This window comes from Hevea brasiliensis, chromosome 6 (genome assembly GCF_030052815.1).
Source record: "Hevea brasiliensis isolate MT/VB/25A 57/8 chromosome 6, ASM3005281v1, whole genome shotgun sequence".
Taxonomy (NCBI): Eukaryota; Viridiplantae; Streptophyta; class Magnoliopsida; order Malpighiales; family Euphorbiaceae; genus Hevea; species Hevea brasiliensis.
The window spans coordinates 107,519,201-107,580,676 of NC_079498.1; the positions used below are offsets into that span (position 1 = coordinate 107,519,201).

Consider the following 61,476-nt stretch of genomic DNA (forward strand, 5'->3'; position numbering starts at 1 on the left):
GGGATTACTTTGAATTTTTCTTTTTATCTTTTTAATAAAAATTTTAATTTTAAATTAAATAAAAAAATTTCAGTTAAATTTAAAATTAATTTTCATTAAAATAATTTGCCTTCAGTTTTGATTTCAACTCAGCCTTCAATTCTAAATATAATATCAAATTAAAACTAAACAAATTTTAGAATTTCAAGTTAAAAACACATAATTTAATAGATTGCTTAAAAATTGATTCATACAATATTTATTTATTTGCTATACATGAATATATAAAAAAGTAAAATATCACGACTCAACCTATGGGCCGGACCGACACTAGAATCTAGGCCAGCATAAAGCCTCCGAGGCCCGTAGTAAGCCTAATTATTCCTCAACCCAACTCTAAGGCCCACTTGGGCCCAATTTCAATAATTCAACCGAATAGAGTCTGGTCATAAAATGGACCATTTAACAGAGAGTTTTTGACTCGTCCTACCTGTAAACACAATATATAATAAATTGAGGAGTTCAGCTCACCTCCACATAATTAAAATGTCATAACTTAAATGGGAGCTCAGCTCCCTCTTCTAATCCCATCATACATACAGTTAATAATTTTACAGTTCCAACATAACTTTAATAATACAGGCCCAAAATAAAAATAAGTGTTTCTAACACATGCGGAGTCTAAAATTTAACTCAATTATACAAAATACAATAAATATTATTAATGGACTTGCGAAGAAGAAGAGCAGGTTAGCCACAACAAATAATCCTCCTATAGCCTGAAAAAATATATGAACAGGAGTGAGCGTTCGACTCATAGAGTAAAATATCAATTTTAACCATGATCTCTATAGCTATCTAAAGCTAATGCACCCTGTGGAGTGAAATGAAATATCGTCATAATTTTCATATCATAATAGTAAAAAGGCAATTTGGAGCACTCACATACCCAACACTGTCAAACAATACACATATGGAAGCTAATCCTCTATACAGCCCTCTTAATCCAATTTTTGCCAACGAGTGTCTCTCAAGCCGGATTTTCGCTTAATAAACCAAATGCGGGGTCCCAGCGAGTGTCTCTCAAGCCATGTCTACTCTGAAGAACCAGGTCCCAGTGAGTGTCTCTCAAGCCTTGTCTACCCATCCTATGCATATCCAATACCATAACACACGCACGCCACGCACACACACTGCTCCAAATTACCATAAACAACATTTATGGCATTTCAATAATTATGAATGCAATATAAAATGTGCCTAATGTTTAACTACATAGATACATATTTGTAAGTGATGCATGGGCATGCTTGAACAATAATAATATCAAAATTACAATTAAAATTAATATTTTACTCATAGACTTAACCGAAGTCACTGTGACGGTTGGGCGGAGGAGAAAGGCTGTCCCAGCTCACCTGATAATTTTATTACAATTATTTAATACATTTGACTCAATACAAACTAAGAAAAGACCAAATATATTATAAGTCGTGCCGAAAATTCGGCAGAGTCTCCCCTATATCTAGGACCTACCCAACCTGCAAAAGGGCTTAAAACGCACTTCTATTGTCATACCTTACCCCTCTGTAAGGTATAACATGATCCCGTAGAATATCTAATGAACTACCGAACTTCACCTACCGATAACTTATTAAGTACCCTACATGTGATTTTAAAATAATTTTCTTACTTTTGTTAAGTGGTGAGCGTTTTCTAATAGGTGTTTAAAACATTTAATTGAAATTAAAAACTAGTTAAAACTTTTGGCCCATTTTATTTTTTCGCAAATTTTATAAAAATTTTGACAGAGTTCCGTTTATATTTTGAGAAAACAGTTCTTCAAATACTTGTAAAAAAAACATTTCTAAAAATTTTCTCAACCACTACTTCAATTTCACAATCAATCTCAACAATTTCTCAAATCTCAAAATTCAACAGTCAACATTTCTCAATTTTCAAAATTCAATCATCAGTAAAATAATATCTATCAATCTCATTCAAATTAAAATAAAACATTTCCATTTATTAAAGACAACAATCTATATATATACATCATACCAAAATCTACAGTATGAAAATTCAAACTAAATTTTATTACAATTTTATACAAATTTTGTACAAACTGCTCAAGACCAATTTTTACATGTCCATATATTTATGTGCAATAAATACATCAAAATAAATATTTACAGGTGGGGTATAAATTATACCCGATAACTTCAAGCTGATAAATCCTTAATCCTCAGCAGCTCAGTCTGCTGCTCCTCTAGTCTCTATATTTGCGACAGCAATAAAAGCTATCGCTGAGTACTAGGACTCAGTGGTGCACAACATACTAAAATAATCTTTATGTAGAACTTAAATCACATTTATTCAAAAATTTGACTGAACATGAAAATTAAATACAAATCATGCATTATGAGATTTTAATCTCAAACAATTTCATTTTGAAGTATCAAATCACGTTTCATAAAACCCACAGTTAGTTCATGCCATTCGAAACAAATAGAATCTCAATAGCTAGAGGTTAAAGAGAAATTACATCACAAGGCTAGCTAGCTCAAATATATGGATATCCATTCACATCCTCTTCTACTGGCACACTTCAACACTTCTCTAGAGAAGGAATTAAAATTCAAAACTAATTACCCCCACTAGTCGTGCTAGTGAGGTGTTCAAATACATGGTCATGACACTGTGGTTTCAAAACTCATCTTAACAATTTGCCAAACATTGTCATTTTAAATATACACAATAACTTTCACAATTTAAATCAAAACATCATAAATAAGGTCACAATAAATTTTCAACAATTCAAAGCAAAAATAAAATGCATATTTCATTCACTTTATCAATAAGTTTTAAAGCATAGTGATGTTGTGCACAAACCTCAAGCGAGTCGCCTCTTGGCCTTGAATCGGTTCCTCGGGTTCTTTCTCGGTATTCTTTTCAACTGAAACATACAATTTTACAGTATTTCAGTACCATAACTTAGCATAAATCTAAAAATAAATTTAACTTCACTTTTACCTAGCTCTAACGTGCTAAACTCGACGTTCTTGAAATTTTGTGTTTTGGGGTTACTATTTACTATACTATTCAAGTCAAATTGTTGACTTTCTAAGGCTTAATAGGTATGAAAATTCCAACTTCACCCACCTACCACATTTTAGTCACTAAATTTGTTGGTTTTGATTGTTTATTCAAATTCTAAGTCTTTTTAGGCAAATTTGAAAATTTTCAGTTTTGGAATCTAAAGTTGCACTTTTCCATTGGTCACTTTTCTGTTAGAATTTGGCAAAACTTCCTTCATAGAAAATGTTCCCTATTGTCTTAAGTTTATTCTCCTTTTTGAATCACTCCAATTGGAGTTTTGTATCTCAAGTTATAGTCATTTGAACCATGGCTGCCGGATTGGACACAACCCAAAATTCTAGGCAATTTTTGGCTCTGGCAGTTTTAGGTCACCAACTTTGGGTGGCCAAATGACTTGGTTAATGGCATAATTTGGGTTTGTATTCTTCATAAAAGTTTTATGTCTATATCTCATCTAACTACTGGTAAAATTTCAGGTCATTTTGACCTGCTTAGCTCAAGTTATGACCAAATGAACAAATACTGTTCATTTGGTCAGTTTGTACAGAGGCAGACTGTGATTTTTCAATTTTGATTAATTTGTTCACTAGGTTTTGGTCACTTTTTGAGCATGCTTCTTAAATGAAAATTGTGTCATTTAGTATTTACTTTCATCCCCAATTGGTCCCATACCAATTGGACTTGTAAAATTTCATTTTTGATCCAAGTTATAATAAAATTTAGTTTGAATTTTCATACTGTAGATTTTGGTATGATGTATATATATAGATTGTTGTCTTTAATAAATGGAAATGTTTTATTTTAATTTGAATGAAATTGATAGATATTATTTTACTGATGATTGAATTTTGGAAATTGAGAAATGTTGACTGTTGAATTTTGAGATTTGAGAAATTGTTGAGATTGATTGTGAAATTGAAGTAGTAGTTGAGAAAATTTTTGGAAGTATTTTTTTTACAGGTATTTGAAGAATTGTTTTCTCAAAATATAGACGGAACTCTGTCAAAATTTTTATAAAATTTGTGAAAAAAAAATGGGACAAAAGTTTTAACTAGTTTTTAATTTCAATTAAATGTTTTAAACACCTATTAGAAAACGCTCACCACTTAACAAAAGTAAGAAAATTGTTTTAAAATCCCTTGTAGGGTACTTAATGAGTTATCAGTAGGTGAAGTTTGGTAGTTCATTAGGTATTCTACGGGATCATGTTATGCCTTACAGATGGGTAACGTGTGACATGTTTTAGTGGTATCAGAGCAAATTTTTTGAAGTATGTTTTAACTTATGAATTTATGTCTTTTCTTTGCTAAGCACAACTGCTTAATGTCCTTATTTGTTACATACAGTGTATTACATCATAAATATGAACTAACGGAGAGAAATCTCCATGTGTTACTTGTTTAGGAGATATCCTACTCCATATTGAAATGGAAGAAGGGGATCGCTCAGTTGAGCAATCAGTTGAAGCTGAGGCACAAGGGGAAGCCCCAGCTCTACAGAATGTCAGTGGGTCAGTGGCACCAGCCCCACAAATGCCACGATTTCTGCAAGATACCGCACAGATGGTCGTGATGTTTCAACAAATGGTCAGGTATGCTCGCCAAGCTCCACCCTGCACTCTCGTGGTGCAACCTCAAGCTTCAGTTAGATAATATGATAAGTTATTGAAGTATGGGGCTAAGGAATTCAAGGGTACAGTAGACCCTTTAGAGGCAGAGCAATGGCTTGAAAGAATGGACAAAGTGTTCAAGAAGCTGCACTGCCCAGATGAGCTGAAATTTGAATACTTTGTGTTACTACTGCAAGGGGATGCGTATGATTGGTGGAAGACCATCCCCCACAGCTTGGCTGAACTACCAGTACTGACCTAGGATGACTTCATCAGAGAGTTCAGACAGAAATACATCCCAGATGCATATGTGGATCAGAAACTACAAGAATTTCTAAGTTTGAAGCAAGGTAACAGAACAGTGACAGAATATGAGAGGGAATTCTCCCGCTTAAGCCACTATGCTGGGAGTCTCCTTTTTACTAGCAAGAAAAGGTGCAAGAGATTTGAGACGGATTTGAAGCCCAGCCTACGAATGCAAGTAGTGGGATTCAGACACAGTAACTTCTCTAAACTCATCTCTCAGGCACTTGAGTTGGAAAGAATTGAATCAGAAGCGACCCCAACAAAAGAAAAATCAGAGAAAGTTGAGAAATCAGAGAAATATAAGGGGGAAAAGTCAGTAGAGCCAAGTTCTAGTGGTACTTTTGGGAAGAGGAAGAAATTTGGTGGACCTAGCAGAGGTCGAGGTGGAAGGTTTGGAAGGGACAGATTCTCTGGATAGAGACCCCCTAGGTCTGGTCAGTAGTCGAGCAGGGGTTAACGACCTCCCCGCTCCTGTGAGACTTGTGGCAAGATTCATGGGAGAGAATGCTATTGGGCAACAGGAGCCTGTTTTAATTGTGGAGACAAGGGCCATGTAGCTAAAGACTGTACTAGTGCTCCGTCTCCGAGATATGGTCCAGCTCCAACTACTGTCGAGGGATCTATTCAGAGTCTTGCTCCCAAAGGTTCACAATCAGTTGGCAGAGGAAAAGGCAGAGGTAGAGGCACTACTTCAGGCAGTCAGGGCATAGTTGGTCAATCAGCACAAGGAAGTGCTTCAGCCAGAGTCTACACAATGAGACAATGAGAAGAGGCTGAGACTTCCGATGTGGTAGCTGGTACATTCTCTATCTCTAATCAAGAAGTATTTGTATTGTTTGATCCGGGTTCAACTCATTCATATGTTAGTGCTAGCATAGTCTGTTCACTTGCTGTTCCATGTGTGCAAATGGGTTTTGAAGTGCTAGTAACTAGTTCGTTAGGACAAGAGGTCCGGGTCAACAGAATCTATAGGGACTGTCTTTTGGTGATCCAAGGACATGTTTTCCTGTCAGACTTGATTGAAATGCCCTTCAAAGAGTATGATATCATCTTGGGCATGGATTGGTTAGCCAGGCATCATGCCATGATTGACTGTAGACTGAAGACAATCACTTTTGGTCTCCCTCTGTACGGTGATGTGGTAATACACGGGGAGAGGCATTTACTGCCATCAAACATCATTTCAGCTGCACTAGCCAGAAGGATGATCAGAAAGGGGTGTGAAGCATACTTGGCACATGTGATAGACACCCAAGTGGGGAGTCCAATACTAAGGGACATCCCTACGATATGTGACTTTCCGGATGTATTTCCTGATGAATTGCTAGGATTACCTCCAGAAAGAGAGGTGTAGTTTGAGATTGATGTTATGCCTGGTGTGGAACCAATCTCCATAACGCCATATAGAATGACACTTGCAGAATTGAAAGAGTTGAAAGTGCAATTGCAAGAATTGCTTGACAAGGGCTTTATCTGCCCTAGTGTGTCACCTTGGGGAGCACTAGTGTTGTTTGTTAAGAAGAAAGATGGCACTCTCCGTTTGTGTATTGATTATCGACTGTTGAATAAAGTGACAATAAAGAATAGATACCCATTGCCCCGCATTGATGACTTATTTGATCAGTTGAGGGGTGTAGCTGTGTTCTCCAAAATTGACCTGAGATCAGGTTATTATCAGTTGAAAGTACAAGAGCAGAGTATTCCTAAAACTGCCTTCAGAATCCGTTATGGCCATTATGAGTTCTTGGTCATGCCATTTGGGTTAACTAATGCTCTGACTGTTTTTATGGATCTGATGAACGCTATCTTCAGATCATACCTCGACCAGTTTGTTGTGGTATTCATTGATGATAAATTGGTCTGTTCGGGGAATGCAGAAGAGCATGATAGACATCTGTGGATTGTACTGCAGACTTTGAGGGAGAAACAACTATATGCCAAATTGTCGAAGTGTGAATTTTGGCTGAAGAAAATATCTTTCTTGGGGCATGTAGTATCAGAAGAGGGCATCAAGGTAGATCCAAGTAAGATTGAAGCTGTCCTTAATTGGAGGCCACCCAGAAATATCACAAAGATTCGCAGTTTTCTGGGTTTAGCTGGATGCTACCATAGATTTGTGAAGGGATTCTCCATGTTGGCATCTCCATTAACCAAGCTGCTTAGAAAAGATGTAAAATTTCAGTGGACGAATAAATGCCAATAGAGTTTTGATGAATTGAAAAAATGTTTGACTGAAGCTCCAATCCTGACTTTACCTACTCCGGGTAAAGAATATACAGTTTATAGTGATGCTTCTCACAATGGGTTAGGCTGTGTATTGATGCAAGATCGAAATGTCATTGCCTATGCATCATGCCAGCTGAAACCGCATGAGAGGAATTATCCGACACATGACTTGGAGCTTGCAGCTATTGTGTTTGCTCTTAAGATCTGGAGACACTATTTGTATGGGGAAAAGTGTTACATTTACACAGATCATAAGAGTTTGAAGTATTTGGGCACCCAGAAAGAGTTGAATTTGAGACAGAGGAGATAGTTAGAGTTAATAAAAGACTATAATTGTCTGATAGACTATCAGCCAGGAAAAGCTAATGTTGTGGCTGACGCCTTAAGTCGCAATACTATAGCAAGTTTACGGGTTACTCCTTTGTCTTTGGTACATGAGTTAAGATCTTTGCATGCTAGCTTAGAGATGAATGATGATGGGCAGACAGCAGTTGCATGGCATGTACAGCCAGTGTTGATTGATCATATTAGAATGGCTGCTCAGAATGATCAGAAGTATCAGAAGTTGATGGAAGAAGTCCGACAGGGCAAGAAACCAGAATTCTCAATAAGAGATGATGGTCTACTGCTACACCAGGGCAGAATGTGTGTTCCTAATGATGTTGATTTGAGGCAAATCATTTTGAAAAAAGCACATGAGTCTCCTTTTGCCATGCACCCTAGTGGCAGAAAAATGTATAGAGTGTTAAAGGAACATTACTGGTGGATGGGTATGAAAAGAGATGTGGCAGAATTGTTTCTAAATGCCTAACTTGTTAGCAAGTGAAGGCAGAGCATCAAGTACCCGCTGGGTTGTTACATCCACTACCAGTACCAGAATGGAAATGGGAGAGAATAACGATGGATTTTGTAATGGGACTTCCGAGGACACAGAAGAGTCATGATGCAGTTTGGGTCATTGTTGGCAGACTGACCAAGTCTACTCATTTTCTGCTAGTCCGGATAGACTACAGTTTAGAAAGATTGTGAGACTACATTGATGAGATTGTGAGACTACATGGAGTTCTAGTATCCATCGTATCAGACAGAGATCCTAGGTTCACTTCTAGATTCTGGGGTAGTCTTCAGAGAGCCCTAGGAACTAGATTGAACTTTAGTACTGCATTCCACCCACAAGCAGATGGCCAGTTTGAGAGGATAATTCAGATCTTGGAGGATATGCTACGGGCTTGTGTGATTGAGTTTGAGGGCAGTTGGGATGCACACTTGCCTTTGATTAAGTTTGCTTACAACAACAGCTACCAATCAAGCATTGGGATGCCTCCATATGAAGCTTTGTATGGCAGAAAATGTAGAACCCCATTGTGTTGGGATGACGTGGGTAAAAGAAAGATGATTGGACTCGAAATTGTTCAGCAAACTGAGGAGAAGATCAGGGTGATCAGAGAACGACTTAAGACTGCATCAGACCGTCAGAAGACCTATATTGATTTAAAGAGAAGAGATATTGAGTATGTAGTGGGTGAGAAAGCATTCCTCAAGGTTTCCCCTTGGAAGAGAATTATGAGATTCGGCAGAAAGGGGAAACTGAGTCCTCGTTTCATTGGGCCATATGAGGTTCTGGAAAGAGTGGGTCCTTTGGCATATCGGTTGGCACAACCTCCAGAGTTAGAGAAGATACAAAATGTCTTCCATGTATCCATGTTGAGGAGGTATCGATCAGACCCATCTCATGTACTACCAGTGGAAGAAATTGAAGTGAATCCATACCTCACATATGAGGAAGAACCCATAGAGATTCTGGCTTATGAGGTGAAGTAGCTATGGAATAAGCAGATACCATTGGTAAAAGTGCTGTGGAACCATCATTCGGGCCAGGAGGCTACTTGGGAACGAGAGGAGGACATGAGGAGATAGCACCCACAGCTGTTCAGAGATTAATACCAGGTAAAATTTTGAGACGAAAATTATTTTAAGGGGGGGAGAATTACAATACTCCTATTTGCATAGCCTGGTATATTTTACTGTTTCGGTGACCGGTGTTGGTTCGGATAGTTAAAGGGATTAGAACCACACTTAAGACAACTAGATAAGTCATAAACACAAATAATTAGTAATTGCCAATTAGTTAAATATAAATAAGAAAAACAGAACATAAGAAGTTAAACGAGCCGAGAGTTATAGCGATGGGTGACCTTCTCGGGAAGGACTGCGAAGTTATTTTAAACTCAAATTTTGAATCGTAAAATGTAACGCTGCGGTCCTTAGGACTATTATAAATACAGTGGAAAAGAGAAAATCACGAAAAAGAACTGTTAAGCCAATCAAATAATTAGGTCAGAGAGCCGGAAGAAATATTGAATTAATTGCAAACCGGGATGAACTGGCGAGGGGCAATTTGGTCAATTGACCCCGAGAGCTGACTCCTGACCTAACTGTCAATTAAAATAGGAGAAAAGAAAATTTCGGAATCGAGAATTAAATTAAAGAGCTAATAGAAAAATAAATAGAAAAAAAAAAGAAAATGAAAAAGTTAAAAAGGTGATGACATCATGCATGACATCATGCATGATGCCATAAAAATAATAATTAATATATTTAATTAATTAGATTTTTTGTCTTTCTAAAGACATAAAAACAAAAAGGAAAAGAAAAAAAAAAGGATCAAAAGTCTTCTTCCTCACCTTGTTGCCGCCCCATCTCTCTCTCAATTCCTTCACCATGTTCCACCATTGTTAAGTGAAAGAAAGCTTAAATTTCCCTACTCTCTTCCATAAATTCACAAAGTCCCAACATTAAAAATTCTCTTTACATGTTGAGGAAGCATTAGAGAGTAAAAAGAAGAAGAAAGACTTGAAGAAAGGGAAGCCTAAAAACCCTCTAAGCAAGGTTAGTAATGCAAATTTCAAATTTTTAGTTTAATTAGTGTGTGTATAGCATCAAGAACATAGAAATAAATTTAACATGAAATGAAACAAATTGTTGGGGGACTAAGCTGAAATTCGACCAGCATGAAGGAGAGGGTGATTTGCATGATTTGAATGGTTTGAATGGGTTTAGGAACTTTAATTAGTTGAATGGTTAGGATTAACTCCAACCATTCCAACACACTTCATTTGGTCACAAATGATCATTTTTCACTTCACATTAGGTCAAAGACATCATTTACCACTTCCTCACATTTTTTGTCTCTAAACCCTAATGTTCAAAACCCTAATTCATAAACTCATGCATTTAGCTACTTTCAAAGCCTTTAATCCTAACCATTCAACTAATTAAAGTTCCTAAACCCATTCAAACCATTCAAATCATGCAAATCACCCTCCCCTTCATGCTGGCCGAATTTCAGCTTAGTCCCCCAACAATTTGTTTCATTTCATTTTAAATTTATTTCTATGTTCTTGATGCTATACACACACTAATTAACTAAAAATTTGAAGTTTGCATTACTAACCTTACTTGGAGGGTTTTTAGGCTTCCCTTTCTTCAAGTCTTTCTTCTTCTTTTTACTCTCTAATGCTTCCTCAACATGTAAAGAGAATTTTTAATGTTGGGACTTTGTGAATTTATGGAAGAGAGTAGGGAAATTTAAGCTTTCTTTCCCTTAACAATGGTGGAACATGGTGAAGGAATGGAGAGAGAGATGGGGTGGCAACAAGGTGAGAAAGAAGACTTTTGATCCTTTTTTTTTTCTTTTCCTTTTTGTTTTTATGTCTTTAGGAAGACCAAAAATCTAATTAATTAAATATATTAATTATTATTTTTATGGCATCATACGTGATGTCATGCATGATGTCATCACCTTTTTAACTTTTTTCATTTTCATTTTTTTTCTATTTATTTTTCTATTAGCTCTTTAATTTAATTCTCGATTCCAAAATTTTCTTTTCTCTGATTTTAATTGACAGTTAGGTCAGGAGTCAGCTCTCGGGGTCAATTGACCAAATTTTCCCCCACCGGTTCATCCCGGTTTGCGATTAATTCAATATTTTTTCCGGCTCCCTGACCTAATTATTTGACTGGCTTAATAGTTCTTTTTTGTGATTTTCTCTTTTCCACTGTGTTTATAATAGTCCTAAGAATCGCAGCGCCACATTTTACGGTTCAAAATTTGAGTTTAAAATGACTTCGCAGTCCTTCCCGAGAAGGTCACCCATCGTTGTGACTCTCGGCTCGTTTAACTTTTTATATTCTGTTTTTCTTATTTATACTTAACTAATTGGCAATTACTAATTATTTGTGTTTATGGCTTATCTAGTTGTCTTAAGTGTGATTCTAATCCCCTTAACTATCCGGATCGACACTGGTCACCGGAACAGTAAAATATACCAGGCTATTCAAATAGGGGTGTTACATCTATATCCACAAACCACACACCTACAACTCAATCACATTACATAGCCCCTCCTGAGACCATCCAAATAGTCAATAATCACAATATGAAAAATTACAGTTTAATCCTTATAATTAACCCTTTTACAAAAACTACCTAAATGAGCTCTAAAAATTCTAAAACTTTGCTCCGCGGTCCTTAGCAATATTACTAAGCTAATACAAAAGGAATTATAATTTTCTAAGCTACCACGAATATTCTATGGATTTTTAATCAAATTCAAGCACTAGATAATTAAGAAAAAGTAAGGTTCGGGTTTACCTATGCCGATTCCAACCCCGGGAATGCGCTCGAGACATCTGACAACGGTGGGATAGCCAAAATTTCGACCCAATTCTAAGACTTTTTAGGTAGCCTGTCTGCCCGGCCCGAAATTTACAAACTCGGGCAAACGTTGAATTTCCATGAATTGAAGGTACCTACACGAAGCCACAATACGACGGTTAGTATATAATTTTTATGGAATTTTCTAAGCTCATTTAGCACTCGGAAAAATACTACAAAGTTTAACGGGACCCACTAAAAAACAGTGTCGAAAAATTTTGAAATTAGTATTTCCGCGAAGCTCTCGACGAGTGGAGCACTCCAGTACTCTCGATTTTCTCGTGGGGTTCACGGTTTGCTAGAAATTTAGCTCAAAAATTGAAATGGGTTAAAACTTCATGGATAAAAATTGGGCAAACCGCTCCATGGATTTTGGTGTTCTTGATGTCTATGAAAAGCTCTTGAGGTGTAGATGGGTTTTGACACAAGGCTCAGTCCGATTGGTGGGTGGATCGACCAAAATCTGTCAGGGAAGACGAAACGACGCGTGCGCGCATGGGGACTTCGCGCAACTTTTTTAGCCGCCTGAAGTGTCGGCCGGCGGCGGGGAGGTGGCTTGGAGGTGCGTCGGCGTGTGGGGGAGGCTGGGGTGGTGGTTGGCTGGTGAGGGGTGGAGGGAAGAAAGAGAAAAAGATGAGAGAAGAAGAAGAAAAGGGAAGTGGGCCGGTTCGATTCGATCGGTCTGATCGGTCCGGTTCGATTCGGCCGGTCCGATTCATGATACAAAAATTTAAATTTTTACTCTGCATTGAGATCGAAAATGAGGCCCAAAAATTCTGAAAAAATTTTAGAAAACTCAAAAAAATTTGTAGAGTTCAAATGTATTTTTAGTTTTACTACATAATCTTTAAATTAATTTTTAAAAATCATCAAAGTTTTATATTTTCAGAAAATCGAATCTGATCTCTAAAATCTGAAAATTTTCAAATAATTTTCTAAAATTTAAGTAAAATAAAATATTAATATCTATTCATAAAATAATTAATTTAGAAATTAGAGGTATTATATAAAAACTGTAATTTTATATAAATTTAATTAAACTTATATGTTAACAATTTATTATTTATATAAAAAATTAAAGTACTACAATTGTGCGAGTTTTAAATTTTTTTTTTAAATATAAAAGTTTAAATATTAATCATGAAAAAATTTATTTTATTCTTTTAATTTGCTATATATCAAAATAAATTAAATAAGGAAAACAAAAATTAATAAAAGAAGGGGACATTGCCAGCATTATTTGGGAAAGGAAAAAGAAAAGAAAAAGAAAAAGAAAGGAAGTAAAAAAAAAAAATCTACTCCGAAAATTTTTATATTAAAAATATGATATATTAACAGAGGATTATATTAATCTTATGAGTGATTTTATTGATTATGGCAGCTAGTTGATGATGGGTTATTTCTATTTTTTTCATTTTAGCATTTATCTTTTTCTGGTTTCTCTAGCGCCAGAAATTCACGATCATAAATTCACGATCGATAATTGAATCATATTGATTGTTTGAAGAATCGCTATCTGGGTAGGCGGGCTTTTGCAAAATCACCACCTACCTTTGTCACGGATTCATCAACTACGTGGCGCGAGTCCCTTGGAGAAGAAGATCTTGATTTTGATGTTATTGTTGTTGATCTTCATTGCCTTTTCCAGGTAACGTTTGGTTGCTTATAAGAAGTGTATACAAATGAAAATAAAATCATTCTATTTCTTATAGGAAACATATATCTAGATATTTTTTCTTGGCGTTATTTGGGATATTGGTTTTTTTTTTTTAATTTATTAAGTTGCAGAGGACAGGTAGTTGTGAGTTGGTTCATTGAAAGAAGCACGTTTTGATCAATTGATATGGTTTTGACTGGTTTTATGCAGTTTGAGCTTCTGGGTTCTTTAAATTCAGTGTTCTTTCAGTGGATGTGATTGGTATATTGAGCTCTAGTATCTGGTTAAGGAGTTATACATCAGCATTTCTATTTCCTAAGAAGTTGGAAGTGTACGATTGAGGTGTAATTGAGGTTTTCTAGATGAAGCGGTGGTTTAGAAGATTTAATATTTGGGTTGAGATAGGAAAGTAGGCACTGCTACAGTGCTGTTATTGATTGCTCACCAGCATGTGATCATTTTACATTTTATTGGAGCATGTTAATAACATCAGCATAGTTGTTTTATATACATGTAGTTTTGTGAGGAATTTGTTTCCTCATTGAAGCTGAAATTTTTGGGATAAGGTTTCTTAAAGAGTGGCAAATGAGTATAGCATGATGAACGGGTCTGTAAGGAGTGTTTGTAGATGGATTCTCCTGACAAGTCATTCTCTGAGCTAGTTGGTGTATTGAAATCCTGGATCCCTTGGCGTTCTGAACCACCTACTGTGTCAAGGGATTTTTGGATGCCTGATCAGAGTTGTAGGGTATGCTATGAGTGCGATTCTCAGTTCACTATAATTAACCGTAGGCACCATTGTCGACTTTGTGGCCGTGTTTTCTGTGCCAAGTGTACAGCCAATTCAGTTCCTGTCCCATCTAGTGATCCAAGGACTCCACGGGAAGAGTTGGAGAAAATTCGGGTATGTAATTATTGTTTCAAACAATGGCAGCAGGGAATAGCTACTTTTGATAATGGAACCCCGGTTCCCAACCTGGATCTTAGTAGTTCACCATCAGCGGCAAGTTTGGCCAGCACCAAATCAAGTGGTACTGCTAACAGTAGTACCTTCACTCTTGGCTCGATGCCATACTCAGTTGGGCCCTGTCAACGAGCTCAACCTATTGCAGGTCCCAGTCCACATCAAACATCTGAAATGGAAACAAATTCATCAGATAAACAAAGAGAATTAGCAGTGGGAAGGAGCAATGGCCTTGTTGCAGACATAGGCTATCAATCTCCAAACGAATATGCATTTTCTATGAACAGGTTTGATAATCATCTCATGTTAAGTACTCCTTGTGCAGTTATTATGTAGTGTATTCATCAGAAATGCATAGCAATAAAACAATCAAGTATATTTTTGTTAATTCATATAGGTTGCAGAAACAGACATACTATTTATAAGCTACTGAAAGTGTACTTTTTTAAAATGTCTCAAAAAAGTGCATTTGTTAGAGGATAGCATTTGGTTACTTTATTATCAAGCAAAATAACATCTTACAATTTCGTTACAAGCATTACTACACTTGCAATACATTTAGTAGGCCCTTGCCAAGCGCAAAAAGGAAAAGAATATGCAAGTGGTACATATATAAAGATGTTTTTGTTCATTTATAATGATTAGTTATTTGATGCTCAGTCATTGTTTGGCATCAGAAGTGATGACGATGACGATGACTATGGTGTATTTCGCTCTGATTCTGAAATGAGGCATTTTCCCCAAGTCGGCGATTATTTTCACCAAGTTGAGTTTGATGACATGAGCAATGATGAAGGATCACATAAAGCTTGTCTTGATGGAGAAAATATTGACTCAAAAAGTTTAATCAGCTCTCCATTGAACCATAGTTTTGGCTCACATGGTCTGGAGGTAATACCAGAGCCGGGGAAAAAAGATGGGTTTGGCATGGATGATGAGCGTGAGGCACCTTCCTCCATGTATCCTGGGGAAAAGAGTGATGCTGAACCTGTGGATTTTGAGAACAATGGACTGCTCTGGCTTCCGCCTGAACCAGAAGATGAAGAAGATGAGAGGGAAGCTGGTTTGTTTGATGATGACGACGACGATAGTCATGCAGTTGGAGAGTGGGGATGTTTACACACCTCAAACAGTTTTGGAAGTGGAGAATTCCGTAATAGAGATAAATCAGGTGAGGAGCACAAGAAGGGTATGAAGAATGTGGTTGATGGGCATTTCAGGGCTTTGGTATCTCAGCTATTGCAGGTTGAGAATATTCCTGTGGGTGATGAAGATGATAATGAAAGCTGGTTGGAAATCATTACATCTCTGTCGTGGGAGGCAGCTACACTATTAAAGCCAGATATGAGCAAAAGTGGAGGAATGGACCCTGGTGGATATGTGAAAGTAAAATGCATTGCTTCTGGACGTCGCTGTGAGAGGTAGTTGCCACAATGATTTACATTGTCCATGCATAACACAGCATGTTGTTGATGTAGAACACAAAAGAACACTCAAAAGGGGATGAGAGACAATTCTCAAGATTTGTATTAATTCGTATGATCAATTCTCAAATTGTTAAAAATAAAAGTCTACCAAAATACCTATAGGACATAGGTATTTATTGTAGAATTGTTAATCCTATTATTACTAGGATTAAGAATCCCAAAATAAGAAAAAACTAAGCCAACACTAACTAGGAAATTCTAGACAATAGAATTCCTAAATAATTAAAATACTTTTTCCTAACTAAATTTCCTAAATAATAGAAACATAAACTTCTTATTTTTGAAATGAAAAATTAAATCAAAATAATTTCTAAATTTAGTTTTCCTTGACTGCATCAGTTGTCTTGTTCTTCATTCTTAGATAAGACTACTCAATATGGATTTTTTCTTGTAGTAGTTGATCATTGAGCAAGGCTTTGACATTGTTTATAGAATTGTTTTTGGCATACAACTTTGGCTCAAATGTTCTGTTTGTTTGGTTGTTGGAAGTGGAAACAGGGTTCCTGAAATAAGTAGTTTCTGCATTGCAACCTGTGAAAAGAACCTAAAAATTTTTAACTAGAAAAACCATGACTCTGGTAAACATATACAGAAAACCAATTATGTGATTATAGGACCTACAACTAAATGATTCTCCCCATGGGCCAGATTAGCGAAGAATGCAACTTGATAATTTCACTATCATGGAGAAAACATAAGGAGATTAACATAGGAACTGATGCATGCAATTGCATTAAAAACTTTTTCCTTCAATATTGCTACCATTGCTTTGCTGAAACTTTAATTAGCTCCCACGTAAGGATCTTTGTTTTTCTTCTATCATGAGATATATGGAAATATCAAGTTGACATATTTTCATAGATAACCTAACTTATGCACATTAAGCTTATCCAAAACTGCATTAGAGGCTAGAACAGGTATTTACTTACCATAATGAATTTTGTTTTTACCTGGTTGTCTTGTTACACTCTTTCTAAGTTCTATTTTTCTTACTTGGCTTTTGATTGTTTCTTTTCTAGTATGGTGGTCAAAGGAGTTGTTTGTAAGAAAAATGTGGCTCACCGCCGAATGACATCAAAAATAGAGAGACCTCGACTATTGATCCTAGGAGGGGCTCTTGAGTACCAGCGTGTTTCTAACCACTTGTCAAGTTTTGATACTCTGCTACAGCAGGTTGTGATCCTTTAATAGACCACCTCCTTCTTCCAGCCCATTATGTATAACATAGCTACTTATTACTTCTGTATGTTCATTATTTTCATTCGTTGAACATTTTCCTTTCTTCTCTTCTTTCTCATGTGTTTCCTCTCACTCTAGGAAATGGACCATCTAAAGATGGCTGTGGCAAGGATAGATGCACACCAACCTGATGTTCTTTTAGTAGAGAAATCAGTTTCACGATTTGCGCAGGAGTACCTTCTGGCTAAAGACATATCACTTGTTCTCAATATCAAGAGACCACTTTTAGAGCGCATAGCCCGCTGCACAGGTGCTCAAATAGTTCCTTCAATCGATCATCTCTCTTCCTCAAGGTTGGGCTACTGTGATAAGTTTCACGTAGATAAATTTTTGGAAGATCTTGGTACTGCTGGGCAGGGTGGGAAAAAATTGGTGAAGACATTAATGTATTTTGAGGGCTGCCCAAAGCCATTGGGTTTTACTGTAAGTCCTTGAAACTTAAAATAATATAGAATTTGATGATGATTAGATATTCAGTTTCATTTTATAACAAGTAGACAAGGTAGAAAGTTTTGGCTGACGCATGATCAAGTTTGTCAATGATATTCATATAGTTTTATTTCAGTTCATGCTTTATCTCCTTTTGGAAACACTTTTTAGTTCATGAAATGGCTTGTTGTCTGAATTCTCAACAGCATGGAGCTATACAAATTGTGTAGCAATGCCATTTGTATATCATTTCATTGATCTTGTAGACTTCTTTGACAATGATCAGCTGGATCTATTTCCAAGTTGTATTTACCTCTTCTAGTTCCTTCTGTTTCAGATTTTACTTAGAGGTGCTAATGGGGATGAGTTGAAGAAAGTGAAACATGTGGTGCAATATGGAGTTTTTGCAGCATACCACTTGGCTTTGGAGACATCTTTTCTTGCCGATGAAGGAGCATCTATACCAGAACTCCCCTTGAACTCTCCAATAACAGTGGCACTCCCAGATAAACCTTCAAGCATTGAGAGATCTATATCAACTGTACCTGGTTTCAGTATTCTTGCTAATGAAAAGCCTCAGGGACTGCACACTACTAGTGAACCATTCAGATCCGACAGCGTCCCTTTTGCATATTTTGACTCAACAATCAGCAGTTCTTCTATTGACCAAGTTGAAAGGCAACCACTAATTGATGGTCCTAGCTCTCAGTCTGCTGCACTTACTTCATCTCGCATCAACTCAGCTGCATTTCTCTCTACTGTGCCTTCTACAGTGAAAGTTGTTTCAGATTCTTACTTTGGGCACAAAAATAAAATGGGAACTGGAGGTTCTCTGGTAGCAGAAACAATTCCAGTTAACAAGGTGGCTGCCATGGGTGATCATCTTACTGTTAATGGCTTTCAGCATTCAGAAGGTATTATGGCAAATCATTCCTCAAATGATCTTGGTGAAATGGTTCCCACTCAGTCACACAGTTCAGAGGTATCATCCACACAACAAGATAGTAAAAGTAACTTTGAGGAGCCAGGACCTTTAAAAGAAGAATTTCCGCCATCACCTTCAGATCATCAGAGCATTTTGGTTTCCTTATCTTCCCGTTGTGTGTGGAAGGGGACTGTCTGTGAAAGGTCTCATCTTTTTCGAATTAAATACTATGGTAGCTTTGACAAACCTTTGGGTCGGTTTTTGCGAGACCATTTATTTGATAATGTAAGTTCCTTTTTTCTTAGATTTGTTTATATCTTTGTCTAAAATATAGGCATTGCATTTTAAAACTGATGACTGGCAATTATTCCTTAAGAGTTACACATGCCGTTCTTGTGAGATGCCATCAGAAGCACATGTTCATTGTTACACTCATCGACAAGGAACCCTGACAATATCTGTTAAGAAGCTGTCAGAAATACTCTTACCGGGTGAAAAGGATGGAAAGATCTGGATGTGGCACAGATGCCTGAGGTGTCCCCGGACCAATGGTTTTCCTCCAGCTACTCGGAGAGTAGTGATGTCTGATGCTGCTTGGGGTTTATCTTTTGGGAAATTTTTGGAGCTTAGTTTTTCAAACCATGCAGCTGCAAGCAGGGTGGCAAGCTGTGGCCATTCTCTGCACAGGGATTGTCTTCGATTCTATGGGTATTTATCTTAATTTTTTTATTTTATTGTGTTGTAAATAATTATATAACTTCTTTATCATCTAAAGTAAGTTTCTTGATGCGGGAAGCATAGCAGTCATTACACATGTATGCAATCTTAATCCTAAAGATGAATTTATGGCACATTAGAGAGCCAAGATGTGTGGTGAGACCATTTAGGATGTCATCAGCTGGAACACCTCTTTTTTTGGATGATTACGTGAATGCTTTATGTTCAGTGAAACTGATTATCAAACTTGTTAGTATAATTGCATTCATTCAACATACATTGTCAAACTATATGGGCAATAGTAATGAAAACCTTTTTGTGCTTTCATTTCATTCTAATAAATCTCCTCTGTGTGTGTTTCTCACCAACTTTACATTTTCAGATTTGGGAATATGGTTGCTTGCTTTCGGTATGCATCGATTGATGTTCTCTCTGTGTACATTCCACCCCCAAAACTTGATTTCAACTTTGAGAACCAGGAATGGATACAGAAAGAAAAAGATGAGGTACAGCGGTCCCCATTTTGAACTTTTGAATATTTCATTTAAATCAGTTTGCACTTTGCATGTGGGTGATTTAAATATCTGTTTATAACAGGTTGTTGACCGGGCAGAGCTTCTATTTTCCGAAGTACTCAATGCTTTGAGTCAAATCGCAGAGAAAAGATCTAGTGCAGGACCAGCAAACAGCGCCATGAAACTACCTGAATCAAGAGGCCAAATTGGAGAACTAGAAATAATGTTAAAAAAGGAGAAGGCAGAATTTGAGGTCAGGCTTTCTCCGCACAGTAGTCTTCTAACCCTTAGTTACATAAAAGTCATATCCTACGAGCCAAGTTATTAGCATGGCCATTGAGTTATATGGACAATTTCAAACAATGTACATGCATGTAGATGAATTGGGAACTCCTAGTCTAAGTAGCATTTAGTACACAATCTTCTTCTGTGTAAACCTTCAAGTCACTAGGATGAACTAAGGATGAACTAAAGATGAACTGAAATTGACTTACTAATGCTCTTTGAATTATTATGGGAAGTATACCTTTGACTGTCTTTAGCATATCTTAGGCCAGATTTTCTTACAAATCTGATTTATCTACAATTGTCCTCTTGTGTCTAAAATGACAGCAATTAGTATCCTGCTATCAACATGCTTTGTTACTTAGTAATTTTCAAAGCTGGTGAAGTCATTTCTTCTTAATCACAAGAATGGGCTCCATCATAACATCAGACATGAGAATTTTCATCTGCTTTGATTTCACATTAAGGCAACTTCCCTAGTAGTTACCTGAGTTTTTCATGGATATTTTACGTTAAATTTTTTGTATGCAATAGGTATTTATTTTAAATTGCTTGAATGAAAGTTATTACATTCTGATATTAGTTAGATTTATAAGTAGAGATTAGATTCATCCACGAATGTAGTTGAGAACTTGCGAATTTGAAAAGATTCATTTTTCTAGGTATTCATATCTACACATCTATACTTGCATTTTTTTTTTTAATCCAGATTCATGAACTTAAATTAAATTCATGAATCTAATAAATTGAACAAAACCTGTGTGTAATTAAATTTAAATCTCATAATTTCATTTCCCTCCATCAAAATGAGAGGTAAAATTTTTTGCTACATTTAATATTTAAGCTCCACTTGTTCTCATTATTGTTTTAGGAGTCGCTCCAAAAAGCTTTGAACAGAGAAGCAAAAAAGGCTCAGCCTGTTATTGACATTCTTGAGATCAATAGACTGCGGCGGCAGTTACTTTTCCAATCTTACATGTGGGACCACCGCCTAATTTATGCAGCCAATTTAGATAACAACAGTCTTCAGGATAATTTGAATAGGTCAAGTTCAGGACATGAGGAAAAACCCATAGCTATTACTGAGCAACTCCCTGAGATGGATGTGAATAACAAGCTGGGAAAGGGTTTTAGCAGTTGTGACTCTCTTCCTGTAGATACAACATTGCTTAAAATCCCTGATCAACAAGGAGGATTTGGCAGTAATCCTGACCGGTCTGACACAGTACTTGAAACCGATATGAATCTAGGTTCTAATCATGGAAAGGAAGACCACATCGATCTTTCAGTTGTCATTCCCATCTGTGATCAGCCCAACAGTCTGGAATGCAGTGGAAACGTTCGCAGGACCCTTTCTGAGGGACAGGTTCCTATAGTGTCAAATTTATCCGATACCCTTGATGCTGCATGGACAGGTGAGAATTTCCAAGGAATTGAAATAACAAAGGATGATACCAGTGTGCTTTCTGATTCAGTTCTGGCAGATTTGTCAACCACATCTACAGCACCGGAAGGGTTAGATTTGTACAGTCGAGTGGAAGACCAAAATGGGCCCAAGGTCGGTTATTCACCTTCACGTGCATCGTCCACCAAGGGCTCTGACAATATCGAAGATTCTGTCAGCTACTTAAGAATGCCCTTCTTGAACTTTTACAGGTCATTGAACAAGAATTTTTTAGCAAGCTCTGAAAAGCTTGATACAATGGGTGAGTATAGTCCAGTCTATGTTTCATCCTTCAGGGAGTTGGAACTCCAGGGTGGGGCTAGGCTCCTCCTGCCTGTGGGTGTAAATGACACCGTCATTCCTGTGTATGATGATGAGCCTACAAGCATTATATCTTATGCACTAGTATCACCAGAGTATCATGGCCAAGTGATTGATGATGGGGATTTAAATTCTTTAAATTTATCTGATCCTGCGATTTCTCAGTCTTTCCACTCTGTTGATGAAGTCATCATTGATTCTTTCAGAAGCCATGGTTCTACAGATGAGGGTATCTTGTCTATATCTGGATCTCGTAGTCCTTTGCTTTTAGATCCACTCTCTCACACAAAGACTATGCATGCCAGAGTTTCTTTTGGAGATGAAGGCTCACTTGGTAAGGTGAAATATTCTGCGACTTGTTACTATGCAAAACAGTTTGAAGCACTAAGGAGGATATGCTGCCCATCTGAGCTTGATTTCATAAGATCTCTCAGTCGTTGTAAGAAGTGGGGAGCTCAAGGTGGCAAGAGTAATGTCTTCTTTGCAAAAACCTTGGACGATCGGTTTGTTATCAAACAAGTCACAAAGACAGAATTGGAGTCATTTATAAAATTTGCTCCTGAATATTTCAAGTACCTCTCTGATTCAATCGGCTCAAGAAGTCCAACATGCCTGGCTAAAATTTTGGGGATCTATCAGGTACTTTGCCTCTAAACCTCAAGTAAGAACTATGGTAAATTATCCTAGTCATTTGGTTTGTCTTACAGCTTTCCATACCCATTCATTGAACTTGTCCATATAAAGTTACATATATTGCCTGGAATTTATTATGTCTATCCTTGCCTTTATGTTGGAAGGTTACATCAAAGCATCTAAAAGGTGGGAAAGAATCAAAAATGGATGTTCTAGTCATGGAGAATCTTCTGTTTGGGAGGAATGTGACCCGCCTTTATGATCTTAAGGGATCTTCCCGATCACGATATAATGCTGATTCTAGTGGGAGCAATAAAGTTCTGTTGGATCAGAACTTGATTGAAGCAATGCCAACTTCTCCTATTTTTGTTGGAAACAAGGCAAAGCGGTTGCTAGAGAGAGCTGTCTGGAATGATACTTCCTTTCTTGCAGTAAGTGTAAACTCTGTGTGAATGTGTGTGGTTGGAGGAGATGGGTTGAAAATTACAAAATATCTGAAGTATCTATTTGTGTAGTTTGTCCAGCATTTCAGGTAAAATAACTTTGTTTTCCATGTTAATTTGTTTTGTGCCTGTGCTGATGCAGTCTATTGATGTAATGGATTACTCGTTATTGGTTGGGGTGGATGAAGAGAAGCATGAATTAGTTCTCGGAATCATTGATTTCATGAGGCAGTATACTTGGGACAAGCATCTGGAAACTTGGGTGAAAGCTTCAGGCATACTTGGTGGGCCAAAGAACTCATCCCCAACTGTTATTTCTCCAAAGCAATACAAAAAGAGGTTCAGGAAAGCAATGACTGCCTATTTTCTGATGGTTCCAGATCAGTGGTCGCCTCCCACTATCATTCCAAGTAAATCCCAGTCAGATTTGTGTGAAGAGAACACACAAGGGACTTTGGTTGAATGATACTCTATGCTTGTACATTTACATATGCACTTTGGGACAATCGTCCCTCATTATTTTTCCCATGTTCATAGCTTTTGTCCTTATATTTTTATTCTTTTTCATATAGAATTTCATTTGTATGTTTAGTTAAAAAAAGAAAAGCTCGTAATCATTTGTTAGGAGAAGCAGAAGAAAGCTGTTAAAGCCACAGGAATTTCAGGAAGAGGTATTAATTTGGATGACCTCTCCATGAAGTCTCTGCACAATTTTTTTATTCATCCATTTGCAGTGTATGAATTTCACGGGAATTTTATGTTTAATATTTAAGTACTCAGATTTTGATGTTCTTTCCCAATACTGTATTTGATTTTTGTTTCCTTCTATTTAAAGGCATTTGGATCTGTAGTCCATTATGTATTGAAATTCCTTGACACAGGAAAGAAGAGCTTTCCATTGGATTGGATTGACAATTCAGAAAGAAAAATCCCTTCTCATCCAGAAGGACTAAATGTAAATGATGCTGGAATTTGAAAACAAAATGATAGGAAATATGATTAGGGTTTCGGCTGGGCATTTAATTACATTCTGGTATTGTAAGAAATGAAATACTTTTCCTTTCCATACTGATACAAATTATTTTGAAGTACATTGATGAAAGAGTTAGTCACTGATCAGCAGAATTTGTTAAAGCCATTCCATTTGAAGTCTTCTTGCACAGCAGCAACTCCATTGTCAGAGTTGTTAAATTCACCGCCATTAACAATTTGAAGCAATCTTTGTTGAAGCAGATTGATAATTACAGCATCTCTGAGTTCAATCAAACCATCACAAAAAATTCTCTTATTACATATTTTACAATAAGATCACCGAAAAAAAAGTGTCTGGTAGTCAACTATAATGAAGCATAACAGAATTTAATTGAAGGGAAAAAATGAATAATAATAGAATAGTTTTGATTACGATCTATATACTTGTCTTGGGATAATCTACCTTGAAGTTGAATGATAGGCTGTTCTTGGAAGCTGTTGATGAAACCGAGGGCCTTCATCAAATCCTTCACAAATTATCTCTCCACTTTCATCTCTGTAACAAATTATGCCCTCAGATTGATTCTCAAAGACCTGTTTAAAGAAAAAAAGGAAACAAGTAGACATCATTAAGCACAGTTTCAATTATCATTCTTGATTCTTTTGATGACAATCTGATACAATTCACTGTTCTTTTATTTCACATATAAAAGATCCATACTACAGCTTTAGTGACAAGTGAAAAATAGAGGGTGATATGTGATATCTGTGTGTTTAGGAGAATTACCGTGTTCTTGAAAGATGATCTGACTTGAAGTGTAGGGGCTTTCTTGAGTGGAATTTTACTCTGTTTAAGCATCATGGTTTTGCTTTTAGGCTTTATAACTGGACCAGAATTTTGAGCTAGGATATGAGGAGAAGAAAAGCTTGCTACAGCCATTGATCATATGCAAGAAGAAGAAGAAAGAAATGGAAGAAAAGAAGGTTGGTTTGATCTTTGGTGGGAGTGTTTAGCAAGGCAGGAATAGAATAATGGGAAGATTACAAATTTTTTAGGCTGAATTGGATATAAACTTCCATTATTGACAGGGTATGTCTTGTCATCAAGCATTATAAGGGTAAATATATAAGCAAATGGACCCCATTTTGCTTATCTTCTCCCTGTTGCTACTGGCAAACCCGAAGTCACATTGTTGGTAGATACTAGGCCTTGTTTCTAATCAACAAGCCACAACCCATTTATGATTTATGATTTATGATTCATCCCATCTCATGGATTTTTAGTTTTAATACAATAATGGATGATATAGTCATGATTCATGGGAAAAGAATTCATACTCCACAAACCCTATGCTTAGATTCAACTAAAACCAAAATGAAATAATTACATGTAATGCATTTATTTTTAAGCAAGCATCACTATCTTTGAAAGTTTGAAATAAAAGAAAAAAAAATATTAAACTAATAAAATGAATTGTTATTATGAAGATTAATTATCTCCAATGCTATATTAAGTACATCATAAATTTCATTTTTTTTTTTATAAATGATTTTAATTGATATTCAAATTTAAAATTTTACAGTCCTGAATATGACTTTAATACCACATAACATAAATATCACTTTTGTAAATAGGAGCACCAATATTCTTACTTATTGAATAAATTCCCATCAATCTATTCCAATAATTCATTAAAAATTAATGTATTTCTAACATGAAAAAAAAATATTAAAAAAAATGATGACGTTAATGAAAATGTAGAGATTGGTTTAGAAAGTCAATGCAATTATCAAATAAACTATGATTTAAATATATATATATTTTAATTTTTAATGAATTGAATGATAATTAATAAATTATATAATAAGAGATGATATTTTTTAATAATAATAATAATAATAATAAATTTTAGAATGAAGTAAGAAAATTTTAAATTTAAATCTCTTCATTCTTTTAATAACAATATAGTTAGAACTTAATAACGAAGTGGTGATATAAAAATATAATAGTGATGTGGCGATGATTCCACCTTCCTTCTACTTAGTCAATGCCACTAGCTCTTTAAACACCACAAATAAGCAAGAAAACAAATTGTTTTTAGGCCTCTTTTTTTTTAATGTAAAAAAAAAAAAAAACTCTCCGAATATGACGGTCTTAAACCCTCCATGGGAAGACTCACCACCAAGCTATAGTAGATCTTCAAAGAGTCACAAGAGTATACTACTTGTAGTCAATTCACTCATTCACTGCAAGTGAAGATAATATTGAGTCAAGGAGTCGAGCCAGGGTTTAACGCCTGCAACTCTCAAAGTTTACCGCTAAGCCATCACATGATGGTATTTTTAGGCATCTTTCATTCCATTACCCTTCCTTTATTAAAAAATTATAATAATAATATTTCACTTTAATTAGAAATCATAATTCAGAAGTTCTTCTAGTGAAATTGAACCTGATTGATTTAAAAAAAAAAAATCACGTTCTTATCCATTCAACTCTTCGCCAGTTTTCTTTCTTCTAATAATGTCTCTATAAGCTATAGTTTTCCTGTCCTCATATGACGAGATATTTCAACTTCATGTCTCTCTTTTGTGAAGTGAGAAATCTGTCCATTCAAAGTGAGATATTAAGTAAGAAAAAAAAAATCTTTATAATTGGTGAGCTCCGATTATTATTTAGTAAATATATAATATAAATCTGTATTATTAATTTAATATTATAATTAAATAATAAAAAAAATTGATGAAAAATATTTTACTAAAAAATAATTTTTATGAAAAACACTATTTATATATGACTTATCTTTTGCGAATAGACTAAAGTATAGATATCTTTTCCAGGTTGAAATCACCTCCGACCTTATACATGTATGCACCAATGAAGGATGCTCTTCTGAACCTGAAAATTCTCTGTAATTGAACCTGAAAGGATTGAAGGAATGTATGATAACTACGCAATGCAGCAATAGTGCTGCCTACAGGTTGAATTCATTCTTTTTCCAAATGGGTGGACAATCTGACACTGCCTCACATGACACGTAAGAGCCACGTCTAAGGTTGATGTGGCTCTAACTTCTCACATGGTAATCACGTGCCTGACTCTGTTTTCTCCAACACTGAGGCCAAGCAGGCCAGGGCCAGAGGAATAGAGAAAGGAGGGTCAAATCTGCCAGAGACTTGAAAGGGTTTTTGCATGAATTCAATTGGGTGGCTATTGCGGTGCTCTTTCTCTAAACTTTTCTTGTATTTTGGCCCCTTGCAGTCGCTGATAATAAATTAGGGAAATGAAGTTATGGATTGTGCATACAAGTGTTGGTTGTGGCAGGATTGAATCTAACATGAAATTGGGAATGCAGTGAAAATCTTGAGGGGAATTGTCCATGCATAGAAACCAAAACAATTTGTCCAAACCCTCATATTCAAGTGAACATTCCAGTGGACGACCTGCACACGCTCTCTCTAAAATATTACCCTTATATCGAACTACTGCCTTTAAAAACTGTAAGAAAAATACCATTTATCATTGTAAGTGAGAACTTTGGGACACTAAAGCATTGCATGTTAATCAACATTTGTCCTGAAGGCACCAAGTCAGTGTCTTTCTTGAACTTGCAGTTGCAGAGTACGCAGTTCACTTGACTTGCTGTCACACATTGTCTTCCTTTCCATGGAAAATGGTGCACGCTAGCGTCATACAATTTGCTCCTTTAATCTCATTTGTCTTTTTCACAGCTGGTCTGGACAGAGATTGGCTTATTTTTGGAGTACAATACCACATTGGATTGTTCTTGTATTTGTAGTGTTGGAAGAGTTTGATTATTAGCCCTTAATTTGGCTTTACTGATCAAGTTTTATGAACAAATAATTATATGACCTTTGTTTCATATGTGGTTTTGCCATTGATTCACAATCTCATTTATAGAATCCGCCATTACAGCACCATTCGATTTTCACAGCTTCTGCTGCCCTACTTCAAAACTATTTCTTGGGTTATGATTTCCGCCAGCTTTTCCTTTACACGACGACCAGTAGGTTAGCGGCCCTGTTTCTTAGTCTTGCTATAACTGGAATCAATCTCTTTCCTTGGGATTGTTTAGCATTCCAGGTAGCCTCCTGGAATAATTTATTTTTTTTTATTATTTTTTGTTCAATTGTTAATATGAACATTTTATGTTAAAATATTTCAACATTTTCAGGTTGTATATATGTTTAATCTAATTAAGATACCTTTTGCATATAAAGATAAGTGAGAAATGCAATAATAAAACAAAGCCTTTTCTGTTCTCAACGTTAATTTTGAAGATGAAGCGAGAAAAGATTGTCATTCATACGATTTACACTTTACACTTTGTTTGGACGGGGTGAGGGAAGAGTAAATAAGTGTGAGGAGGGGTAAGTGACTATCATGTTATGTTTGGAAAGAGGTAAGTTAGTAAATGATAAAGGTAAATAAGGATAAGGCTTACCCTCCATTATCTCTCAAATCTCAATTTTTCTTACACTGCAAATTAGAGTGTAAACAAGGGGAGATGAGAGTAGAAAATTATTTTATTTTTTATTTTTCTACTATATCATTAATATTTTATTAAAAATCTAATTATACCCATTAAAAATAAACCTAGCTTACCACTACAAATAAATGTTTTCTCTCTCAAGTTGCTATATATAATTTCTCTGCTTTCAATCATTTGTTTTTAAACAGTTTGCTGCAATTATTATACTTCAATTATCATTTTTTTATTTGTTCTTTCAATAGTTTGCTTTAATTATTATGTTTTAATTATTATTTTTTTCTAAATATTTTATTTTTTATTCAATCTTTGTTAGATTTGTGCATTATTGTTTTGATTTATTAATTTTATAATTTATTTATAATGGACTATTATTATTTATAAATTTAAAATTTATCATAATGAGTTTACCATTTAATAAATTATCTAATAAAAAATAATATTTTTATACTTCTAATAATTATTTATCATTCTTTCACATTTTTTCAAACATGAAGAACATAAATTACTTTTCCTTACGTTTCAATTAATTCACCTCTTCCTAAATATGAGATTTTTTTTTATTGTAACCCTCTTCACTCTTCTCTTTCCTTACATTCTCTTATCCTTCCATTAATTACCCTTCTCTCACTCAATTCAAACATAACTTTAAATTCCAGAGTCCAGTCTCAAAAATAGTAATAAAATTACAAATATATGTAGAAAATTCTTCCGAAAGCCAGAAACAAACACACAGGTATTGCTTGCTCCTTACCTGTCAAGGTGATATCATCCTGTGAGATGTGAATGATATTACACAGAAACAGAAAATGAGGGATCTAAAGTTTTCAAAACCAATAAGAACCTTCCCAAAAAGAAATAAAGAATATAAAATCATAGCGAAGAAACTAATAAAATCTGTCATTTTTATCTAATTTTTTTTGTGCTTTCTTACTCAGTACTCGCGTGTGTTATTTGCTGCTCCCAAAGCGCTCACTCTTCTTTTAATGGCGTACTCTTTCGTCTCTTTCCTCAGAGACCGAAGACTAATATCCATGTCACTGTGTGACACTGTGGTCTCACTCTTATTTGTTGAAGGAAGACTGGATAAGTGGTTATATATCCTTGTGGGTCTTATATCGTAACAGTATCTTAGACAATGGTTCCTAGTAAGTTAATGCTTTTTCATTGTAAAGCTATACTGTTCAACTGCTTCCTCAGTCGCTTTTCTCATGATACTGTTTTTGTGTAAAAATGAGGCAGATGCCTACTAGACCAAAATTATAACAAGAGAGTTAGCATTTACAAGAGATTCCTCGCGTGGGTCTAAATCAATCATCCCCAGAAAGTGCACTACATGGATCTCACAAGTCCCAAATACTTGCAAGCTCCTCCTATTTTTGCTTCTACTGGGGTAAAGAACCCACATTTGGTTCTTGCATTTTTATTGCTTTTGTTTCCCATTTGGATTTTGATTAATCTTTATGGTTTTTCTTCTTCTTGTGGGTGTCTTTGTGATTAAGGAACCAGCATTGGAGACCAATACAAGCCTGTATGGGAAAAGTAAGGACAACCCATTTGCAGACACCTTTCAAGACCCACTTTGCAAGCTCAATCTCAAGGAGACATCCGAGTTTGTCAAGTCATTTCCAATGCCACATAGCGGTACGGAATGCAAAGGGTTTCTTGAAGTTCCGGCTCAAATGAGAAGAGAGGGAGTGAACTCAGTGACTCAGAGGAGAGTGGAAGCTCCTTCCACACCTGGTAGGCCAGTATTCAGCTACACTATTGGTAATCTTGCAAAAAAGAGCTTTCCCTCTAAATGGGAGAATGCGGAGAAGTGGCTAATGAGTAGTTCTTGCCATGAATCTCCTGCTCATCCCTTTAAGCCATCGCCAGAGTCTTCAAAGATTCAGAAACAAAGTGATAACTTTAAGCAGCAAATGGAGTTATTTGCAGAGAAATCAAGGGTCACAGAGGAAAAAGTCTCAAAACTTGTTTCCAGCTTTCAGGGGTCGGTAGCTTTGGACCAACACAACCCAGGGGTAGCTTTTAATGGGGTCTCTGCGTCTCCAGATGTGCTTCTAAAAGGTAGCATTTTTCTTCGTTCAATTTTAATGAAACCTTTATCCTTTTGGCTTTTGCTTCCTAGCTTTTTGCTCCACTATTATCCTCATGATAGCCCTTTTCTTTTGTCTTCTAAAAGCTTAACAAAGCTTTGAACTTTTTCTCTACTGGTTGATTGCACTATTTGTTTGGGAACAAAATCCACACGGGTTTCATCTGTAGAATATATATCACAGTGTGGACAATCTTTTTTTTTTTTTTTTTTTTTAACTTGGTTCAGTAGCTGAGAAAATTGAAGTAAATAAAAGAATATGAACTGTGAAATTATGATGCATCTTCTTGTTTTAAACAATTGTATTAGGCTCAATTTAGTTTGGGTTTGGTTTTCACTGATACCAGAAGATGAAAAAAGGGTGCAACATTCTAATTACTTCGTCTGTGTAGCATTCCCTCTGCAAGCAACAGAATTCTTTATGAATGATACTTTACACTGCTGATGCCTCTATGTAGCTTCAAAAAGTGTGTTTATGTATGCAAATCTTGAATAGTAAAATTGAAATTTTAAACAATCACTGTTCTATTTAAGATGTTTATCCTAATTGGAGTTGTTCTTCCTATCCAAATCATGAATAGTAAAGTTATCTACATAATTTTTTGTTTGTTTTGAGCTGTTCTTATTTCAGTTCATTGGCAACTGCAGATAAGTTCACCGATGAGGTAGAATCAGTTTTGCCAAATTTAAGATACTCGGAGCCATCAAAGGAAGGATTTCTTTTTAGAAACTCAGCTAATGAAGTGATGAAAGATGCTGGTACTGAAGTAATTCATGAAGTGAAACACAGAGATATTGGGACAGAAATGACTCCCCTAGGCAGTTCCACAACTTCTAGATGCCACACACCATTCAAAAGCTCATCGCCTGCTCGCCATAACACGCCTGCCAATAGGTCGGGCCCTTTGCCATTAGGGAATTCTAGCAGCACCAACAGCAGCATCGACATTTCCCAGTTACAAGCTTGCCATTTGGCCAAGCTACAACTTGGGTCACAATATGATTCTGTTATATCAAATTGGAGCTCAAGGGAGGAAGAGGAAGAGGAAATATCAAAGAGCCTAAGACACTTTGAAACAGGCATTACTTGCCGGAGAAGTGTTTCAGATTCTAGAGCTGCTACGTGGGAGGAAGAGGAAAAGACAAAATGCTGTCTTAGGTAAGCCATGGTTAAAACTTAAAAATATGCATCAATTTTAGCAGCATTCTCTTGTTTGGTGTATTTTCATTCACCTGTTACGTCAGTATCAATTTTGAATTGAGCTACAGGTACCAAAGAGAGGAAGCAAAAATTCAAGCTTGGCTGAACCTCCAAACTGCAAAAGCAGAAGCTCAATCAAGAAAGCTTGAGGTATGTTGCTCATGCTGTTCTATTTAAATTATGCAATTATTGTTTCGTTCATTCTTATGGGTTCAAACCATAAAAACACCCTCCTGGCATCGCAAGGGAATGGCTGTTAAAACCTAAAATTTCCCAAAGCTCATAATTTGGGAAACCCCATCCACTGAAACATTCTTTATTCTTGTTTTTATCATTAGTTTTTGGGTCTTTGATGAACTGATAACATTCCCTCACAATTGAAATTCAAGAAGAGCAGCCAATTGAATATGAAAGCATAAAAACTGAGTACTTGCCTTTGCAATAGCATTCTATTTTTTGGCTTCTAGTTAGGTAATTAATCATCTCATCCTGTCATGTAATTAGATTAATGTTATTCCTAAGAGTTGGGATTCTTGTAAGCCATGTTAATAAATTGTATGCTGGTATTAAAAGTATAGATGATCTAAAGTTTATCCAGTTGTGCATATCTACAATATGGCTTTGTAGTGTTGACTATATAGTCCCGGTGTTCTTGTCTGGTTTATGGTAGGTTTCGTTGTCTCGAGCCCCTCATGAACACCACTGTCCTCCTGTTCTCTTGACTGGTCCACCTCTCTTGGAGTGTTCCCCAATTCTATATATTCTTAGTTTATTGCTCAACTCTTGAAGAAATACAAAGAAGGCTAGAAGTCATCTCGTTCATGCATAAATAATTCCGTAGTTTTTGTTGTAACTTGTAAGCCCATGTGAGCTAGCATTTAAAAATTTTGTGGGGCGCTGGAATGTGTACTTGAACTTAAGTTTTTCTCTTGGTTGGAAGCTTGGCTTTTAGTTTATATTGATTAAAATAATAATGCTAAGTATAGTTTAAAAAAGATAGCACTAGTTGTCACTTCACTTTCTGCTTCTTGCATTCACACAAGTGTAGGAGGTGGAGCCCAAAGAGGGCTACAATATGTTCAATGGTCTTGAGTTTCTTTTCAAAATGGAACAGGTGAAAATACAAAAGATGAGATCAAACTTAGAAGAGAAGTTGATGAAGAGGATGGCACTTGTTCATAAAAAAGCCGAAGAATGGAGAGCTGCAGCTCGCCAGCAACACAGTGAGCAGATTCAAAATGCTAGTGAACAAACGAAGAAGATGATGAACCGACAATTCTCTAGCCCTGCATCTTGTGGTTGCTTCCCTTGCAACTCCTATCCTTGATCTACAAATAATAGAAAGATGTATCCCCTGCTCTTTCTAAGCAAAATCCAAATCTATTAAATTCTTTTCTTTTCCCCATTTTAGTTGCAGAAGGCTATATATCATCTAAGGAATCTAATAACTAAACAAAAGGACTCAGTTTGAATTTAAAATAAATAAATGCTTGCAATGTACATCGATAAAGGGGCCTAGCCTGTTTCATTTTAGAACAAGGATTGCCAATTTAGCGGTTAGTGGCATAATGAAGTAGGATCTTGAATTGAATCAGGTGTTCTTATAGCCACATGGAGGTTGTCTGACAATGGAGGGCCAGCTTCTGCAAATTCTGAATTTACTGGGATGGACACAGACTTGCTTTCCTGATTCCTGATAGGATATGTCTTGCTTTAATAGACCTGGAACTATTACTGATAGTCTAGATGGCTGCTTCGCTTTAAAGAAACGAGTACGCAATGTCTCTGCAAGCTTCAAGCTAGAATCCAAATCCCCCACCAAAATATCAGTCCTCCTCCTCCTATCTGCTTTGGTTAATAAATTCTACTAATCTCTTAATCTCTAATCAACCCCTAAGCGGGCTCTCTAATCTCTTGCATAGCTCTGTCATTGCTGCAATCAAACAGGGAAGGATCAAGGTACCATTTGTTTCTTTTGTAGGAACAGAGGGTTGACAATAATTGAAGTCCTTTGGAAACATCAATTTTGTTATTTCATTGCCTTAAGTTTTAGGCTGTTAGGTGTCTTAATTTTGGCCTTTCTTCTGCTATTTTCCAGAGCAAAAACAGTCATCCTTTTAGAGTATTCACTGCCATAGTATCCAATTTTAGATATTGTGCCTGGAGTACCTGTCACCATTGGATTCAAAGTCTTTTAATCTTGGCCATCAATGGTTTAGATGGTCCATATTTAAATTTTGTTGCTGGTATTTCATTTATTAGAATAAATTTTAATATATATTTATGTATTTTTTTTTTAATTTGGACACATTTATTATAAATTATTTTTTATATAAAATTATTATATTAAATATTTGCAATGAGATTTAATCTTAAAGAATAGGGGAATGCTACACAGAATTTGATTCGGCAAACTAAACTGTTTTAATTTGGTTTTGTAATTTGATAAAAAAAATTTTGGTTTTGTAATCGGTCCATTTGGTTCGGTAGCATTTTGTAGAAATTTTGATTTTTGGTTCAATTTAATTATTTTCTAAATAATTGAAAAATTGAACAGACCAATTTATTCAGTTTATGATCAAATTTTTTTTGTTGATTTTATATATTTTATGAAAAACAATGTGCAATTTATAAAATTTATAATAAGCTTAACGACTAAGAATATAAAAATTAAAAGGCTTAATAAAATATTCCAAATTGATAAATCAAATCGAATTGAAAATTTTTAACCAGTTGGTAAGATCAATTTAATTTCTATTCAATTTAATTAAAATTATTTATTACTATTTTTTAATTACAATTCGATTTAATTTAAATCAAACCAACCGGTTTCACGATCTAGGAATTTTGGTGCTGCCAGTAAAGCCCATTGGATTCAAGTACTCGAATGAGGGCCGGATCTAGATTTGGATTTTGCCCAAAGGTTCAATAGAAGAGATGAAACGTTTCGCAACCTGTCTTGTTTTACAAGTAGAGCTCTTGAAAAGCACTAAAAAAGCCGAGGCAAATAGACCTACTGTGCCCCCTTGTTCCTCTCTCTCTCTCTCAAGGATTCACCATTTAGATCGAGCCAAAGATGTTCCTCACAAGGTAGATTCTGTAATTCCCTTACAGGAATACTGCCATTTGAATCCCTTAATGATTTCTATTTCATTTTCTTGCTTTTTGATTGGTTTTTTCTTTTTAGATTTTTGATTTGTGTTTGTTTGTGTGATTTTGAAGGACCGAGTATGACCGAGGAGTGAACACTTTCTCTCCTGAAGGCAGATTGTTTCAGGTTGAATATGCTATTGAAGCCATTAAGGTAATCTAAACCCTCCCCTAAAAACCCTCTTTGTTTACATTGGAAGTTTTCTTTCTTGGAAAATTTTCGCTATGCGCAATAGATGTTTAACCTTTTATTAATTTCATTTGCCTAAAACAGTTTTCCTTGGGATTATTTCAACTGGGTTATAAACGATTAGTCGTTTTTTATTCCATTAACGTGTTAATTTTTATTTTTAACGATGATAGACATGATTGGCTACGATTAATTGTGATGTTATCTATAATACTCGAAGGCATTATTGGGACATCAGGAACGCACTTGTGCCCCTCTTCTAACCCACTGGCCAACAGCTTACCTATCGCCCCCTCACCCTCCCCATCCCATCCCAACCCAGAAAAAGAAAGGGATTGTTACTGAAGTCAAGCAGATGCTTAGCTGATTAAAAATAACATGTTTTATTTTAATTACAGCTAGGTTCAACTGCAATTGGGTTAAAGACAAAAGAAGGTGTTGTGCTTGCAGTTGAGAAGCGTATCACTTCACCACTGCTGGTTTGCCTTTTTCTCCTTATGTCTTTTTATTCATATGAAATGCATGCCATTTACAGCTTTAATATGATTAAGTAAACCCACAATATTGTCAGCCTGAGTTGTGAATCCTTTTTTTTTTTAAACTTCATCTGTAATGGTTTTGATACCGTGCATTCCATTTGTATCTAGTTACTTATTGGGGCAAATTTGACATTAGATCCATATGGTAGCATGCATTCAAAACTTTCACTGAAGTGGCATTCCTCTATATTTTTTTTGCTAGAGAAACTTCTATTTTGACAATTTATCAAAACTCCATCAATATTGGTACAAGTGTAGAACTTTCATGATTTGCATGTTTATCTGTTTGAAACTTGTTCTAACTGATTCAGGCATTCAGCATGACTAATTTGTGTGCACTACATCATGGAAATTGATGTGTCATAGTTGTTGTGGATCGCAATTTGTTAGAGTCATTATTTCTTTTCAATTCTCTTTCAGGAGCCCAGTAGTGTGGAAAAGGTTATGGAAATTGATGAGCATATTGGATGTGCTATGAGTGGATTAATTGCAGATGCTCGTACACTTGTTGAGCATGCACGTGTGGAGACTCAGGTAGTGTTTTCATAGTTGCTATTGTAATGCCTCGTACACATGATAGAAAAGTGCCATTTTTTTTTTATTCTTTTGATTAATTCTTCAGAACCATAGATTCTCGTATGGTGAGCCCATGACAGTGGAGTCTACAACCCAAGCACTCTGTGATCTGGCTTTGCGATTTGGTGAAGGCGATGAAGAATCCATGGTACAGCATTTTCACTCACTGAAAATTTTAATAATTCATTTCTGCCTGTTTCATTTCTTTGTGAAATGCTCAGAAAATAATGACTATCATTCATTCAATAACTTTCACTTGCATAATACCATTTACATAACAATGTAAAATGGTTATTTATTTCTCTTTTTTTTTTTTTTCATTGTTCTGTGCTTCTTTTTGCCAATAATTTCTGCTATTCCATCATGAAGTTGAGTATCAGTTGCATGGATGCATCTTTCAAATCCATTTTTGAAATGATGGTCATTGTCTAGTCTAGTGTCAGGGACAAGGATGATCTTCATGGGGGGAAGGAACAGTAGTTAACAATGGTTAGAATCTGTTTTGTAATGGATTCACAATCGAGTGAATTAGGTACTGATATAATTGTGCTATGAGCCATTGTAGAGACAATACGAGAATTCAATACAACCTCTTTCTAAATTCTTCTTCTCCTCTCTCCGAAATCTTCCCTTTCTTCTTGTCTCTCACTCGTCCTCTTTTTTCCCTTCTTTCTCACTTTTCCTCTCTTTCTCGCTGTCCAAACACCTTAATCTAGTCACCAGAATCCTGGGGATTAACCGCAAGATATTTTTAATATTGGAAATTTTAGAAATCTTTGTTTGTCAACAGCTGTTAGGGCTGCTATCAGTTCTATGCAGCTATCAATTTTCAATTAAATTGTATTGAAATTATATCATACCAGTTAGTTCTACCATCTTTTAGAAAGTTATAGAAGCAAGTTTCTATACTTGCTCCTTTGCTGTGCAAATAAAAGTAAAACAACATTCATGTAGTTATGTGCTGTTAAATCGTGGATATATCACATTTTTACACTCATGTTATTTGCTTTTGATTTATGGTTATCTTATTTCTTTGCAGTCTCGTCCATTTGGGGTGTCGCTTCTCATTGCTGGTCATGATGAGAATGGTCCTAGCCTGTGAGTAATAAGTTGTTATAATATTTGTTTGCTTAACATTGACGAATACAAACACACACACACACACACACACACACACACACACACTCTTATGGCTGCCAATGGATTATATTAAAGTCTGTATTTGGTAGAGGTCTGTTCCTTGTATGTATTTGAAGGGACTGCTGCCTTTCTGCATGTATTGGAATTTAATTAGTATCCATAGATGATGCAATTTACTACTTGTTGTGCTGAAATTTACAAGTTAATACTTGTAGAAGGGTACTAGAATCAACCCTGTGGAAATGCATTATTCATGATCACCTGTTATAGTGCTTGACTGCCTGTCATTTGGCTTAAAAAGAGTTGAATATGCACAGGTACTATACAGATCCATCTGGCACATTTTGGCAATGCAATGCTAAGGCTATTGGTTCAGGATCAGAAGGTGCAGATAGCTCTTTGCAAGAGCAATATAACAAGGTATTGCTACTTCCACTCTTATGTGCCTTTTCTTCTCCCATCCCCCTTCTCTATCCCTATTTTGTATGATTCTTCATCATCAATGTCTCAGTAGCTCAACGAGTAGCGCAAAATGAATGTTGCATCCTAATACGTGTCACTTGCACAGTTGCACTAAATAAGTAAATATGATAGTTTGCATCTGTGCTAATGTAGAAGAAGTCATTAGGCCTTTTTCACTGTATCATGTTATACATTGGATTAGGATTGCTGATGTGATGTTGTCACTTGTGCAGGACCTCACTCTTCAAGAGGCTGAGACAATTGCACTTTCCATTCTGAAGCAAGTTATGGAAGAAAAGGTAAAGTTTGATGCTATTCACCATTCATTGGCTCTCAACATTTGTTTTGTGATAGTGTAGTGTAGCATTTAAACCATTTATTCCTTTACCATCACAGGCAGAAATATACTATTGTGGTGCTTTTACATTTAATTTTCAACATCTAAATTGTGCTATTGATTTCAGGTGACTCCCAACAATGTTGATATTGCAAAGGTGGCTCCAACATATCATCTGTATACGCCTGCAGAGGTGGAGACTGTCATTAGTCGCCTCTAAGAACAACATTTCGTGAAATTTCCTTGGAACATAATTTGTATTCCCAATTGTTGCCTAAGCTGCTTGTCTTATTAGTTGGGGAAGCAGAGGATTGAACCCATACAAGCTTTTTCTCAGATGATACTAAACTGTGCTGCTTGACTGTTTTGTAACTGTGCTTTGTCAAAACGAAACACAAATTTCTTGTTGGACTTAAATGCAAACTAAATTCCAAGCGCCATTAACATTTTTTCTTTGGTTAAAAGATGGATTTAGTATAAACAAGCTGCATTTTAATAGGGGTTGAACGGGCTGCAATATACTTGCCTGGATAAAATAGATTAGGTCCGAAGGAGTGTCTAGTTGTTCGCGCGATTCTTTGCTGGAGCTACCGTAAGTTGCTCGGCATTTTCATACGTGGGTCATAGCATTCAAAGTTCTCATGGGCGATGGATGAGAATTCATAGTAGGCAATGGGACGGGATCAGATGGGATGAATTTGTGTGAATTAGCGCTTGCACCTCTGGTAATTGCAAACCAGCAACTAACTTGGGAATCGTCTCAAGTTTTCCCATACTTGATTGTCAGGAGATCAAGTTTTATGTTTATGCCGAGTGTTGATGGAGATTATACATGAGGCTGAGGTTCACTTGATGGACAGAAACACTAGACAAATATTTAAACGACTTTTTTATTTTTGGTGAAAAAAGTTCATAAATCCCAGACAGACTTCAAAAAATTATTTTTATGAAAGTCTGCACATCATCTCTCTGACCATCGAAAGGAAAAGCAAAATGTCCCTTTCTTTAGCAGAAAGACCAAAATGCACCTAGGCGATGCCCACCCATGTGTTTTTACAATGTTCAACTACGTCTTATTGTTCAACTTTCTTAAATGCTACGAATGCAAAGCTCCCTCAGTCCCGAAACTCATCCATGAAACTTTTGTGGAACTCTGTCAGGCGGGAGACAATGGCCGGAATCTTATCCTCTTGAGGCAGTATAGTGCACCTAAAATGCCAAGTGCCCGGAACCTTTTCACAAACACAAAAAGAACAGTCATAAGTCCGAAAAGAGAGAGAATCAGTTAGCATCACATGACCACCTTGCTTGTAAATTTTCAGAGAAATTTAGGGAAGGAAACATCATTTAGTCAGCAAAAAACTTCACAGCATTCTAAGATAAAAGCTAATTATTTTGTTTGGGTAGAGTCGATGGTGTTTTAAGATACCTTAACTCGTTGCTAATGTTAGAATCAGAATGCAAAATCGAACATCAAACAAGAGAATCTGCATTAAATCAATGTACTAGCAGAAACAAATGAGACTCACCTGCCCAAAGCCAGAACCAGGAACAACAACTACTCCAGTGGCATTGAGTAGACGCTGACAATAAAATGCATCGGGGGCTTTTTTTGCAGCTTCTGCAGCTTTAATTGCCTTTTGGGGCAGACGGATACGAGGGAAGAGATACATTGCTCCCTCTGCCTTGTTGCATGTTACACCCTCCAAATTGTTGAACGCATCTTCCAGTGTCTGCCATTAGTTACAAAGAATTATCAATATCTTCACATGAAAATCAAGGAGAGAGAAGTTTGCAAACGCTTAACAAGATTTCCTTTGAATCAAAGATTTCGGCAGCCGCACTAATCCTACTAGCTTGAGTCCACCCCCAACCCCACCCAAAAAAAAAAAAACTCTACACGAAAATAATTCAGACTTTCACTGAACTGACCTTCGCACGCCTTGCAAGGGATGACAGGATTCCATCTTTTTCAGCAGAATATGATTCATATGATTCATCTCCAACCTGCATACATGCATATATTTTCATTAATTGCAAAAGCAAACCGGTAAAATAAGGGTTTTCCATCTCCTTAATAACACAGACGTCAGATATTAAATCAAGTTTACTAAACTGAAGCTGGTCATAAGGTAAAAGTAGCATTATAAGAAAGGAAAATAAAATAACCTTTGGTGGACTCATGACAAGACTAGCAAGAATTTGACCAGAAATATTGGAACAAAGATTCACTGATGCCACTTTGTATATTTGCTCCCTTACTTCAGGACTAAACCCAGTGACCTCCATGTAACCTCCTCTCTTTCCACACTCTCCATAGTACCCTGAAAATATAAAGATAAATAAATAAACATGGCAGTATAATGTCAAATTCAGAAAATTGCAAAACTCTTCTCAGCATCTTGATATAATTCATTTAACCATTTCACCTTTGGAGACCGACTGAAAAGACACTAGACATATATCCTCTTCACCATACCCCATAGACCGGGCAATCTTTTTAAATGAGTGGAACTTCTTCTCAGGAACATAAACGTTTTCTTGATAAACCTGCATGGGATTCACATAAGATTTTCAAGCCAGATTCATTTTGGTAAGCGGCCAGGAATGCAAGGCTCGTCCTAAATACTCATCCACCCTACCTCATCAGCCAAAAGAACAAGGCCTTCTTGCTTGCAGAACTCTACAATTGCTCGCTGGTTGTCCTCAGCAAGAACCTGCCAACAAAAAAATATATATATTTAACAAAGACTAAGCAATTAACTCCATCACGTGATACAAAATCCAGTCATTGCTTACCTGCCCTGTTGGGTTGCCTGGATTTATTACAACTAAGGCTCTGACTGTGATACCTTTAGACTTTGCATCCTCTAACTGCTTCTTAAGCTCAGAAATTTCCAATCCCCACCCAGTTGCTTCATCAAGATAATATGGAACCTGCAAAAAGCACGAGTTCTACTTCAAACTGCAAAGCCAAAAAACTATTTAAAAGATATGTCAAACAACTAATTTTCTCCTTTTCTATCAGGTCAAGTCAGTTTTGACTATCCTATTAGAACTGCTGAAGCAACTTGCTATTTTCAGCTAGCAAAAGTCAACAAAGAAGAGCTAGGCAATAAATTGTTACTTAAGTTTGAGCATCGTGTTCTCTGACATACCAGACTACCTCCATGGAGAGCAATCGAAGCAGAGTACAAGGGGTACTGAGGAATGGGACAGAGCATTCCATCCTTTTCTGATCTTATAAGTAACTGCATCATCATATGGACCTGGTAAAAGGCATAACAATCAGTAATATAAATGATTTGAATATGTTCATGTGTTTCCATGGCAGGCGCATGCACAATTGTACTCATGATCATATGGATATAAACATTGACCATGATACTTCAAGTTAGTCAAATTCCAAATGATGAATAAGTGGGATTCACTGTTACCGCAGGACTTGCACCATCCGTCAAAAATATATCATTTGGATTAGCAGGAAAACCATCACGAGCTTCAATTCCGGCAGCAATTGTATCACGTAATCCCTTGACACCCTGATGTGGAAGAAAAATATGGATCATCTTGTATTATCACAACAAGCATTGCATATTAAGGCAAATTCAAAGTTTATGGATGTGGATGATGTGATTATAACCTGACTGTGACTGTAAGCGCCAGTTGCTCTTCCAGGAATTTGATCAAGAATCTGCCAAGCTCGTTCTATGGCATCAGCACTGTAAAAAGTTATAAAGTCAGTTAAATAAGGAATTGTCAAAAGTATGCCTTAAAGATCACCATATTGACGGATTCAGCAATCAAAAAAAGGAAAGAAAGGGATGGCATTCATTCTATTTTCACCAGGTCAACCAGAATGGAAGGATTCTAGCAAGATCTACATTTTTCAAAAGATAAATATGAAATATATCTTGAGAGAGAAGGAGAGGGCTAAAGGTCAATTCATATATTCGAAAAGAAATCTCTTACTCTTCAATATGGTTTTAAATTGCGGTCATGCATAATGGAAAAAGGCTTCTAAGGCCGTAATGTAAAAGTAACAAATTTTTTTTGAAAATTTAGCAAAGCTTATGAAATGAATAAATATTGGCAGATATATACACAACTATATCATAAGAAAAAATACATTAAAACTCAACTTAACTAAGCCTTTATCCCAAGAATTTAGGGTCGGCTATATGGATTCTCTTTCTCCGTTCTAAACGATTTTGAGTTAAATCCTCAGAAATGTGTAATGCTTTTAGGTTATATTGTACTACTCTCCTCCAAGTCAGTTTAGGTCTATCCCTTCTTTTCTTTCTATCCTCCAACCTAATGTGCTCTACTTGTCTAACTGGAGCCTCCGTATATCTACACTTCACATGACTAAACTACCTCAATCTCCCTTCTCTCAACTTATCCTCAATTGGCACTAATCCTACCTTTTCTCTAATACTCTCATTACGGACTTTATCTAGTCTAGTATGATCACTCATCCACCTTAACATTCTCATCTCCGCAACTCTTATCTTAGACACATACCACTCCTTCAGTGCCCAACATTCACTGGCTGTACGGTAAAATTTTCCTTTCAACTTATTAAGAATCTTGCGATCACATAAAACTCTCGTGGCACTTCTCCCCTTCAACCATCCGGCTTTAATACTCTGACTAACATCCTCCTCACATCCCCCATCTTCTTGAAGGATTGAGCAGAAATATTTAAAGTGATTACTTTAAGACAGTACTACTCCATCCAAACGAACTCCTTCTCTGTCACTAGTTCAGCCTTCACTGAACTTGCAATGCATGTATTCTGTCTTCGTTCTACTTAACTTAAAACCCTTTGACTCTAGAGTACTTCTTCAAAGCTCTAACTTTTTATTGACTCCTCGCGTTTCATCTATCAGAACTATATCATCTGCAAACATCATGCACCAAGGGATACTCTCTTGTATATGTTTCGTCAATTCATCTAAAACTAATATAAAAAGGTAAGGGCTTACAGCTAGTAATACTCACCTTTTGCAAGTACATTAAATATGTAAAAAAAAAAAAAAACAGCAAGTAATACTCACCTTTTGCAAGTAGTTATGGAGAATAAAAATATTAATGATGATCCTAGCTTAAAAAAGAATAAGAAAGAGACTTGTACAAAGGAGAAGTTCGAGTGAAATTTTGAGAGAAAATGTAATAAAAATAGTAGCTTGGAATGCTGGAACACATAAAGAATGAAAGAAATCTCATAAAATACTGCTGCCATGTGATTTGTATCAGCTAAATTATTGAGTCAAGGTCGTTACCGTTACTTAACGTAAATAACAACCATTACCGTTCAATAGCGGAGGTAATGGCCGTTACTCTGGCATTTTAGAATCTGCCTTTAAATAATGGGATAAAGAGTAACGGCCCCCTTAAAAAACTATAAATAATGGCCGTTACGTTACGTAACAGTCATTATTTAAAACCATGCTCTTCAATGACTCCAATTTCCATTTACATATGCAGAGTTGAAGAATGAGTAATATTTTAATCATAGAAGGCAAAACACACTCTGAAACTGGACATAAGGGTAACAATTCTGAAAATGCTTGCTCATTAAGCAAGGAGGTACAAAATGCTGTACACGACATTTGGAATGGAAACAAGCAAAATAAAATACCTGAACAAACCCTGTGTTTCACTTTTGTCTAAAATAGAAGGATGATCACATAATGCAATAACCTAAGGAAGAAATGATCATAGGTGAGAAGTGGTCCAGTAAAATATACAGTGTAGTGCATTCTTTTAAGAAGCTGTAGCAAACTAACCTCTCGAAAAAATGCTATTGGCTGCTGACCAAGAGACTGAGGATTTCCAATGTTGCAGTACAGTATCTGTTATATGATGATAAAAAACCATTATAAGAGCACAAAACATGCTACAGAAAGCATCGTGTTAAAAGGAAACATTCACATCGAAAGTCTCCTCTTTTGCTTCTTTATGAGTCCATGCCCAATTGCCCATTCAAGAGAATGGTTTCTTTCATTTTTGAACAGAATATTTCTACATTAAGAAGCATAAAATCAAGCCAGCAGGATTAAATTCTAATAGAAGTTAACATACTAAAAAATTTTTCTGCTTTTCAAAATTATTGGAACTTCATTTGCCTTTAGTAATACCAAAGAGATAACATATCTAAATGGCAAACATCAAGCATAATTATGTGATAAAATCATCAACTAACCTTACATAAACTAACCTAGTCATACCCAAACAGAGTTTAATAATAATACTCCAGGAAAAGAAACATACCTCATCAAATGGCTGAGAACCTGGCTTAGCCTTTAACTCATCTTGTAACCGCTGTGTAAAAATATAGACATTCCATCATCATACACTCGGGTGAATATAGTTCTATGACAGAACCACAAGAAGAAGTAACCATAAAACATCAAACAAGTTCGAATCAAGATGGGCACTGATCTAATACGTTATCTATGCATTACCTGTGCAAGGGTGACAATCTCACCACGGACAGCATACTCACATTCCAAAACCTGAAAATACAAAACATTGTAGTAAAGAAATGGAAATACAAATGAGAACAGGAAAAGACTGCCAAAAATCATACATCTATGAAGCAAACTCGATCATTAGTTACAGAATCAGAGAAAACTCATTCTTTGACCATCGGTATTTAAAAATTTATCGATTAAACTTTGTAGCTAAATAATGCTGAGTCTATGATGTCTTCACAGTTAAAAATAGGTGATTCAGCAGGTGCATTGCGTTGTAGAATTCAAAAATGGCCATCTTACAAGTGCATAGAATAGAATGAGCTTTTGAATATTGTAAACCGCATTCCATCGAACATGATATTTATTAAAAAAAAAAAAAAGATATTGTTTGAGAAATAAACACGCTAAGTATCAAAGAGCACAGGTGCACTGCTTACTGGAATTCAACCGGAGCATAAACGCCCCAATTAGCAAAAGGCAAAGCGGAGCAAAACATTTTACGTACATAGATTAAAACACGAAAACAAGAATAAATGGATGAATCGAAACGAGAGACAAAACCAAGAACACCCAATCGCCCGAAGGAATTTTTTAAAAGAAAATGTTTACAACAAGATATAATATAATCCCAGAGCATAAACCATAACAAAAGGTGAAGAAATAAATAAAAACAAAGCAAACCCAGATGCAAAAACCACTCCAATTGAACAGATAAGCTCAATCAAACAATGAATTTCAATCAAAAGCAGCAAAACTTGTATTGAAAGGGGGGAAAACAGCACCTTAGGATTAATGGTATCAAGAGAGACGGGAGGAGCCATGGATGAAGCAGAAGAAGTAGAAGAGGAATCAAGACCAGGAGTAGAAGACAAGAAACGAGAGTGAGAAGGGGCAAGAGGACGCAGCAAGGCTTGATCTTGACAGTGATATTGATATGAACGGTTGAGGAGGCTTTTAGCTCTCCCAATCACGAATCTACGCATCCTTTATATATACCACAGATGTGGATTATTCACGATAAGGGGCAGAGAGAAAGAGAGGGGGAAAGAACAGATTTTGACGCCCTTTCTTTTTGAAAGATAATTAAAGAAAGACGCGCTTTCCTGGAAGCAGACTTAGGAAGGGAAGACAGGTGTTTTCCTTCTTTGTTTGTTGCCTTGGTTTGATCCAGTCAGTCCCAGGTTGCCGTTGCCTACTGCCTCTCAGAATCCTATAGCTTCTAATCTTTGACACTTGATGGGCTCTGGGTTTCTTTTTTTTTTTTTTACATTAAATAATTGCTTTTTATTAAAGCATAGAACACAGAATATTCAGTACGACACTTTTTATTTATTTTATCTTTATTTTTTTAACAAAAAAAATATATTATAATCTTTTTAAAAGTTTTAATTTAATTTTTTTTTACAATTAATATAATCATTAGGATTGTTTTTGGTTGGAATTATTTTGAGATTATTAGATAGTCCCAATAAAACTTGCAAAATGTAAGGTTGAAGGATGAGTAGATACTGATTCATGAAAGCTTACTTGAAAATAATATATTAATGGATAGTGGGTTAGTGCCTTGGTTAGGTTTAGACCTTTGTTTTAATTGAAAAAGATATTATTATTATTATTATTATTATTATTATTATTATTATTATTATTATTATCTCCTGGTTTTATTAAAAAGGTAAATTATATTTCTCATATTAAAATGCTTTATCACTACAATAAAATAATTTAAAAAAAAGCCTCCATAGGGAACAACAAAATTTTTATAGATGAATCTCTAAAATTATTAATGCTTACACAACTATGAACAACCTACTTAAGCAACAGTACAAAATAGCTTGGGGCAAAATCAAAAAATTTTTGGAATAATTAAGATATAGGGTACGTAATATTATGGGATAAATTATAAAATAAATCTTAATTAATATTTTTAATTATATAAATGCACAATCTACTTTTCATTTTTAATATAAAATTATTAAAGTAAATTGCATTTTTAATCGATTATAAAAATATTATTAAAATATTATAACATTTTTAATTTCCATTCTTAGCATAAGAATTACATAAGAATTCTTCAAGGCAAAACATAAAATAATTCGCGTAACAATACGTATCATTTGAAGAGAAAACAAAAAAAAGAGGGATGGGTGTGAAAACTAGAAGCAAATTCCTTTTCTAATGTCTATTAAAAAAAAAAAAAAAAAAAAAAAAAAAACAATCTCTTCTAGACAATTCTTGGCGTGTTTATAGTTTCCTTCACTTGACCTAATATGGCAATTGATTTGATGAAACCCCACCTCTTATCCAATTTCAGATCAAAGGGTGGAATCAAACGTCACAGTGCTTGCAGGCAGCCACTCAGGGCCTTGGATAAATGATCCTACAGTAAATTTCCCTGCCTCATCTTCTGTGAGAGCGGGCCTGTAACCAACCCATTTAACCCTTTGATCCACAGCAGACCCAGCCCCTGAGTTCAGGTACTCTCCGTAGAATATTGTACTGGGCGGCTCCACGCCACTGACCCACGACATCCACCCCAATGGATTTAAGAATGAGCCAATTTCAGACTGCATAATAACCGTAGTGGAAAAATCTTTCCAAGGCCTCCCAAGGTATGTAGGGGCTTTAAGATTGGTGTCATAAGCAGAAAATCTGCACTTCTGAATTGAAATGCCAGTGTTTTGATTAGGGTCTTTCTTGCCCTGAGCTGTGATGGTATTGAATTGGTTTGTTAAGGGTTGCCTGGGCATGATGTTGCAATCCTGGAAAACGACAGCCGCGTTGCCGAAGATGAAGTCAATGGTGCCGGTAATGTCACAGCTCCGGTAGAACTGCCGGTTGGAGTGAGCATAAAGTGTGTCCTGGAAAGCATCAAATGCACATTGGTAGTAAACAGACATGTCTGAGCCAGACCTGAAGGCCACTGCTTGGTGCTTTGCTGCCCCTGCCGTGTTGATGAACTTTATATCTCTGGCTATGAAGTTCTTGCCGGCAACAGCTGGACATCACATCATTATTATATAGTTAGGAACGCACCAAAAGCAAATAAATAAGGGGATTTGAATCTTGGACTTGGGGGGCCCTGAATTGGGCGAGAACACAAAACAAAAAGTGGGGGATGCATGCTCTAGTGCAAGTGTTATGGGCCATCAAAACCAGAGACCCAAAAAGCTACAAACACATCACATGTGCTGGCTGTCAGTGAAACTTCTTTTAATAACAGTACAATTTGATTCCTTATGATGCAATTGATGCCATGTTTAACTTAAAAAAACCCGCTGCATTGAGTTCCTTCGTGCTGCCACCCGGGCATAAGGGGAGCAATCTATTACACAACTAAACTAAACTCATGAACCAGGTTAAATGAATCCTCACAGGCCTTGCCCTATCCTTCCTATCTAAAACAGTAGATGACCTACCTATAAGAATAATACATGTTCGTGAACCAGTATACTTTCAATTGAGGCTAATTATTAGGTGCACCTAATGTATTAAAAAATAGTGCTCTCTCTTATAGAAAGTGAGATATTTTTATTTTATAAAAAATAAGTCTCACTAATCGTGAGATAATGTATATGTACACAGTGTACAATTCCTCTTCAATTGAAGTGTCTACCTAAACGAGTAGTCTCTTGTTCAGTAAGTGACACTCACCGCCCGCCAAAAGCAGAGAGTTAATTATATTAGATGAGTAGTTTGTCATCCATTATAGACTAGGTCAAGAGGGTATTTAAGGCTATTTAAAACCTTAACACCTACGATCAACCCCAGACAAATGACTAATCTTAATCTATCTGTATCGTCTTGCAGACCTCAACTTGGATTATGGGAGCAATTGGGACCACTAGAAAAGATAGTTGTGAATTAGTGAACAGACAAGCACATGGCTGGTGGGTACCAACATCCAATCTCATTTAATTATATTCAGAGCAACATTTATTGGGAATATCAGATTTGCAGGAAAGTATTTCACATGGGATTGGGAACTCACAGACATATTCCATGTGCCTTCTTAACTTTCCTTAATCTTGTCATTAGCAGATGCCTAATCTTCTTCAAGTTTCAGAAATTTTATACAGTAACTCAAACTACCCATTCATGTTTAAGACCTTCTATCATCGAAATTCTAAAACTTTGTCAGGCAAAATTTCATCTAAGCTATATAATTTGTGAAAAATGTAAGTAATGACTCAAGTTCAATTCTGGACTATAAAGAAAACAGAGAATCTCCTTTCAAGAATGCACGGAAATGGCAGGAGAAGTAGAAGAACTTACCAAAAGTAGCTGTTGCGAATGTGGGAGTCCCATCCACAAAGTTCTTGCTTCCAGAGATAACAGTCTTGTCCTTTCCATCCCCATATATCATCACATTCCACTTCTTCTTTTCCAAAATCACATTTTCTATATATGTTCCTTCCTTCACATATATGATGAATTTATATGGGCTCTTCTTTGGAATTGCTGCCACTGCATCTCCGATGGTAGTGTAATCCCCAGAGCCGTCCTTGGCTACTGTAGCATTTGGCGTAGGCTTCGACTCCTGGAGCAGCCTTCTATCTCCCAAACTAACCCAACCAGGAAACCCTGAGTTGCTTCCTTCGAACCCCAATAATTTTCTGTGAATTGGGATGTTAAAATCTGTCAACAAACCTATGATTTTTGTGGCAATGGCCAAACTATTACTTGCGAACTCAGTTGAATTCTCCATTGCTGTCCTCACTTCTTCAAGAAGTTTACTGTTGAAATGCTTTGTATTGTTCAGTTCTTGCAGAGCATCTAAACATGTTTCTTGATCAGTGATGGTAGTACTAAGCCACGTTTTCATGTCATTAATCTTGGAAGTCGATAATATCTTTTCACCTTCTCCAACCGCCATGGAAGAAATCGAGTCATTGAGCCGATCCACAGCATCATCAAACACGGATTCACAAACCCGCAAAGCATCCTTGACCATGGTATCATTAGTACTTTCAATAAGCTTAGAAGGGTAATCCTTGAGTTTGGAGAGTTCGGTGATGGCGACATGTAAAGAAAGCTTAAAGAGAACTTCTGGATCACTGGTGTTAGCTGAATCAAGGGAAGAGATGCTAGAGACGCAAGAAGGAGGGTACTGAGTGACACTGCAAACAGCTTTGAGTGAAGCGGCCGGAGTGAGCTCAGTAGGGACGGCGGAGGAAGGGGAGGAGCCACTGTTTCTTTTGTGTAATACAGTTCCGACAACAGCACCGATGATGACAGCGACAAGAACGACGGAGGAGACTATGACAATGATAAGACGCTTACGGGTCTTTCGCCGGAAGGCCTGCTGTTCGACCTCATCTACCTTACCGTAGCCCTTGAAGGAGTTGATGGAGTCCATGCTTTTCGCTTTCTTCTTGTCTTGTTTGTTTCTTTTTAGGATAGATGCTAAGAGGGTCTCTTTCAGGTTAATTTATTTGGGTATCCTTGGAGAGGGGTCTGGTGTGAAAATATTGAGCTTTGTCTGAATGAGAATAGGGTTCATGTGGGTGTCTTTTTATAACAGAGAGGCAAAGGCAGGATCTTTCCTTCCTTTTTCCTTGCCAGATAGATGCTTCTTTTCTAAGATTAATAAAATCAATCACCAAGTGGACATCATCATTGTCGTCTAATTAAAGGTTATGGTTGGTCCAATCCACCATTGACTTAGGGATTCAATGGCATAAGTCTAATATTTAAGGGATTTAATATTGAAGTTTTCACAACTCATGAAATCAAATCTCAAGAGAACGGCTATCTAATGACCTTCCCAAATGGGCATGATTTGATTTCTGGTGTTCAATGACATATTAAAAAAAAAAAAAAAAAAAAAAAAGAGAGGAACGATGGGTTAGCATGAAGGCTCCAATGATTCTTCCAAGTTTGCAGATGAAACACGATTCCGAGTACAAGACTTCTGAATATCCAGCTGTGTGAAAACTATGCATTGCAATATCCTTGACGCGGTTAATACAATGGCCATTTGCCAGGATCAAGCAATACAGAAACGTTACAAATGTCAACTATTCTCACTCTGATAGTCCATTGTTTCTATGCAGCCAACCCAAGTGGACAATGTGCCAATTCATTCTCTAATAGGAAATGAAAGTTGCTTCTCTCACTGACCTGGAACGGATTTGTTGTTATCATTTTCCATCTTATATTATAACTTGATTAAGTAAAATTGGGGGAGCGTAATGCTTTTGTGAAATGGTATTTTCTAAAGCAAATTATAATATATGATAGTTGTATTTTTCTCGTTATAATTAATATATCTCAATCTCGTAAATTTTATCCTGATCAATAATTAAAATGTATTCATTGCATATATAAATTTTTTTTTAATTTTCATATCTTTTAAGTTCAATACAATTACAGATACATCCAATTATATAATTATTTATTTAGAAGATTATCTTGATCTTTTTTTAATCAAAAGGGATAGAATATTCCCCTTTTAAATTCCATCTCAATTCAATTGATGTACTAATTGTTTTTTATGTATAACAGAATTTATGGATTTTAAATTCAAATAATACTTTAAATATATCTTATGTATTTTTCATTTCATGTAAAAAGAAAAATATATAACTCAGATATATATAATTATGCATAACTACCAAATTAATTACCAATATGAACATTAATAAGGTCAAAAGCATTGTTAGGTATGCCATATGTATCACAACAACATGATGTTATTATAAGTGATAATGAAAATGATATAATTGTCCATAAAAATAGAATACTTTTTTTTTTTTTTTTAAATCTCTATTTTTTTATTTTTTTACAATTTCCGTGGAAAACAAGAAATCGTTAATTAGCAGAGAATCGAAATCCTTGTCTTGAACTATAATTCTCCAACTGTATCACTCGTTTCTGCTTTGTCAATTAACTAGCAAAAAAAAAAAATGGCAGGTCACTTTCATTATCAGGATTTTTTTCAACTTTCCAATGCACAGGCCCAGCCCACTTGATTGCGTGCCTGGCTTTCTTAGATTTTTGGCCGCCTAGATGTAGACCCAGTGATGGTTCGAAATTAATCAAAATCAATTTTCAACTAGATCGAAACTACATCGTTCCATTTGATACAGCTTCAGACCAAATTGAATTAAAAAATAAAAAGAATTTAAAAAAAAAAAAAAGATAAAGAAGGCAATCAAATCTAGAGGCAAGACAAAATTCAGACAACTCCGCTCCACCAATTAAGGGGTAACACTTGAATTTCAATTGATTGCGTTTTGTTTGTCGATTAGTGTCCAATAAATTAACTACTGTTCAGTTGAATGACATCTATGGGTCTGCCCAAAGTGGGGGAATGGAATCATGACAACGCTGGAAGAATTCCTTCAAAGATTAGGATTTTCAAAGAAACGCGGCCACTGCTGTTCACAAGTGTTTAGTGTCATTACATGTGTCCATTACACCTCTCCAATTCTCAGAATTTTGCATCTATCTTCAATTATGTTCCATTATTATTATATACAAGAAAATTGTCAATGCTTCCTGGAGCTTTCAAGATTAACTGTACGAAATGCTTTCCTTTGTTTGCAGGAGTTGAAGTGCTAATACTCATCCATATATAATTTTTTTTTCCAATGTAATTTTCATACTCATTCTTCTGTAAGTTATTAAATAGGGAATTGGATGGAGATTAATAATTCAGTAATCCTCGCATGCCCTTATTGATTAATCAAGAAAGCGTACAAATATGACTCTCAAATCAAGCACTAGCTTAGCTACAAATAATATAAGTTTAAGTTTTTTTTATAAACCCAGAGAAAATGGGAAGGTAGTGGAACCCAACCAACTGCTACCAGCAATGAAGTTGTCAGGAGTAAACTCTTGAGCCTGAGTTGCACTAGTAATCACCTTGAAACCCTTCCAGCTAACCCTCTGGGATGTTCCAGCACCAACCCCAGTGTTTTGATACTCTCCATAAAACAATGTGCTCAGTGCAAAATCCCCATTCCACTCGTGCCATCCAGCAGGGTGTATCACGTCACTGATATCTGATTGCATTATAACAGTTCTTGAATACTCCTTCCAGGGCCTTCCAAGATAAGTTGGGAAGCTGCTCTGGACAGGTCTCAGATCTGAAGTGGAACCAATTCTACTCTTTTGAATTACAATGCCAGTGTTCTGATTAGGGTCAGTCCTGCCTTGGGCTGTGACCATATTTTTCTGGCCTGAATTGGGTTTACGAGCATGGATGTCGCAGTCCTGGAAAACGGCTGCTGAATTGCCAAAAATAAAATCAACCGTTCCTGCAATTAAGCAGTTTATGAAAAATTGACGATTGGAGTGGACATAGAGGGTGTCTTGGTAAGCTAGCATATCACATTCGTAGAAAGCTGCAAGATCAGCCCCAGCCCTTAGTGCCACTGCTTGGTGCTTTGAGGGACCAGCCGTGTTTTCGAAGGTGACACCCCTGGCTAAGAATCCTTGACCCACTACAGCTGCAACCACATGGAATTAAAAGGTTCATGTTAATCAATAACCAGCTACCAATTATGTTTAAGTTTCACATCATTCGTTGGTTAATTAAGGAAACTAATTGTTGCCCGAATTGGTGGTTGGGGGTGACTGTTGAATTTGTCCATTAGTGATTGGGTAAGGGCCTACAGAACTAGCTACAGCTCAAAATATAAAAAAGGACCACTATCAGCTGAAGAAAAGTTAAACAAGAATTAAAAAAGGACATTAAGAAAGAAAGAAGCATCAAGGAAGCATCCCACTACCATAGCATATATAAGAAAAGTCTCTCCAGGGAACATGATGCTACTCTTCACTCAATAGTCACTGCTGGGCTGTAAACCACCCATTAGATATAGAATACAGAGACAGAAAATGACACTTCACTAATAAATTAGTTTGAATCTTTTCAAGGATTGAGTCATCCTTCGCTTTACGTTACAGATTCTACAAGGAAACTAAATTTATAGCAAAAAGACAGTAATGTCCTGCGCTCATGGGCAATGAAAAGACATATGAACGCATAAATTGTAAGTGATACAGCCATTTGATGGGGACTTGTACTTGTCAAGTTTATATTGATAATTGACTATGTGAATCAAACCATGTGAATTGTGTATCTAAACAAGGGGATTAGTAGATTGTTTTGCATTTCCATTTGGCATTTTGTGTATGTATATATTCTCCCTAGCTACTTCTTTATTCATCGATGACGTGTGTCATGTTATCTACTTCTACTGTTGTTTATCATTTAAAAATTGTATTAATTATCAATTGCAAAAATGCATGTCATGTTCCCATTAATAAACATATCTATCCAACCGGTGCAGCCCATCTTAAATCTTAATTAATGAGCTAATAATTTTAAAAAATAATTTCAAACCTATCAGATTTTGTCTGATTTTTCTACTTATACATCCTTCAAATTTCTCAGAGGGGAAAATTTTTCAGTAAAATAAATGAGTTTATTATATACATATCAATTTCACTCAATAATTTTTCCTTATGCGGAAAACATTAAAAGAATTTTTCATAAAAAAAATTGAGAAAATAAACCAAATGGGCAAGAAAATATAATCAATGGGAGGGCAAGGGAAGGGCTTACCAACTGTGGCAGAGTGGAAGGTTGTGCTTCCATCAACTACATTCCTACTTGCTGTAATAATCGTTGTTTTTCTTCCGTCTCCCAAAAACATTATGTTTGTCTTGCTCTTGGGCACTTCCACATTTTCCCTGTAAACACCTGCTTTTATTCTAATAATGTACCTCTTGCTGCTTTTCTTAGGAGCAGCAGCTACTGCTTCTGATACCGTCTTATAGTCCCCACTTCCATCAGCTGCCACCACCACGTCTGGAGTCACTGATGAGGACTGCAAAAGCCTCCTGTCTGCTGCCGACAACCACCCCGGCCACCCACTTTCATGATCTTTCTCCTCCTTGAGTTTCCTGTTTGTACTAGCGGCTGACTTAAGCTCATTGGCAATGTCTGTGTCTGTCATGTTCTTGATCATTGCCAGGGCATTACTGCACATACGCTCAACGTGAACTTGACCAGCCATCAGAGCTTCTCTCACACGCTTATCGGCTTCCTCATAATAGAATCCTTCCAAGCATGTTTCTTGGTTGGTAATTGCAGCACTCATTAGAGTCTTGAGATCATCTGCGTGTTGAGACAGAGATTTCTTGTTGGGATATTCCTTCAGATCGTCCAATGCCTTGTGTAGCTCATCAAGAGTCTCATCTATAGTCTCCAAACAATCATGGAGAGCAGTCTTTTCCCTCTTGGTGAGTTTCCATGTAGCTACGATCTTCTTTACGGTGAAGTAGTTGTGTTCGACAGCTACAGTTGTAAGATTCAAGGAAACTTCAATCACATCCTTTTGGCTAGCCAAGTTACTGGTGGCTCCAGGGACAGATGCTACAGCTGAGAAGCACAAATCAGGGTATCTTGTGTTGCTACAAGAGGATTTGAGAAGGGCATGAGATGGTGAAGTATCATCTTCATCATTCTTGTTTGAGTTAACGCCAGTGACAATGGCAATTATAGCGGCAACCAGGAGCAAAGAAGCAAACAGAGAAAGAAATAGCTTCTTGTGTTTCTTGGAGAAGGAAATGAGCTTGCTGGTTTCTGGCATTGCAGTCAAGCTTTGCTTATCTTGGGTCATTTTCTATTACGGTAGCGTATGCACCATGGATGGAGAGGGGAATAAGTCATGTTTATAAACAGAATGAAGCAACGGCCTAGAGTTTGCTCTTTTGTCTTTTTGTTTCTTTTTTAAAATTTTTTTGTTGAATTTTTTTTATAATTTCAATTGCATTGAATTATATATCCCATTGTCCACATGGATGGGGCACTCTTTATATTATGTCGTTTTTTGTACATTATTTTTGGGATAGCTTTTAATTAAAATTATGTGGTTTCTATGAATAAGCTAGTATTACAGTAATTTTTAAAATTGTGAAATTTTAATTTTAAATTTTCAAAGAAACACTGTATAAAAAAATGTGATTTTTAATTTATTTTCTATTAAAATTTTTTATGTAATATTACATTCTTTTTAATATTTTTTATAAAATAGTAATAATTTTTTTATTTAATATTAATAATAAATAAATATATTTGATGAATTTTAATAAATATAATATTTCACTCATTAAAAAATTGATATTTTTATTTCACTAATTGATTATATATAATTTACTGTTTAATATTTTTTTGGCACTATCAAAGTATCAACTAAACAACTTTGCACCCAACAGTAAAAATAAAATAAAATATGAAAGCCAATATTATAATCTATTAGATATTATTATTTAATTAATATATTTTAATTTCAAAAACTTTGATATTATAAATTATATTTTAATTGTAAAAATTTCAAAATAGTAAAATATTTTTTACCATTTCTAAAAAAATAATTTAAAAAAAAAAAAAGTTTAAACTTACAATATATTGAAGAGCAGCCAATATGGGTGCCTGCATTATTTCAAACTACAAGAATAGTCAAAGTAAAAAAGCACCACCCCCACCAACCAATCATTACCGCAAATCAATAACACATTCAAAGATGATTATCGAATTTTATGTTAGACAGCTAAATTGGATTTAATTTTTTTTTTTTAGATTTTCTTTATTTAATGAACACTTAATTTTATTTAAAGAATTTAATTTTTATCAAAATTAAATATTTTTTTAAAATTATTTAAAAAATATTTTTTATTTTAATTTAATACATTTATAATTAATTTTTAAATAATCATAAATTATTTTCATTAAATTGTAATTAATAAAAAAAATAATTTTTTTATTTTTATCGAGTGCTAACACATATACTTTTTAGCCAATGTGGACCATAAATTATGAAAAAGATTTCTTTGTCACATGCAAATGATTTCATGTCCTATGTAGGGCTTGGTGTTTTTGTCCATGTTTAGCGGCCACAGTTTTCTATTTCACTTTCAAACTACAGCTAATATTATAGGAATAAAAGAAAGGCCTAATTTCAAGCTCGTGAAAAAGGCTAATTAGGTAATTGCACAGCTATTAATCTCGAATTCTGGTTGAATCAGTAGTGAATCGGTTTTTAAATTATTTTATATTTATAATTGAATCAAATAAAGAAATAATTTTATATGATTCAATCAACTCGATAATTGAATTGGTGTGATTCAGTTGAACTAATCAGTTCAATTATTCAATAATTTTTTTTTTAATGTTAATATAGAAAATTAAATTTAAACTTGATAGTTATGTTTTTTTTTTCAAGATATTTATTTTTTAATATAAACTTAATATTTTATAAATATTAAAAAGAAAATTATATATTTATATAAATGTTCATGCATTATATTATTTAAATATTTTTATATTTTCTTAATTTCTAATTAAATTATATATATTTAATTATTTTTTAATAGTGTACTAGTTGAATCACTGATCCATTCACTCGATTTTTTTTGTCAAATTAATCCCAGATTGGGTTTAATAATATTGACTAATTTGTTAATTTTAATCTTTTAATAATAATTTATTTAAGTCTAAATATATTCATCTGACACTTTATAAAATCTTACATTGATTCATTCATTTATTTTTGTCATTTAATTAAGTTTGTAATAAATATTTTTATTATTATTTTTTTTATTATTTGGAATGAATTTCAACACAAACTAGCAAATGTATGGGTTATTTTGTTCTCAGTTGGCTTCATAAACAAAATCATCAACAACTTTTGAAATAAATAATAAAACTCCAAAGAAAAGAAGTTCATGATGTTCCCCACTTATTCAAACTTTTGCTTGTGCTTTTACAAAAGCAAATGGTTAAAATTCAAAAAGTTCCCATCCTTTTCATATAATTTATTATGCAACTTGTTATTTATTTATACATATAAAAGAAATTAATCATCAAATTTCTAAAAAGAATTTAAGTAATAAATTAATAAAATTTTAAATTTGAACTCAACTTACAATTAAAATAAAAATTATACATTACTTTTATTGGGCTTTCAAGTTGGGCCCATCAACTAATGTAAGATGCTTTCTTCATGGGCCGGTAGACCAAAGCCGATTCAATTGGGATCACAAGCTATGTTTGAGGCCCAAAATTCGAAAGAGAATTAATGGGACCAATGCTTCATCAACAGATTAAACCCTCCTTCTGATTTCACTCTCAGCTCTAGGTTAGTGTTTTTTTTTTTTTTTTTGAGAACAGCTCTCAGTTAGTGTTCTTATCTGACCAGTTGGGCTTAAGGTGGGTTTTAGCTGATCTGTTGATTTCAATCCATTTACTTGTTATCTATTCTTCGTTCATTGAGGGGGAAACACAGTAATTTGAAAAGGTTTTCTTTGAAGCTTCCATTATACTGTAATGGTTTCTCTTCTCAGGAAAGAATATGTGAAATTAAATTTTACGTGCTTTTGTGTTTTGATTCATAGTTTTTCCTATCTTTTATAATAACCATTACGAAAAGAATTTACGGTGTCTGGGTTAGCCAGCTTCTCTGTTTTCCTTGATTCCCATTTGTGTTGGCATATTGGGTGATTCATTTAAGCTACATATTAATCTTAGCATAAGTTTCTCCATGTCTAATGTATTGACTCTGTTTCATTTTTCTGGGTTTCTGACAGGCAACTGTTGTTGCTGGGTTTGGTATGGTTTCTGTTGCCCAGAAGTTTTAATTCCGTGGAAGATAGCTTAATGGGTGAGGATGATAAATCATACATAAGCAAGGTAAAAGGAAAAGGGGCTTGGGCAGGAAGGCCAAGGAAGATATTTTTGGTTTTGATTGGGATAATTCTAACAACAAGTGTTTCTGGACCTGTATGCGTGGCTGATGGAACTGTCAGTCACAAAAAGTCCTCGAAGCATCAAAATACATCAGAACCCCAACCATTGGTTATCAGGTATTTTGTAAACTTATGTCGAAGAGGATTTGCATTGGTTTTTATCTTTTAAAATTGCATATTCTTTTGCTTTCAAAATCTCTTTTCGTTTCCATGTTTTTAGGTGTGGTAATTTACAATTCTGGATAAGCATGTCAGTGACTGGAACCATTGTGGGAAACAGGTTGATCCGGAAACAGCAAAATACTTTTAGGAGATTGCAAATCTTTTTTAAAGGAGTGGGATTGACTAGGAGGAGTGATCAGTTATTTGTGGTAATGCTCTTGAAGAAGCTCAAGGGAAAGCATTGAACCAGCGACTGACTATATTATAAGCCATAGTTTGCAAACTCTCCCTGAGGGCTGCAATGCGGATAGCCTTTGTAATTTCCTTTGTGGCTGTGCAAAGATCTTCCCTTTATTTTTAATTAATCTTATAACAAGGTAGCTTTTCTGTTTTCTGTTTCCTGTTTTTTCAAGCAAAATTGCCTGTATCTTTTTGTTTTCATTCTCTTGTAAAATTTTTATGATAGAGAAGTCTATGCTTAAGAAGAATATGACTTCACATTATATTTATTTTTCTCTTAAACATTATTTGATCCCTGGCAGGTGATTGTTGCCAATCCTTTTGATATGATGTGTTAACTATTATGGATCTCATGTCTTTGAAGTCTTCTTTGTCTTCATGGGGGAGTGTCATTAGATTCCCCTGAGTTTCATGGAGCAAAGCCATTAACAATTCCGGCAGAGCGGCTTAACCTCAATGAAACTTGGGAGGCTGGCATCATCAGCAGGGATTTCCCAGTTTATTGAAATTTCTGTGTCAGCAATGTTGAATTGCATGAAGACATTAAAACCCTGCAAGTTGATCAATACAGCAGTTTGGTTTTGCAGGTATGTTTGACCTTTTTCCTTGCCATTATATTTGTTTTCTTATGCCACTTTTTACTAGGATGGGCGGAAAAGCTTGAAGATAGTTTATTCGAGTATGAACAGTCAGTTCTTATTATTCCATTCTAGAACTTTAAGCTGGGATATATAATCTCAGGAGCTAGTCTGGCTGATTGAAATTTCTATTCATTTGTCAACTAATGTTCTGATGCTTATAAATCAATCCTTTGCTCAATTATTTTGGGCAATTTTACCTTTTGCATAGGAAGTTTCTATCATTGTGTTTGGAAACACTCCCTCTATTGGTCTTTTGTTTTTAATTTTTTTTTCATGTGAGACATTTTCTGAGGGAGGGAGCAATGGTCAACTTAAGCCAAATTTTCCCTTTTTAAGAAAGTTTGTTTCCATCTCTTCCTCTCTTTGTGCAGCTCTTTTGAGTAACATCAATCTTTCAAAATTCTAATTTTGTTGATTTATCATTAATTAAAAAGAAGTTTTAATTTTGAGAATAAAAGGTCATGCTATGCGATTACCAGTATACTTGTGGCAGACAGCTCTGAAGTTATTAGCTGGGCAAGGTCAATAGTTAATGCAAATAATTCCTCTTTTGTTTGGATGCAAAGAAGAAAATTTAACGGAACAGAACTTTGTAAAAATGATAGCAGTTGGTGAAATTATAGAATTGATGAAAGAAACTGCATTCAGCCACTTAATGGATGTGAGGAACATGTCATTCTGTTTCATTAATGTTGTCCATTCAGTGTGTCATTTTAGCAACTTGCATTCTTGTTAACATATGACTTGTTTTTGCTGTTGCATTCATGATGTTCCTTGTTAAGGCACATAATTGTTATCAATTTTCAAATTGATAATTATCTTTTAATTAGCATTATCTTAGTCAAAACAACTCCGCCTAAGTAGTTTGCGCTTAGCCGGTCCCAAGCCCGGATAAAGGAGGAGGGTTGCGTGACAATTTTCCATCGTAACAAAATTACTATGCTACAGATGTATCTTCAAATGATATAAGCGTTGGGCGTCCTCTACTAACGCGACGCTACATCGCGGGGTGTAGTGATAATATATATGCAGGTGTGTGTGCGTTCACCACTGCGCGGCGCCGCCCGCGTGTGTGTGTGTTGTGGTGTTAAGGGAGCCAGGTTCCCATCATATGGGTGTGTGTGTGGTAAAGAAGATATTAATATAGATAATAATAGAACATATGGTGGGACAAGAACAAGAGATAGAGATAGAAAATAGAGAAGATAGAAGAGAGGAGAAGGAGGGAGGGGAGAGGAGAGGGAGAGGGAGGGGGGTTGGGAACTTGGATGTGGGAATCACTAATGGAGCTTGTTGTTACCTGTTAAAAAACTGAACATGTTTTTATGACAAATGTCCTGTTATGAAAAGCACTCTACAACTGTTTACATCCAGTGCCCATTGTTTGAGTGCCAAAGGGAGAGAAACAAGAACTGTGGGGTATAATCATATACAGGGACATTGAAAGAAGAGTAGTGTAGAAAAGAAAAAGAGAGAGAAGAGAATTATACTAGTAAAAGTAAGAAGAGAGAAAAAAAAATATATATAGTTAGTATGCCCCACAAATAGGAGGAGAGGAAGGAGAGTAAGAAAAAGGTTTGGGAAGATATGGATGGATGATTATGCAGCAATGCAAAGAATGAAGAAAAGATTTGGGAGATTGATTGGGATTGAAGAAGGATAGAAGTGATGGAGAGGGGTTGGGAGGTTTTGTTGGAGTTTTTGGTTTTTTTGGAAAAGGGAGGAAAAAGAAAAGGAAAAAGCATTTTGGCTTTATACCTACTATATACTACCTAAATAAACTTTACAAAAGAAAAAAAAAAGAGAGTGTTTAAAAAAAAAAAAACAAAAAACAGCCAAGACTTCCTCTTAACCAGAAGACAAAGGAAGACAAAGCTCTATGCAAGGATTGGGGGGTCAAGTCAAGTTGGTCAGTCAAGGTCAAAATCAAGTGAGGTTTTGGGAAAGTCAAGTCAAGTCAAGAAGAAATAAAGTGTAAGAAAGGAAGAGGTGGTGGTGGAGTGAAAAGTGTAAAAGTAGTTCAAG

The 61,476-nt window shown here is 35.6% G+C and overlaps 6 protein-coding genes across 10 annotated transcripts; 3 read left to right on the forward strand and 3 right to left on the reverse strand.

The window, feature by feature from the left end:
• Positions 1–13,158: 13,158 nt before the first annotated feature.
• On the forward strand, positions 13,159–23,795 carry LOC110634644 (1-phosphatidylinositol-3-phosphate 5-kinase FAB1B). Of its 3 annotated transcripts, none has more exons than XM_058149148.1 (12): positions 13,159–13,584; positions 13,804–14,844; positions 15,235–15,978; positions 17,064–17,217; positions 17,362–17,706; positions 18,050–18,922; positions 19,014–19,345; positions 19,737–19,860; positions 19,952–20,122; positions 21,026–22,558; positions 22,717–22,983; positions 23,138–23,795. In XM_058149148.1, exons 2-12 carry the CDS (start codon positions 14,222–14,224, stop codon positions 23,459–23,461), a joined length of 5,490 nt encoding a protein of 1,829 aa, XP_058005131.1. In that variant the 5' UTR covers positions 13,159–13,584; positions 13,804–14,221; the 3' UTR covers positions 23,462–23,795. The 3 variants fall into 3 exon arrangements, with proteins under 3 accessions (XP_058005131.1, XP_058005132.1, XP_058005133.1); XM_058149149.1 differs by having other exon boundaries at positions 15,238–15,978; XM_058149150.1 differs by lacking the exon at positions 13,159–13,584 and having other exon boundaries at positions 14,712–14,844; positions 15,218–15,978.
• Positions 23,796–23,966: 171 nt separating this feature from the next.
• Positions 23,967–25,067, reverse strand: LOC110634645 (uncharacterized). The gene is made up of 3 exons (XM_058149151.1): positions 24,755–25,067; positions 24,431–24,561; positions 23,967–24,247 (listed from the first exon to the last, which is right to left on the reverse strand). Exons 1-3 carry the CDS (start codon positions 24,905–24,907, stop codon positions 24,112–24,114), a joined length of 420 nt encoding a protein of 139 aa, XP_058005134.1. The 5' UTR covers positions 24,908–25,067; the 3' UTR covers positions 23,967–24,111.
• A 4,368-nt stretch (positions 25,068–29,435) lies between these two features.
• On the forward strand, positions 29,436–33,179 carry LOC110634651 (uncharacterized). Of its 3 annotated transcripts, XM_058149153.1 has the most exons (6): positions 29,436–29,623; positions 29,718–29,868; positions 29,978–30,545; positions 31,222–31,732; positions 31,819–31,924; positions 32,889–33,179. In XM_058149153.1, exons 2-6 carry the CDS (start codon positions 29,812–29,814, stop codon positions 33,099–33,101), a joined length of 1,455 nt encoding a protein of 484 aa, XP_058005136.1. In that variant the 5' UTR covers positions 29,436–29,623; positions 29,718–29,811; the 3' UTR covers positions 33,102–33,179. The 3 variants fall into 3 exon arrangements, with proteins under 3 accessions (XP_058005136.1, XP_058005135.1, XP_021639428.2); XM_058149152.1 differs by having other exon boundaries at positions 29,436–29,868; XM_021783736.2 differs by having other exon boundaries at positions 29,441–29,868; positions 31,843–31,924.
• A 1,528-nt stretch (positions 33,180–34,707) lies between these two features.
• LOC110634615 (proteasome subunit alpha type-5) lies at positions 34,708–38,608 on the forward strand. Its single transcript, XM_021783688.2, has 9 exons — positions 34,708–34,864; positions 34,997–35,078; positions 35,513–35,593; positions 36,074–36,187; positions 36,276–36,377; positions 37,269–37,327; positions 37,687–37,789; positions 38,065–38,130; positions 38,296–38,608. The coding sequence occupies exons 1-9, from the start codon at positions 34,851–34,853 to the stop codon at positions 38,386–38,388; spliced, it is 714 nt and encodes a 237-aa protein (XP_021639380.1). The 5' UTR covers positions 34,708–34,850; the 3' UTR covers positions 38,389–38,608.
• A 434-nt stretch (positions 38,609–39,042) lies between these two features.
• LOC110634614 (alanine aminotransferase 2) lies at positions 39,043–45,906 on the reverse strand. The gene is made up of 15 exons (XM_021783687.2): positions 45,433–45,906; positions 44,639–44,689; positions 44,445–44,495; positions 43,961–44,026; positions 43,813–43,874; positions 41,812–41,890; positions 41,606–41,710; positions 41,327–41,437; positions 40,968–41,105; positions 40,811–40,885; positions 40,598–40,718; positions 40,338–40,492; positions 40,101–40,175; positions 39,698–39,901; positions 39,043–39,400 (listed from the first exon to the last, which is right to left on the reverse strand). Exons 1-15 carry the CDS (start codon positions 45,631–45,633, stop codon positions 39,284–39,286), a joined length of 1,611 nt encoding a protein of 536 aa, XP_021639379.2. The 5' UTR covers positions 45,634–45,906; the 3' UTR covers positions 39,043–39,283.
• Positions 45,907–46,659: 753 nt separating this feature from the next.
• On the reverse strand, positions 46,660–55,330 carry LOC110634634 (uncharacterized). The gene is made up of 4 exons (XM_058148087.1): positions 54,225–55,330; positions 52,415–53,103; positions 48,923–50,075; positions 46,660–47,645 (listed from the first exon to the last, which is right to left on the reverse strand). Exons 1-4 carry the CDS (start codon positions 55,282–55,284, stop codon positions 46,963–46,965), a joined length of 3,585 nt encoding a protein of 1,194 aa, XP_058004070.1. The 5' UTR covers positions 55,285–55,330; the 3' UTR covers positions 46,660–46,962.
• Positions 55,331–61,476: the final 6,146 nt, after the last annotated feature.

Coding starts and splice junctions, on each gene's coding strand:
- LOC110634615 (XM_021783688.2), top strand. Junction 35,594..36,073: donor GTATCACTTCACCACTGCTG/GTTTGCCTTTTT, acceptor ATTCTCTTTCAG/GAGCCCAGTAGTGTGGAAAA. Junction 37,328..37,686: donor GATGAGAATGGTCCTAGCCT/GTGAGTAATAAG, acceptor GAATATGCACAG/GTACTATACAGATCCATCTG.
- LOC110634645 (XM_058149151.1), bottom strand. CDS start 24,907: ATGGCTGTAGCAAGCTTTTCTTCTCCTCATATCCTAGCTCAAAATTCT. Junction 24,562..24,754: donor GATCATCTTTCAAGAACACG/GTAATTCTCCTA, acceptor TTCTTTAAACAG/GTCTTTGAGAATCAATCTGA. Junction 24,248..24,430: donor GCCTATCATTCAACTTCAAG/GTAGATTATCCC, acceptor GATTGAACTCAG/AGATGCTGTAATTATCAATC.
- LOC110634651 (XM_058149152.1), top strand. CDS start 29,812: ATGGATCTCACAAGTCCCAAATACTTGCAAGCTCCTCCTATTTTTGCT. Junction 29,869..29,977: donor CTATTTTTGCTTCTACTGGG/GTAAAGAACCCA, acceptor TTTGTGATTAAG/GAACCAGCATTGGAGACCAA. Junction 31,733..31,818: donor AAGACAAAATGCTGTCTTAG/GTAAGCCATGGT, acceptor CTGTTACGTCAG/TATCAATTTTGAATTGAGCT.
- LOC110634634 (XM_058148087.1), bottom strand. CDS start 55,284: ATGACCCAAGATAAGCAAAGCTTGACTGCAATGCCAGAAACCAGCAAG. Junction 53,104..54,224: donor CTTCCACTCTGCCACAGTTG/GTAAGCCCTTCC, acceptor ATGTGGTTGCAG/CTGTAGTGGGTCAAGGATTC. Junction 47,646..48,922: donor ATTCGCAACAGCTACTTTTG/GTAAGTTCTTCT, acceptor TGTGATGTCCAG/CTGTTGCCGGCAAGAACTTC.
- LOC110634614 (XM_021783687.2), bottom strand. CDS start 45,633: ATGCGTAGATTCGTGATTGGGAGAGCTAAAAGCCTCCTCAACCGTTCA. Junction 44,496..44,638: donor AGATTGTCACCCTTGCACAG/GTAATGCATAGA, acceptor ATTTTTACACAG/CGGTTACAAGATGAGTTAAA. Junction 39,902..40,100: donor CCCTTGCAAGGCGTGCGAAG/GTCAGTTCAGTG, acceptor AACTAATGGCAG/ACACTGGAAGATGCGTTCAA.
- LOC110634644 (XM_058149148.1), top strand. CDS start 14,222: ATGGATTCTCCTGACAAGTCATTCTCTGAGCTAGTTGGTGTATTGAAA. Junction 15,979..17,063: donor TCTGGACGTCGCTGTGAGAG/GTAGTTGCCACA, acceptor TTTCTTTTCTAG/TATGGTGGTCAAAGGAGTTG. Junction 19,346..19,736: donor GATTGTCTTCGATTCTATGG/GTATTTATCTTA, acceptor TTACATTTTCAG/ATTTGGGAATATGGTTGCTT.